The sequence below is a fragment of the Trematomus bernacchii genome, unplaced genomic scaffold (assembly GCF_902827165.1).
Source record: "Trematomus bernacchii unplaced genomic scaffold, fTreBer1.1, whole genome shotgun sequence".
Classification (NCBI taxonomy): domain Eukaryota; kingdom Metazoa; phylum Chordata; class Actinopteri; order Perciformes; family Nototheniidae; genus Trematomus; species Trematomus bernacchii.
In genome coordinates this window covers 2,948,077-3,020,165 of record NW_022987625.1, presented here as the reverse complement: position 1 = coordinate 3,020,165, position 72,089 = coordinate 2,948,077, and the positions used below count along the sequence as shown (strand labels likewise).

Below are 72,089 nucleotides of genomic sequence, written 5' to 3'. Positions count from 1 at the left end.
CGGGTGTACAATTCTCCGTTATCCAATGGGAATGGACGCTCACATTGCCTTTAACAGCCTCCGACACAAACGAATGCTGTGCTTCCCTAAGCATCAAATACCGACGCCGATGGGAATACATTGCAATCAGTTGAAAGCTCTTTGCGTCCGTTTATGAAGCTGAAGGAGCCTCGGCGCGTCCCAACTGGACGCCACGGGACCCTGACCAAGCGTCGCTCCTGGACGCTTAGGGAGTGAGTGTGTTGGAACGGGATAGGGCTCTTGAATGAATTGCTGTTGAATGGATCCTCGCAGATGAGTTGTAATAGCTCTGCCTGTCCTCTAACTTTTTATCTGGTGCCCAAAACAACATTTCCTCATTCCCTCTTCAGCTCTACTAAAGTCAGTTGGTGAACTTGGTTACCATGATGCCTGCTGAACAACAGCATGTGATTGGGAACTTTTCTTAATGTTAGCAATAAACTGAAAGCCCCACTTTGCCTTAGTTCAATCAGGAGAGACGTTGATGTATGAAATACATATTTATTACCGGGACACATAATATGAATGTAATAATGATTGCCACAATTATAACAGGAGAATGGAATGGTGTTTGGCGATTAGGCCCCAGTTTGCAGGATAATTATTCAGGAGGGGGAAGAACCGCTCCGATGAAACCCCCCGGGGTCTAGACACTGGTGGTGGTGATAAGTAGGTGGGAACGGACTGAAGGGAGAAGGTTTAGCTTGGTCCTGTAGGAGACGGGAGGCGAAAGGGGTGGAGGAGGGTTGCGTTTTGTCACCTGAAATGACAGTTGACAAGAGGGAAGAGCAGATATAAAGGGATTAGCGGGTGCTATGATAGGCTTGTGAGAATAGAGAGTTGAGATTGGTTAGCTGGGGAGTGACGCCCCCGATCACTTAATGAGGGAGGAGAGTGTAATGAAGTGACGTGTAATATGAATGAAGAGCTTGGTCTTCCTGATTGAACTTGCGCTGAGCTTCATTTCAATCAGGAGAGACGTTGATGTATGAAATACATATTTATTACCGGGACACATAATATGAATGTGATAATGATTGCCACAATTATAAGAGGAGAATTGAATGGTGTTTGGCGATTAGGCCCCAGTTTGCAGGATAATCATTCAGGAGGGGGAAGAACCGCTCCGATTAAACCCCCAAAAGAAGTTAAGTATAATATACTGAGATGTAATGAGTTTCTTACCTTGTGGGCTGACTGCAGTGATCTATGGAGGAAATGAAAGATTAACACATGGATCGCACAATTTGCCGGAATCAACTGCCGGGCTTACAGTCCATCCTAAGACGCTGACTGCCGAAATCAGTGCTGGGCTTATATGAAAACGACCCGAAGGTCGCCTGCCTGGCTACGCAGGGCTTGACTACGCCGACACGATGGTCGGACGGCCTGACGATGCAGGGATCTTTATTACGTAGACACGGAGGTCTATACGGACACGAAGTCTACACAGACACGATGGTCAACAGCCTGACGTCGCAGGGTAAACATTCACACAGACACGATGGTCAACGCCTGACGTCGCAGGGTAAACATTCACACAGACACGATGGTCAACGCCTGACGTCGCAGGGTAAACATTCACATGACACGATGGTCAACAGCCTGACGTCGCAGGGTAAACATTCACACGACACGATGGTCGGACGGCCTGACGATGCAGGGATCTTTATTACGTAGACACGGAGGTCTATACGGACACGAAGTCTACACAGACACGATGGTCAACAGCCTGACGTCGCAGGGTAAACATTCACACAGACACGATGGTCAACGCCTGACGTCGCAGGGTAAACATTCACACAGACACGATGGTCAACGCCTGACGTCGCAGGGTAAACATTCACATGACACGATGGTCAACAGCCTGACGTCGCAGGGTAAACATTCACACGACATGATGGTCAACTGCCTGACATCGCAGGGTAAACATTAACACAGACGCGATGGTCAACAGCCTGACGTCGCAGGGTAAACATTAACACAGACGCGATGGTCAACAGCCTGACGTCGCAGGGTAAACATTCACACGACACGATGGTCAACAGCCTGACGTCGCAGGGTAAACATTAACACAGACGCGATGGTCAACAGCCTGACGTCGCAGGGTAAACATTAACACAGACGCGATGGTCAACAGCCTTACGTCGCAGGGTAAACATTAACACAGACGCGATGGTCAACAGCCTGACGTCGCAGGGTAAACATTAACACAGACGCGATGGTCAACAGCCTGACGTCGCAGGGTAAACATTCACACGACGCGATGGTCAACAGCCTGTCGTCGCAGGGTAAACATTCACACGACACGATGGTCAACAGCCTTACGTCGCAGGGTAAACATTAACACAGACGCGATGGTCGACGCCTGGCGTTGCAGGGTTTACCATGACGCAGACCGGATGGTCGACAGCCTGGCGTCGCAGGGTTCAACATTACCCAGACCAGAAATCAGTGCCTGCAGAGCAGGGGGACATAGACCCGTGACTTGAAATACAAACATGTGACACGAACATTATTTCCCGGGGATACGAGCCCATGCAATTAAAATCCAGAATCATGAGAGACACGTATACATGCTGACGTGCTATGAAACCACCACCAGTTATATGCATAAATCCCAGAGTTAAGGGTTGAAGAAATGCCTTGATGGCAGCAGAGATGGCTGCACCTACAGTATCTGACGAAAGCCCTGATAGGCTATTAAGACACCACCACCAGTTATATGCATATTTACCATAGGTAAGCTGGAGAGATCTTGGATTGCCAGCACGAGCCGATGTCCGGGCGAAGAGGGAGATGTAGACAATGTAATGCACGTGAGCTGTTAGTTTGAGTACAGTGATGCATGAATATCATAACCTGGCTTAACAGCAAGCCATGTGAGCATAAAACCGAGCATATGAATGAAGTGCAGGAGGCACGCATAAAATGACATACGCTTAGTTAAATACTGAAACATGACCCATGATATAGGTCTAGCTTGATTAGCAGTTTCGTACACCAGGATGAGTCATAGATGCTGATAAGCTGATTGAGTGATTAAGACTGTCTTCTATCATCTGAAATGAGAATGATGGAGGGACGCTAGTGTTAGATCCAACGAGTGTGATAATAAATGTGTAAGCAATGGTGGAAATCTGAGCGTGCCGCTATGGCGGATGATCTCGTGCAGGGAAGATTCGCTACTGAAGAGAGTGGGCTCGAGACTGCGACTCGCTTAGGCTGCGAGATTCCCCCCAAAACGAAGCATGTGCAGTGCACGTCCTTAAGAGTCGGGGAAAAACGCGGTCGTCGTAAGGCCGGCGGATGCCACGTCCAGGAAACGGGAGATGATGGCGTGCCGAAGATTATCCGTATGCGAAGTACAGTTGCCCGGTGAGGAAGAGCAACTGTCGTTGGAGATGTTTGCTGTATACCTTGACGTTATGTGGATGCCCGCAGTTTGGTTAGAGGAACGTTAATTACAATGAGCTTGATGTGATGCCTAGGAACTCCGGGTGTGTGACTGGGCCTATAGTTCCTCATGATTAGGAACGCTGTGCTCCTAGAGGAGTCTCTTCTTCTTTCTTCTTCTTTCTTCTCTCTTCTTTCTTCTTCTCTTTTTCCAGTTGAGCGGTGTTAGGTTATGTAATGTTGTATTGGAACACTAGATGGCGTAAAAGGGCAACGCATGAGGGGATCTCCCTGAGCAGTGGTTGATTTGAACTGGGGAGAGACAACTATTAATATTATTTGAGTAGCCGGTGCACGCGTAGTTTCTCCTAATACTTGACTCCCGCTTGAGGCTGAAATAGTACCGCTAACGGATGATGGGAACTTTAAAGCGCAACGTTAATATCTGCTTTGAAGAGCCAGCCTTGGCCTGCACACTATAAAGATTACATTATCTCCGTGCGTAGAAAGGGGGAACATTGACCGTTGTCATCGAGATTACCCTGAGCAATACCAGTCATGCTAGTAGCCTACGCTAAAGCGAATAGAGTTGTAACGAGCAGTAGCGCTGAACAAGTGACTTTGGTGCGCCGAGAAACGGAATATTTCTTAGTGAAAAATACAATCATTTAGTCAATAAAATCATTCAATTAATATTGGGAGTCAATTCCTAGTTTGTTTAGTATCTGGTCGTGTCATAAACGGGATAATGTGCAGCGACTTGGTCATGGGGAAAAGAAACCCTACGAAACGCCATTCATTTCGGGTAAAACTGTGTTGAAGCTTGTAACTGCGTTACTTACTGAGCATTGTAACGGGTAGTAATTACCCGAACTGCATTAGTATTTAGTAATGCGTTACATTACTTCGTTACGGCAAAGTAATACGTTACTGAAACTCCATACTGTAACACGTTACACCCAACGCTGCCTGGACTCACCTTTACCCTGAACTAAAGGTAGCAATGCATATACCGAGCATCTCGTGAATTTGCAAACTGCCTCTTGCCAGCGCTACACCTGACGCCTTGTTTTAGAGGTGAGTGTTAGGATGCTTGAAAAGGGTAGGACCCAAATGCAGACTACAAAACAATGGTCTAGGTCTAGAAACAAAAGCGAGCTTTATTCCAAAAGCTGAACAAAAACATGGCATGAAACACATAGGTACTACAAAAACTGACTGTGACCAACATGGTGGGAGACAGGAGAAACAATGAACCGACAAGGCACACAGGGGAAGACAAGACTAAATACAAAGAGGGGTAATCACAAGACAAGACACAGCTGGGGTAAGGGATGCAGAAACACAAGGGCAACAGGTGAACACAATCAAACAATCAGACACACCAGGGAAACTAAGACAGGAAGGCAAACACAGGAAGAAGGAACAGAGAAGACACAAGGAGGAAAACATTTCAAAACAAAACAGGAAACCAGAGACAGAAAAAGACAAGACAAAACACAACACAGACAGATCGTGACATAACCCCCCCCTCAAGGGACGGATCCCAGACGTCCCAAAAAACATAGTCCAACATTTCCAAAAGGGTGGGTGGAGGGGGTCCGGTGGACGGGCCCGGAAGGGGTCCCGGGCGGACGGCCCGGGGGCAAGGCAGAGTCCAAAAAGGGGCGAAGGCCACAGCGGGCGAACTCAGGGGGCCGGGCATGAGAGCAAAGGCAGCGGCTCTCAGGGTACCGGGCTCGAGGGCGAAGGCAGCGGCTGGAAGAATCAGGGGGCCGAGCCCGAGGGCGAAGACCGCGGCTGGAGAACTCAGGAGGCCGGGCTCGAGGGCGAAGACTGCGGCACTCAGGGGGCCGGGCTCGAGGGCGAACAAGAAGGCGGCGACGAGACAGCTCCGGAGTACGGGCAGGAAGGCGCTGACGGGACAGCTCCGGAGGACGGGCAGGACCCAGTATCGGCCGGACAGGAACCGGAGCCGACGGGACAGGCGTAGACGGGGTCCTGAACATGACATGGGCTGGTGTCAATGGGACCCCGGATGGAGCAAGGGCTGGTGTCGACTGGACCCCCAACGGAACAGGACACAGAGTTGGCAGGACCCCCGGTGGAACAGGTGTCGGCGGGACCTCCAACAGGACAGGACACAGAGTTGGCAGGACCCCCGGCAGGACAGGTGTCGGCAGGACCCCCAACAGGACAGGATATGGTGTAGGCAGGAAATCTGGCGGAGCAGGTGTCGGCGGGACCCCCAACAGGACAGGATCTGGTGTTGGCAGGAAACCCGGCGGAGCAGTAGTCGGCGGGACCCCCAACGGGACAGGACATGGGGTCGGCAGGACCCCCAACGACACTGGACGTGGAGTTGGCAGGACCCTCAGCGGAACCCCCAACGGCACAGGACATAGGGTTGGCAAGACCCCTGGCAGAAGAGTAGTCGGCGGGACCCCCAATGGGACAGGACATGGAGTTGGCAAGACCCCTGGCAGGAGAGTAGTCGGCGGGACCTCCAACATCACAGGACATAGGGTTGGCAGGACCCCCGGCAGAAGAGTAGTCGGCGGGACCCCCAATGGGACAGGACATGGAGTTGGCAAGACCCCCGGCAGGAGAGTAGTCGGCGGGACCTCCAACATCACAGGACATAGGGTTGGCAGGACCCCCGGCAGGAGAGTAGTCGGCGGGACCTCCAACATCACAGGACATAGGGTTGGCAGGACCCCCGGCAGAAGAGTAGTCGGCGGGGCCCCCAATGGGACAGGACATGGAGTTGGCAAGACCCCCGGCAGGAGAGTAGTCGGCGGGACCTCCAACATCACAGGACATAGGGTTGGCAGGACCCCCGGCAGGAGAGTAGTCGGCGGGACCTCCAACATCACAGGACATAGGGTTGGCAGGACCCCCGGCAGAAGAGTAGTCGGCGGGACCTCCAACGGTACAGGACATGGGGTAGGCGTCGGCCGTAGAGCCAACAGGACACGGGGGGCTGGCGTCGGCCGGAGAGCCAACAGGACACGGGGGGCTGGAGTCGGCCGGACCACCGACAGGACACGAGGGGCTGGAGTGGGCCGAACCACTGACAAAACACGGGGGGCTGGCGTCGGCCGTAGAGCCAACAGGACACGAGGTGCTGGAGTCGACCGGACCACTGACAGGACACGAGGGGCTGGAGTGGGCCGAACCACTGACAAAACACGGGGGGCTGGCGTCGGCCGGGGAGCCAGTACTGGAGCCGAAACTGAAGCCGGAACCATGGCTGCTGGGGCCGGAACTGGGGCCGGAACCATGGCTGCTGGGGCCGGAACTGGGGCCGGAACCATGGCTGCTGGGGCCGGAACTGGGGCTGGAACCATGGCTGCTGGGACCAGACCTGGGGCTGAAACCATGGCTGCTGGGGCACGGGCTGGAATCCTGGCCCTGCGTCTCTTAGAGGCCTTTTGGAGACGCCGTGGACCTCCAACATCACAGTAGTCGGATCCCAGGAAAGGGTTAGAGGCTTGAGAAAATCTTCCAGGAACACATGTAAAATGTTGTAGCCACTCAGGCAACAAACCCCTGAGCCCGGGCTTGCGAGCAACCTCCTGGCGTGCCTCCTTCAAAGCCGCCACTCTACCCCGTATAGATCTGGCGTCATACCAGGTATAAAAAATGTACTCCAGAGAGTACCCAAGACGTTCCGCCTGTAGCAACAAAAAATCAGAGTCTGCTGAGTCCAATTCTGGTCGGTTCATTCTGTTAGGATGCATGAAAAGGGTAGGACCCAAATGCAGACTACAAAACAATGTAAAAAGGTCTAGAAACAAAAGCGAGCTTTATTCCAAAAGCTGAACAAAAACATGGCATGAAACACATAGGTACTACAAAAACTGACCGTGACCAACATGGTGGGAGACAGGAGAAACAATGAACCGACAAGGCACACAGGGGAAGACAAGACTAAATACAAAGAGGGGTAATCACAAGACAAGACACAGCTGGGGTAAGAGAGGCAGAAACACAAGGGCAACAGGTGAACACAATCAAACAATCAGACACACCAGGGAAACTAAGACAGGAAGGCAAACACAGGAAGAAGGAACAGAGAAGACACAAGGAGGAAAACATTTCAAAACAAAACAGGAAACCAGAGACAGAAAAAGACAAGACAAAACACAACACAGACAGATCGTGACAGTGAGGCGCAGGAGAAAAGAGGCGAGAGCCTGGGCTGTGCAATAAACCTGCTAGCCGCCTAAGACGCACATATGGCGCATTTCCACTACACGGCCTCGCTCGGCCTCGCTCGGTATGGCTAGGCCTCGTTAGGACTGGCTCACTTTATGGCGCATTTCCATTACAGTTTAGGAACTGGGGTAGTATCGCAGTGTAGGCGGAGCCGTGACGTCATCTTCAATGAGAACCCCAGAAAAACAACACAGCCGTTAGCTGTTAGCACTCAGAGCTCACAGCTCCTCATATCTGTTCAGAAACTAGACAAAAGTTAAACAAGTACAAACCACAGACTGCCTGTGTCATGGCGAATACAGTCGCTGCTTTATTTATGTCTGTATAGGCCGTTGTTGTGAGTGTGGACGGTCGAAGCATATACTGCGTTAGCTTAGCCAATCTCCATTTAGAAAACACGCATTTTAAAAGGTTTTTCGCCTGCCGTCTGTCTGCAGACTTGTCAAAGCATTAATTCATGGTTTTTACTAACCGGTATCAGTATGTTGTTACTTCGGCATCATTTTGAAACGTGTATTACAATTAAATCACGGTCAAATATGTCCATCTTGTTGTAGTTGTAGCCCCCTTGCCAGCTTTCACACAAAAAACTTTTAGTGGAAACGTTTTCACTTATAATATGATACAAAAAATAAAAATAAACGGCAAAGTGGCAAGGCGTGCCTGCCCTGCGTTGGGGGGGCACAATGTCTCATTTAGGGGGCCATGGCCCGCGAATGACCCCCCATGACGCCGACCCTGCGGCTCGTGTAGTGCTGATGTTTGCATGGAGTGAAACTCCTGGTCGCTCGGGCTAAGCTGCTGGGGCGTGTGAGGGAGGGATTTCTCCTGGCCCCCCAATGATGCTGATGTTTGCATGGAGTGAAACTCCTGTCAATGAAGGCTTCTCAATTCTCTAATTTCCCCTCCTCGACTCCTCGACTCCTCGGTCCTCCGGTAGTAGGGCTGTGCAATTAATCGTATTTTAATCGCAATTACGATTTTGGCCTGCCACAATTACGAAAAACAACATAATCGGAAAAAACAATTATTTAGCTTTGCTAGGTTGTGACAGTGCACTGCAACATATTTGATCTAATTAATTTTGGTCTAATTTATTTGTATTTATCATATTTATATATGTTTAGTAGCTTGTGGAAGTGCGCTCCAAAATATGTGTTGATCTTGTTTATTGGTATTTATTATTTTTGATATTATGTATTTAATTATAAATGTATCATTTATTTAATTTATTTTTGTATTGGTTTTTCAGTTGAATTATACGTTCAGGGTAATCAACAGTTAAAAAGATACTGTTCAAATTATTATTTGTATTTGTTTTAAAGTTCAATAAATGGATTTTTTCAAAGTCAATGAATAATCGTATTTAATAATCGTGATATCAATTATTGACCCAAATAATCGTGATTATGATTTTTGCCATAATCGCACAGCCCTATCCGGTAGTGACCCGGAAATGGATTTCAGCGCGCCATGTTGAAGGACATCTAATTTCTCTAAATGCACTTCGAGGACCGAGCATCGAGCATCGAGGAGACTCTCTGGAGGAGCTATAACCGAGGATACACTGATGGGTCCTCCACGGCTCCTCCGCGGATGTATTTCCGGCAACAGTGATGTTTCAAAGAGTCGTGACCATGGATGTATAATAAGAACTGGATACAGCGTGGGAGGCGGGGCCTCATTCATTCCTATGAGAGTTGCTCATTCGCGCATGATGATAAAATGGCCCAACTTTTGAGAGAGCGAAACGTCACAGATTACCCGGCATGCCTGAGAAGTACCCGTAACTTTAACCATGCCCCCCAAAATGCTCGTTCACATCAAGCACGTCAATTTGCGTACACGTAACAGCACCGCACGTTCATGACAGCATGGTAATGGATTGTTATTATGATGGATTTGATATTAACGAGGCGGCAGTTAGCAGCTAGCGGCTAGCTAGTAATTATGCTAATTTACACATCAATCGTTATGTACTTTTATATTACGCTGTAACAGGATCTAGTGATATCCAAGCAACAGAGCTTCATTTAGCATGAAAGAATTATTGCACTGTATATATATATATATATATATATGTATATGTATGTATATATATATACATATACATACATATATATATGTATATATATGTATATATGTATATATATGTATATATATATATATTTATGTGTATATATATATACATATATATATATATATATATATATAGTGCAATAAGCTTCTTAGTGCAATAAGAAGCTACAGGGACGTTAATCTACGTCGGTAATATTAACTTTATTTAATACAACATTTACGGTACAAGATTTAATAATACAGCCCATGTAGTATAATATTTTACAAATTATGAATTACAGCAAACATGTGCAATATATCCATTATTACAGCTCCGTGGGCTGGCAGTAAGGCGATATGGGTCCGTTCTTATTGTACATCCATGGGTAAAGATAAACGCATGTAGTGCTGAACACGTAACATGAACGTGCCGGGCGGCGCGGTCCCGTGGGTTAGATGCACGTTCATAATGCAGAGGGAAATAACTCTCAGAATAACGTTATTAGCACATTTTTACAACTTGAGGAACGAATGTTTTTAATAAGGGCTATACAAGTGTTCATACTGGGTAGTTTATTTTGTTTAAAAAAAATTATCCAACGATTTACAGACCACTCTTTCTCTTTCCCCATGTAAGTCAATGGGAAAAAGTGTTTCCGGGCCTGGCAACCAAACGGAAGTGTAGTACCGCCGTTTGGCCACCACGAATATTTTCATCTGAGTCCGGCGCACTTCCTGGGGGCTTGGTCGTGACCTTTATATATACAGTCTATGGTCGTGACGCACGGCCGGACTGATCTCAGCCAATGACAGCTCTGCATGCATCCCCTGGATATTATTTTATTAACTGCTTTCATCGCGACGCGATGTTTAGAGTCCATATTTAGAGTCCATATTTTTCTAAAAGCATTTAGTGCTTCACATAATAAAATACACAACGGCTGTATCCTGATATATTATATGCTTTAGGAGCCGTAGGTGCGTGTTGTACAGTGTGTAGGTGTGTGTTGTACAATGTGTAGGTGTGTGTTGTACAGTGTGTAGGTGTGTGTGTGTGGTACAGTGTGTAGGTGCGTGTTGTACAGTGTGTAGGTGTGTGTTGTACAGTGTCTAGGTGTGTGTGTGGTACAGTGTGTAGGTGCGTGTTGCAACCCTGTCTCCTAAAAATTACGTTCCCACAGAACTAAACTGCATTCTCAATTACGTTTAGCTAGAAACGTATTTTCTCCCATGTTACGTTTGTTATGAACGTATCTTAAATACGGTTATTTTCTACATATCTTTGCCATTTATTGTCTTGCTTATAATAATGATAATAGTCATTTATAAATATCATTTTAGAGCACACGTTTGAAATCGACGATCGGGCTCGATATATGGTTAAATTAAAATCAGTAGGCGAGGCTGTAATTTCAACACAGTCTCAAAGGCAATGTGAGCGTCCATTCCCATTGGATAACGGAGGATTTTACACCCGGAAGTAAGTATTCTCCTTACTGTCGATTGATTTTACAGTGATATCTGCACTACTCATCAACTCAAAAACATCAGATTATCCTTGTTAATTACACAACATTGATTGGTTTAAATTGTGTACAATGCTTTAGTATTTTCCCCTTCGATTCGGAGAAACAAATGTGTTTTCGGAGTTTAGGATGGCCGAAGATACTACACTACCCAGAATCCTCAGCTATCGTTTGGGACTACACCAGGGGTACTCAAATACAAATCTTAAAGGTCCAAAAAAAATGTTTCAATAAGACAAAGGTCCATTTATTACGGTCATTCAAACTTTTAAACAATTGCAACAAGATTCTTAACACGAGGTTGCAAAAACAAAAATAATCTGTATGCAGCAGTTTTCATTGTTATTGTGTCTGTGCTTGATCCCTCAGAGTCGCAGTGTAAGAGCTGCACAGTTATGAATAAAGGCAGCTGCACCCTCTTTCATTCAGCATTCCCATTATTGCTTTATAAATGTCTTGCCACCTTGTGTGTCCACTGAGGTTCGTCAGGCCCAACACATCTTCAACAAACTCCCCCTTTGCCTCATCATAAAAACTCACAAACACCAGCAACTGAGCATTGTCAGTGGTGTCAGTGGACTCATCCACAGCTAAGGAAATGCACTGTGCATTTTTTATTCCATCACAAGGCTGATTAATCAAATCACCAGCCAGTATGTATGTTCTTCTGGTTGCTGTGGAATCTGAGAGGGGGATTTGCTTGATTTGACCTGTTATTTCCTCTTTTTGTTTGCCTTCAAACATGGTCTCCATCACTTCAGTCATGCATTCTTTTATACTTCAGTTATTATCCAGTGGAAAGTCCTTACCTACTGGCCTAGTTAAATCAAAGTGGTTATTTTTTTTTGGCTGGGCAGTGTAGTTTTACACACCGTCTTATTTGACTTTCTCAGGACTTAAAACTGTTTTTTGGGGGCAGACCCCCACAAAGAAAAAAATATATTTACACACGTAAGGTCATCGTCTTAACAGTTTTGTATGCTCATCCGTGAGCAGAGCATCAAGTTGACATGTCTATTACAGCTGAATGTGGCAATTACCATTTTGTTCAGCAAAACGCCTCACAAACGTATTAAGATCAACAGCTTTAGTGCGTTTTGATTCAATGCTGAGTACAGACAAACTTCACAGTCTCTTCTCTGTCATTGTGGACCGCAAATACCTCATTCCTTCAGTACTTGGGTCCGAATGCTTCTCGTTTTGCGCCGTCCCGTTCAAATGAAATCGCCGCCAATCATATTTCCACGCTCACGCCAGGGAGGGGTTACAAGATGTGCATCTTGTGCTGCATTCACTTGCACTCGGACATTAGAGACTTTCTCTCATAAATGTCAGATGAGCCACAACTTTTCTTTCAAAACAAAGCTGCCAACTGGGGTGGCAGCTGGGGTGGCAAGGCCTATTTTTAGGGTGGCAGTTGCCACCCCATGCCACCCCGGTAGCTGAAACTAGGCTACTAGCTAGTAGCTACAGTACAGATGCAACGAGATGAGCTGTTAACTCTCGCTCTGACTTTTTTTTTTGTAAACTCTTGCTCTGACTCAGACAGGTTGAAAGAGACGACACGACACACGCATTTTTCCCACCCGCATTCCGCGAAGACCCGCCCTACTGTGCCTCTGATTCGCAGACTGTTGGTGGGGGGAAAAAACGCTGACGGGATGCTGAATGTGATTGGACCAAAGCGTTGACAGACACACACAGACAGTGGAACAGTCTGACATGCAGAGCGCTGTATGCAGCGGACATAGCGGAGAATTTTGACTCGTTGCGTTGTGGCGATGTCTCGCAGTTAACACAGATAATACAGATAATACATATGAAAAGTATAATTTGCTCAGAGTCCAGAGACAGTTGTGGTTCGGTCCGGATCCGGACCGGAGTCCGGACTTTGAGGATGCCTGGACTACACCATGTGCTTTGCTTGACAGACAAACCCCGTGATTAGTCTTCAAGCTCTGTGATTGGATGTTGGAGTGGCAGTGCGCAAAGTTTACACCGAGCGTCAAACAGCAGTTTGAAATGGAATGAAACCCATCGACGGCACACTATTCAAAACAGGAATCGAATGTGTCCTACCCGCCCCCCCCCCCCCCCCCCCCCCCCCCCCCCCCTTAGGTCACAGGCTCCTCCAACAGTGCAACACAATAAAACAGATACACAGAAAAAATAGTGCAAGTAAATACAAAAAGAAAAATAGTAAAATAGTAAAAAGTGAAATAGTGCAATAAGAGTCTATATACAAGTGATTGGAATATGATATATTAGACAAATAATTTCTAAGTAGCAGCCAGATGAATGTTATGGATGTTGTTTCTAAGTTCAGGTGTTTAATAGTCTTATGGCCTGTGGGATGAAGCTGTCCCTGAGTCTGGTGGTTTTAGTCCGGATGCTGCGGTACCGCCTGCCAAACGGCAGCAGACAGAACAGTTTGTGGCTGGGGTGATGGGGGTCTTTTATAATCCTGAGGGCTTTCTTTAAGGTTAACCTGGTATTTTTACTCCACTACATTTATTTTAGTTACTTTGCAGATTTGGATTAATGATGTGAAATATAAACAACCCTTAAATCAGACTTTAGTTACACTTGAGTAAAATTCAGTGAAGGTGATTGTCAAGTGCCAACAATCAGGCGAGATATTTGATAGTTGGTGCTTGTGAAGACAAAAAATGTATCTGCAGATCCCTATAAAGTATATTCATTACTCGTTATTCTCTACTAATAGTTAATTAAAAACTGTATATAATGGCTATTTTGCACATCCCTTTCAAGATTTCAAGATTTTCTAAGGTTTATTGACATATCATATACACAACTACGGTGTAGTTATGCAATGAATGAAAAACTTGGGTCACAGGTTCCTCAACAGTGCATTACAAGACATCTATCAATATGTGTGTACCTCCACCATTAAACTGTCATAGTCTGCACATTTCTTATACTATCTACATACATAAGATTATAATTAATGTGTATAATATCAGTTAAAATAAGTGCTTCAACATAGTTAACATTGCAGGAAAGCAATATATTAGACATTAAGTACTTTGTCAGGCTTAATATTTATCTGTAGATACCCCCAAAGCTGTTTTCTTATTTAAAAGAAGACCTTAACCTAAAGCATTCTTTAATGTGTTAATAAAGGTTAATTAGTTTGTCTGTTTTGCACATCCTCATATTAATATCTTTATAAATCCGGCACTAAACTGTTTTATTGTAGAGATCACTTACAGTATCTTCTTGATTTTTTATATTCTATATTTCTATCATTGACCTTCTACTTTCACCCTATGAAAGTATGTACTCTATATATATTTTTTTCATCAAATAACATTATTCAACAAAAATAACATTATTCAACAAACATAATTCAATAACGTGCTTTAACCACTAGGCGGTGCACACAAGGTACACACAGCATACTAATAATAACTTTGTATTATTAGTGTAGGACACTTATGTATGTATAACATCTGAAGATGTGTAGTTTTATTCATGTTTTTACATAATTTTACAGGATATTGCTATACTATTTCTCATGTTTTACTTCTACACATTAATATCTGATTTGTAAAACATCACAGACAGAAAGGTATATCCGTCATTTAATGGTAAGCTATTGAAATTGTGATTCCATAGATGTGTCTCCCATCACCCAAATCCCCTGACTATTCTCTCAACTCAGTATTTACATTCTTATATTCAAAGAAAATCAGTAATATCTTTAAAAACTACAAGTCCTTTTCTATCAGCTGTGCACCGTTATGGTGTAAATATAGCCTATCTACCAATTGGATCAAATATAAAAGTCAGCCGAATTAGTATTGATACTGCAAGGAGACGTATTTTGTGAAAATAAATGTAAGATATTGTGTAATTGTTGATATATTTATGATTCACGTCACGTATTCAGTTTTGGCGGCAGTTCTTCCTGTTTGTCCAGAAGTCTTCTCATCAGGGCTCTATAAATAAAGAACTACGGCAGATGGGTAATATTTAATGCAGCCGAACCGTGTATTACAATGCCGTTATGTGATGACTTCCAAAGAGAAAAGCAAGAACACTCGGAATAAAGTATTATTTTATTTTTAAATGTTTTCGGATTTCACATCGCATAAACACCATCTCCCAACGTGCATTGCGGCTGAAACATCCAATCAGCGAGCTGAGGATCTTTCCTACATCTGTTTCCGGTATTGTTCCTGTAATGAGAGTTCACATTTATGCTACATTGAAGGGTGGAATTGACTACACATCTTCAGAAACATAATTTGCTTCAGATATACTGTAACTCATAGCAATATTGTAACCATTAAGAAAAGCCAACTGCAATAAAAACCCAGTTAACAAACACTAGGTAAAGTATTTTTCCTTCAGTAATGAAGATGTAATTCCAATGTAGACACACCTGGGGTCGCTGTTCAGTCTGGTACGCTGAGCCATGCATTGTCTGGAACGTAAAAGGGACGAAGAAGACAAACTGAAGTGACGTACTTCTGGTTCCACATGAAAACATTCCCAGTGCAAAAACAAATCGCTAAATAAAAAGATAAAACACTGGCATGTAATTTACGTTAGAATAAATAGAATGGTTTTGAATAATAGATAAGAGTAAAATCTACGTCACTTTACAGCCCCGCCCACTTTTGGGGAAACCAACGCTGTCATTTGAACGGCGATCAAGCCTGAAGCCACAGAGCTCTTCTGTTACTGTCCTTTCTTACAGAAACACGTAACTCTGTTTGAGGTGCAATAAACGACACAGCAGCTTTTTGGCAAGTTAAAACTATTATTTTCTGCCTCGCTCATGAGAGTAACAGCTGGCGAAATGACAGCCTCGCCTACTGATTTTAATTTAACCATATATCGAGCCCGATTCTCGATTTCAAACGTGTGCTCTAAAATGATATTTATAAATGACTATTATAATTATTATAAGCAAGACAATAAATGGCAAAGATATGTAGAAAATAACCGTATTTAAGATACGTTCATAACAAACGTAACGTGGGAGAAAATATGTTTCTAGAAGATATGTAGAAAATAAACGTTCTATTTCATCCTTACTGACCGCCAGAGGCGGTGCTTTAGCACTGGATATCTTCTGTCTCGCGCATGTGTAGGTCGAATATTTATATCAACAAAGTCACGTGTGACCTCGTATGACCCCGGAAGGCATAAGTTCCGGTGTTGTCAACGAGTTCAGTTCTTTTTCATCTTCTCGGTGCGCAGGTTACTACTTTTTGAGTAGAAGCCAAGCTAGCTTATTGAAAATTAAGATTCTAGCTCATCGCTACCTGTAGTCTTGCGATCGTCTCGATCGGAGCTGCGGGCTAGAAAAACGCTCGCCCTCCAAAGGCTGCGACGAGCTGTCCGCCCTCCCAAGGGAGGGGACCGCGGTGTTCACCGCTCGGACCCCAGGAGCTCCGGACCGGTAAAGAGCGGACGCTCCTGCACGTCAGCCGGTGAGATCGCTACCATTTATCGCTGATTGTGCTATCTATTCTCAAGCTAATGAGATAACTGTGTACAAGTTAGCCGAGGGCTCTCGCTAATTTGTTACTGCGCTAGTGAAGGGAGCGTCTCCGCCCCCCTCTCACTACATACATTTGGTTCCTTGCCTGTTCTATCGTCCAGTTAGCTGAGTGTTTTCGTTCAAGCTAACTGTTACGGCGCGAAGTGAAGGGAGCGTCTCCGCCCCCCTCTCACTACATACATTTGGTTCCTTGCCTGTTCTATCGTCCAGTTAGCTGAGTGTTTTCGTTCAAGCTAACTGTTACGGCGCTAAGTGAAGGGAGCGTCTCCGCCCCCCTCTCACTACATACATTTGTTTCCTTGCCTGTTCTATCGTTCAGTTAGCTGAGTGTTCTCGCTCAAAGCTAACTTGCTACAGCGCTAGTGAAGAGAGTGTCTTCGCTCCCCTCTCACAGCTCACAATTAGTTCCTGTTCTATCCTCCAGTTAGCTGAGTACTCTCGCTCAAAGCTAACTTGCTACAGCGCTAGTGAGGAGAGTGTCTTCGCTCCCCTCTCACGGCGCACAATTGGTTATTTTATTTAATCGTTTATTTGACAGGGACAATGCACTGTAATGAACACTTAAAACATTTAAATGTGTCAAGCGTAACAGTGCCAGATTTAGCTTTGAGCTACTTTCCATTCCCTCACATAAAACATTTAACGAAATTACATTTTACAAACATGGTAAAAAAACTAAATACATGATATGCAAAGAGTGGCAACGACATATAAAGTGCATCCATCCTCCAGTTAACTGAGTGCTCTCGCTCAAAGTTAACTTGCTACAGCGCTAGTGAAGAGAGTGAATCCGCTCCCCTCTCCCTGCACACAGTTGGTTTAATGCCCGTTCCATACTTCAGTTAGCAGAGTGCTCTCACTTAGGCTAACTCGCTACGGCGCTAGTGGAGAGAGTATTCCCGCTCTCCTCTCACGGCATAAAACCACTAACTGACTTCATTTTTCTCACCCCAGTTAGCAGAGTGCTCACGCTCAAGCTAACTACTATTGTGTTCACTCCCCTCCACTGCATATTTGTTTCCTGGCCAGTTATTTACAGTCAGCTGAGTGCTCTAGCTATCGCTAGGTCTAACGGCTCTAACACCTGTATGGCTCCTCTTTAACCAGAGGATGGCCATGACCTTTGCCCCTCTTGTCTTGGCCTCGAGCATCTGAGGGAGGGCCTTTCGGAGGACCCGTGCATGAATTGCACCATCATGCCTCGTGCGGTAAGAGCTGCTAGACTAGCCGAGGTTGAACTACTGACTGAGGGTGGCCTTCCCCCTGCACAGTCGACTCCAGCCCAACCTACCCATCCTAGGCGTTGGGCCGCAGAGGCTGCGGGTGCACCGCCCAAGAAGAGGACTAAGCCTGATAGGCTGTCCTCCAGGGTGGACCTACTCACTGCTGAGCTAGCCCAGATGAAGTCACTCCTCTTGGCTCTCCATTCTGGTGCCCGTACAGAGCACGCCGCTGCACCCGATCCACCCCGAGCTGGTTCTAGATGACGATGTGTTCTCGATGGCAGCTTCAGCCACTCAATTTAATGAGTATGACGGGGAGAGCCCATCCCATGCTTCTGGGCCTGGCTCCTGTACCTCAGCTCATGGTCCCTCGGAGGAGGCAGATGACGGCTCCATGGGTACCGTCATTCGCATGGCACTGGCTCACCAGCAGCTGGATGCGCAGCAGCCCGAAACAGCGCCTGCCAGTGTGTTCTTTAGGCGCACTCCGGCACCCGCCACCTTTACTGTTCCTCCCTCTTGTGAGTATCTGAGGGAGTTACATGCATGCTGGAGGGACACTAAGGCTCTTTACAGTCTTACGTCCGATGGCCGAGCCTTGGCAGCCATGCAGGATGCGGCAAGAGTTGGCCTTGACCACACGCCGGCTGTTGAGCCTACCATTGCTTCCCTCATAGTTTCCCCTGACGAAGCTCTGAGGTCGGAGGCCAGGTGCCCTCGACTCCAATGTCGGGTCACTGATGACCTGCTCACTAAGGCTTACGATGCAGCGGCGCGCATGGGCCGTATAGGCAATTCCCTCTCTCACCTCATGCTCGCCCTCTCAGCTTCCCTGCAGCAGGATGCTCTTAGCGCTTCCTCTACCAGCCTCAGTGATGCCTCATTACAGGCGTTCGCTCTGATGTCTAGAGAGCTTGGGCGCCTGATGTCCACTCTCGTCCAGACTCGTCGCCAGGTTTGGCTGGCACAGTCATCCTTATCAGAGACATGTAGGAGGACTCTCCGTGCTGTCCCAGTGGAGCCGGGGGAGCTGTTCGGTTCAGCTGCCGTACAGGTGCTCGAACGGACTGTCCAAGCTAGTCAGACCAGGCAACAGTTCTCAGCTCTTCGCAGAGACATGCCCTCCCCCCGGTAGGCCTAGAGGTTCCTCGTCTGCCTCCCGAGGCCGCTCCCATCCACCGGCTCACCCTGGTGCCCGCCATGGGCCTTAGCGCCCCACGAGGGGGCCGGCCCGCTACGGTCCTGTTAACTCGCCCCCAAGGCAGCCTCGGTATCCGGTGCCTAACCGTCGCCCCCCCAGAGCCAGAGGCCTGGGGGCAAGGTACTGAGGGTCTGGGGCCGGCTGTTGGTTATTTCTCCCAGCAGCAGCTCAACTACTGGGTAGCTCAAGCTTCAGACCCCTGGGTGGTTTCCACCTTAACCCAAGGGTACAAGCTTCAGTTCCGACGCTGGCCCCCAGTCTTCAGCCGGGTCAAGATGACCACCATAAGCGACCCGGCAAAAGAAATCGGCCTAAACCAGGAGCTGTCAGTCCTCCTTGCCAAGGGTGCAATCGAGCCTGTGGACCCCATCTCACAGCCCGGGGGCTTCTACTCAACCTACTTCCTGGTAAGGAAGAAAGGCGGTGGACTTCGCCCAATCCTCCATCTTAGGGGACTCAACAAGTTCCTAAAGATTTTACTTTTCCATGTGCTGAGCACAGCAGACGTTCTTCGTACCGTGGCCAGGGGGGAATGGTTCACGTCCGTCGACTTGAAGGACGCTTATTTTCATGTGCCTATTGTGCCTCATCACAGGCAGTTTCTTCGCTTTGCCTTCAGAGGCCGTCATTTCCAGTTCAGGGTGCTCCCATTCGGACTCTCCCTCTCCTTAGACCACTGGTTAATCTGTGCACCATCCCGGTTACAGACGATCCAGGACATGGCTCTCTTTCTCTCTCATGTCGCCCGGCTAGGCCTCAGGGTGAACATGGAGAAGAGTTGTCTGAACCCCTCTCAGAGCCTAACCTTCATTGGGGTGGCTCTGGACACAGTCACTCAACCAGCGAAAGCAGTGTTCTTGCCCCCACTCCTGGTAGACGTGATGCTTTATTCTAGCAGCAGCCGACTGGACAGGCTGTCCTGCTAAACACTTTTTTTCCAGCTAGGTGAAGGCAGTGCTCTCGCTCCCGCTCCCTCTGCTGGTAACATGGGTGTAGTTACATCCCTTTTGTGTTTGGCGAGTAGGAGCGTTGCTCTACTCTTTCCGTTCAGCAGGTAGCTGGTGAAGGCTGTGTTCTCGCACCCCGCTCCCGCCTACGCTGCATCTGGCATTCGTTATTAACTCAACCAGTGAGGGCGGTGTTCTCGCCCCTGCTCCTGGTAGACGCGCTGCTTCATTCTAGCAGCAGCTGCCTGGCTAAACTGTCCTGTTAAATGTCCTTATCTAATCCACCTAGGTGAAGGCAGTGCTCTCACTCCCGCTCTCTCTGCTGGTAACGTGGGTGTAGGACATCTACATCCCTCTCTGTGTTCGGCGAGTAGGAGCATTGCTCTACTCTTTCCGTTCAGCAGGTAGCTAGTGGAGGCTGTGTTCTTGCACCCGCTCCTGGTAGGCGTGTTGCTTGATTCTAGCAGGAGCCGCCTGGCTAGGCTGTCCCGTTAAACTTCCTAGTTTAACCCAGCTAGGTGCGGGCCTGTCCATCTGCTGCACAGACTCTGCTGTGGGACGCCTTGGCGTCTCCCCAACAGGAAGGACCTCTTGTCTCAGTTGGAGGGTCGGATGTGGCACCCCGACCCCTGCCGCCTCCAGCTGTGGGTCTGGCCACTGGAGGGCCCGACCCACTGCTGAGCGACTGCATAGAGTCTGTCAGGAAGACTATTCCCAAATGCTAGGGCACCATCTACTCGTAGGCAGTACGAAAACAGGTGGAAACTGTTTTTTTGACTGGTGCCAAGGGCAAAATGAGGACCCAGTATATTGCTCGGTGCCTACGACCCTTGAGTTCCTGCAGTCCCTCCTGGACGACGGCCGGTGTCCCGCTACCGTCAGGGTGTATGTGGCTGCTATATCAGCTCAACACGCAAGGGCTGACAACAGCCCTTTTTAAGGGGGAGCTCTGAGGCTTCGCCCCCCGAATATCCCAAGGGCCCCTACATGGGACCTGCCCTTGGTGCTGGATGCCCTATGCTCGCCTCCTTTGTTACAGGCAGAACTGAAGTGGCTCTCAGCTAAGACTGCTTTCCTTCTTGCCATCACCTCAGCAAAGCGTGTAAGCGAGCTTCAGGCCTTGTCCGTGAACAGCTCGTGTCTGAGGTGGAACTCAGATGGCTCAGGTGTCACCTTATGGCCGAACACAGCGTTCCTCCCTAAGGTGCAAGGACATATGTGCTACGGCCACATGGGCATCCCCGAGCATATTCACCAGATACTACAGGGTGAATGTTGCCGCCCCTCACCCGCTGGGTGTGGTCCTCCTGCAGAGTCAGCCTAGGCCATCCTTATAGGGGGAGTATTCAGACTTCCTCGTGACTCTGTTGGTATAGGTCATCCAGTGCTAAAGCACCGCCTCTGGCGGTCAGTAAGGATGAAATAGAATGATAGTTACGTATGTAACTACGGTTCTATGAATACTGGATGACCGCCAGAGTTTCTTGGTCACTCGGAATCTCATGTTTCCGCGAGAAGATTCCATAGAACTGAACTCGTTGACAACACCGGAACTTATGCCTTCCGGGGTCATACGAGGTCACACGTGACTTTGTTGATATAAATATTCGACCTACGCATGCGCGAGACAGAAGATATCCAGTGCTAAAGCACCGCCTCTGGCGGTCATCCAGTATTCATAGAACCGTAGTTACATACGTAACTATCGTTTTTGAGATACGTTCATAACAAACGTAACGTGGGAGAAAATACGTTTCTTGCTAAACGTAATTGAGAATGCAGTTTAGTTCTGTGGGAACGTAATTTTTAGGAGACAGGGTTGTGCGTAGATGCGGCGGACAGACAGGTCTCAGTTGGTTTGGTGTCCTCTGCTTACTTTTAATACTTGTAAATACAACTTTTGCATCTCCTGTGGGCGGGACTAAGACACGAGGATAGGAGTCGAGGAGGGGAGTCGAGGAGGGGAGTCGAGGAGGGGAAATTAGAGAATTGAGAAGCCTTCAATGTGTTCTAATGTGGAGCGTGAGGAAGGTGTTTCATGAGGCCCCCCTTATGTGTCGCGAGCGTTGACGGGGGGGGTTATATAAGGTTAAGGGATCTTTGATTAGCCAGCACTGTGCCGATGTTGGGTCGAATATAAGAGGTGAATGCAGAGGAGGACCGAGTTGTTGCGAGAAGAATTTGTGCTTTGATCAGCCACAGCTGTCCTGTGCCCGTCTTGAAGACATTTTGTGAGTGTTGTGTTCCTTAGAGTCTGAGAGATGCCTTGGGACTGATCGAATAATGCTCAAATCACATGACCATAGGCCATAGCCTTGATATGCCATTGTTTACCTGTAGGATCCTTTTTTTTCTTTATTTTTTTCTTTTGAGAGTTTGCCGTGGATGCCCTGCAGAAGTTGGAGACGTGTGAGGAGGATGGCGATCCCGCCGGATGCGATATCCAGATTAGAGACTTGATAGCAGTCAGCACATGACGTGAAACAGTTACTATTGATTTAATGCCAGGGTAATGGATGCCAACTATGAAGTTAGAAATGTGAATGCGACTCCGTTCTGATGCCGGATCGGCTCGTTTCACTTATGCCGAGACGGCAGGACTCTACCCGTGTTTGCCGATGGAGGTCTTCTCTCGCGAGGGTGATGAAGCTTAGAGATGAGTATCTTTACCCGATGAATGGAGCCAAAAAGGCTGTGCATGGACGCTATTGTGCATCTGAGCATTGTGGAGACCCGGTTTAACCACGCACTGGGTTTTTGAATGATGGATCTGAGGGCTGGACGAGACTTGATCTCTTGCTTTCGAGGATCTGGAAACGGTACGGCCGCAGCATGAACACCTGAAATCACAGCTGACTGCAGGAGAGAGGAGAACCATTTTAAAGTTTGACTGCAGCACGATGATTGGCTGCTGGAGATTGAGGTGAAATGTAATTGGTTAAAGAGCTGATTATATGCAGCTGTGGAGTGAATGAATATATACCCAGTCTTCCTGTAAGAACATGGGCTGAGGTTCATTTGGCCAAGGGGTAGAAAGAAGGTCTACTACTTCTTCACCTTCAAATTAAAAGCTTGATAATGACACGTTTCTTTAAATGTATACACTGTCTCCTGTAAAATGAATATGGGAAAACTCTCCACTGTACTCGAGGCAGGATCACTTTGATTGAAGACTGATTTACCTGACACACAAAAACACATCAATCCACTGTACATATCCATCTTAAAATGAAATACTCTTTACATACCAAACAAGCAAGCATAGAGTTCTTTGTTACTGGCAGGAATATTTTTTTTGTACAAGAGGTTAATTACTGAGGAGCCATAACATCAACTTCCACACATATGCCGATGACACACAGATTTATTTCCAAACTACCCCAAACTGGACTCATCCCTTTCATTCCAAGCACACATTAAAACGGTCTGCCAAGCCTCATACTACCACCTGAGGAACATCTCCAAAATGCGACACTCCCTCACCAAACCGGACGCAGAAAACCAGGCCATGCCTTCATCACCTCCCGCAGTGACTACTGCAATTCTCTGCTTGCAGGCATTCCAGCAAAAACCACTCAGAGACTGCAATATGTACAAAATTGTGCCGCCCGGATACTCACAAAAACACGCAAATCAGAGCACATCACTCCCATCCTTCACTCACTTCACTGGCTCCCTGTAACACACCGGATCAACTACAAAGACCTCATAATGGTCTTCAATGCCATCAACCACACTGGCCCCACCTACCTACAGGAACTGCTCACCAGAAAACATTCGCATACCTCACACACACTCAGGTCAGACAGCTCCAATCTCCTGGCTGTTCTGCAGACAAAACTGGTCACCATGGGAAACCGTGCTTTCTCCTCCCTGGGTCCACGTCTGTGGAATCAGCTTCCAGAGAACATACGGACCTCTGCATCACTCTCATTTTTTAGGAAATGCCTCAAGACTTATTTATTTATTTTATTTTAAACCTTTTGCTCTTAACCTTTTATTTTTATTTTACCATATTTTATTCAATATGCACCTTTAGATATCTTTTTATTTTTGTATTTGTTTTATTATTTTCTCCTTATAGCTTTGTGAAGCACCTTGAGATGACGTGGTTTTTAAAGTGTGCTATATAAATCCAATGTATTATTAATGATTAATTTCTCTATATATTTTTATGAATTGATATTTTGGAAGACATTTTATATGATGTCATTCAAACTATAGACTTTCTCCTTTAAATGTGAAGCATTGGTACGGTAGGTGTACAATGAAGTGATACAATATCACCAGCTAATGTTGAAGTGTTAATAACACAGCAGATTGTTTCTCACAATGTGACCCTGCCTGTGTGTGTGTGTGTGTGTGTGTGTGTGTGTGTGTGTGTGTGTGTGTGTGTGTGTGTGTGTGTGTGTGTGTGTGTTTATGTGTGTGTGTGTGTGTGTGTGTGTGTGTGTGTGTGTGTGTGTGTGTGCACTGCTGCCCACATGAGAACAGTGACCTTTGCAACATGCTCCTCCTCACCTACTGACTATACCCGTAAGTGCTTCATGCTGGTGAAGTACTCTGTGTGTTGTCCAATAATTAACTTGTGGACTGATAAGACACAGGAGAGAGGAAGAGGTGAGGGGAAGGACAGAGAGAGAGAGAATGAGAGAAACATATCAGATAGAGAAGTAAGATCAGCAGAGAAAAAGGAAGGACGTTGACTCAGCAGTTGCAGTGTGAGGTGAAAAGAGGAAGAGGAAAGCTGTGAGTGTGTGAGAGTGTGTGTGTGAGAGTGTGTGAGTGTCACTCTGCTGACCTGCTCCTGCCGTGGTAAACGTCTCCATGGAGGAGCCTCAGGTGTCCCGTTCCATAGAGCTGAGTGACGGCTCACTGATGCCAGCGCTGGGGCTCGGGACCTGGAAGGTAGACTGAGCACATTTCTGTATTGTCACTGTCAACAATCCAGCTGGACTGAGTTTGTTTATTTGCAAACAGTTTGTGAGTAGTGCTCCATTATGTGTTGGTAACACGTGCAGAATTGGTGAAAGATACTTTAAAAGGAGATAAAACCTGGGGAGATAATTGGAGAGAAAATACTTGCTTTAAGTCAAATGTATTTTCTAGAAAACAACAGACTTAAACAAAAGTGCTTTAAGGCCCTGACACACCAAGCCGATTTCGACCGTCGATAGATGTCTTGCCGTCGACGAGCGTCCTGCCAAAGAACGCGTACCGAAGGCGTCCCGACTTTTACGTCAGCTTCGTCGCCTGCGTACGAACACACCGCAAATACTTCAGTCGACAAGTGGCAATAACTGTCCTTACCAGCAGGCAGCGGTAGTGTGAACAGCCAATCAGAGTGATTGCTTGGGCCGACTTTCTCTGACCTCCCGCGGCCGATTCAACATGTTGAATCGGCTGCGGGAGGCATCGGGAGGTGTGAAAAGGTGCCGTAAAGAGACGACGGCACACCAACCTGAGTAGGGCGCCCCGAATGCCTGACGGCCTCTGACTCCCAAAATCGGCCGTGCCGATTCACCTTGTTGAATCGGCAGCGGAGGCTGTCGGCAAAATAAATCACTCTCACAAGGTTGTGATTGGCCCCGGTGCAAATATTGTTTTGGCCCCCCCCATCGCCCCAAACATAAGCGCACAATGATGCGCTCAAACACGGCCACGGATACAGCTTCACTTGTGGAGCTAGATGGCAATGATGGTGGTGAGGCAGGTGAGCTATCCGGCTCCCGTTGCACGTCAACATTGCTAACGTTAGCGCTCGATTTTGAGGACGATGTATGACAAAAAAACGGTCTAATTTCATCAGTTTAGCTGTTACATCTCCTTGTTCTCTCGGCAGTGGCTTGGTCTGTAGGGACTTGGTCTTGGAACCGAAGGGTTGCCGGTTCACGTCCCGATCGGACCAAAAGATGGAGTGAGCTGGTAGCTGGAGAGGTGCCAGTTCACCTCCAAGGCCTCTGCCGAGGTGCCCTTGAGCAAGGCACCTAACCTCGAAACTGCTCTCTTGGAACCGGGTACCTGGCAGCCTCTCTGCTCTGCCACCTCTCCTATCTGCATGTGGTTGTGTGTGTGCATGTATATCCTCTGTGTTTGTGCATGTATATCCTCCCCTGTGTGTGTAATGTGTGTAAACACAACAGAGTGGGGAAAGAAATGTCCCTGTAAGGGATTAATAAAGTGTATCTTCTTCTTCTTCTTCTTCTTCTTCTTCTTCTTCTTCTTCTTCTTCTCTTGTCCTTTCTCTTTTGAGCGCTGCTCTTGTGCTTTGCTGTACATTATAAATGCAAGCTATTACATTTGTTATAATGCTGCCGAACTTGCTGCTGCTAGCTACAGTACAGTACAGGTTGATTAAACGGTTCGCTCGTCACGCAAGGTATCACATGACATGAAAGGGAGCAAGGTCATTGGACAGACAAATTACAAATTAATTTAGGTTGCTTGGTTACTTTGAAGACTGCGTGAACCGGTCAATGCCATTGGGGCCCCAAACATTATTTTTTGCATGGGCCCCTGGCCGGCTCTGGGCCCCGGTGCGTTGCACCGGCTGCACCGTCGATAGTTACGCCACTGGCTGTTCAGCTTAGCAAAACACTATTTGCCTGAATGGGAGTGGAGCAGTACAGTACTTAAAGGTGGGGTATGTCATTTATTTCAGAAACACTTGTTATATTCCATGGAATGCTCTTAACATCCCGATAGCAATGAATATATTAAATGCTTTGACAATAAATACATTAAAAAAATTCATCTGTGGAAGCCGTAGCGCTGTAAAAAGCACGACCAATGCAGATTACAACTAAAGTAATGAGCATGTTTTTAAAATGTAAGAAGTAGAAAGTAAAGGTATTTGTGTTAAAAATGTAATAAGTAAAAGTAAAAAGTTGTCATTAAGATAAATAGTGGAGTAAAGTACTGATACCCAGGGGCGTCGCCTGGACCTGAAAACATTCGGGGCTTAGCCCACAGTGGCGGCGGCACTACAGTGGCATTTTTTTACTGCAACACTCCCCACACGCACACACACAGTACACCCGCGACTGTTACAATGAAGGCTCGATAATCAGCTCAAGGCATATAGGCAGGGATAAAGTGGTATTTTTTATGAGTGGGGGGCTCACCTCCTCTAGGGGGGTCCGGGGGGAAGCTCCCCCGGGAAGATTTTTTTTTAAATATTGAAGTTAAATGCATCAATCTGGTGCACTTTGAGAGCAACATGAAGAGATCTATGGATACCTCTCTCAACACCCATATGAAGCAGAACTGTAAACAGATGTACTTTTTCTTTATGGATATTTTACTAATCACTCCCCTTTTAAACTCTATTCTTGTTTTTACTGCCATATAGTATTTCATAACTGTTTTTTCCTTTATTCTCTTTTTTTTAATAACTATAATGATCATATGAAGGTGTGCCGCGGAAATAATCTTTTGAATAATTTGTGACCAAACCGTTTGAGACCCACTGAGATAACTTACTAAAGTTAACTATCTAAACACTCAGAGAGTCCTTTAGCTCACCTGAGTCTCTCAGTCTGAGAGGAGAGGACTCTCCTCCAGCTTCTTGTGGAACAAACAGCTCCTTATGTCCGTTAGTGCAGCTAGCTAACCAGATGCTAACAACACGGTCCATGCTGACACGGTCCCTCCCTCCCCCTCTCTCCCTCTCTCTCTCTCTATCACACAATGCGCTATTGCCACACACACAGAGCCGAGCTTGAATGACACAAGCACACGTTTATTTCCATGCAACTCTCTGATTGGTCTGGTGTCATGCCTCTGTTGCATTCACTGAACACGGGAAATTACAGTGCTGCCGTCCTCTCTTGTGTCATGATGAGGTTCACGTAAAGCACGGTTAATGTATTATATTATTGAGGGAGAATTGTCCGGGGCTACAGAAAAAACATTCGGGGCTAAAGCCCCGGATGCCCAGGCCAGGCGACGCCACTGCTGATACCAGAAAAATCTACTCAAGTATATTAACTAAGTATTTGTCCTTCACTACTTCCCACCTCTGGACATTAGTTTAGTGAGCATATTACCACGAGGACCAGAGCATTTCTACGAGCTTTGGCAGACTAGTAAACCTCATGCACTTTAAAAAAACCACAAACAGCAGTAATGATTTCAAATGGTTTTCAGATGGCAGATAGTGGATACGATGTGAGAGAATGAGCTGTTGATTTGAAATGTCTTCCTCCTGCAGCCCTCCCCTCTCCCCCCCTCCTCGGTGCAGGGTGCAGTGGAGGCAGCCATCGCCGCGGGTTACCGTCACATAGACACCGCCCACAGCTACAACAACGAGGTTCACATCGGAAAGGCCCTGCGCTCCAAGATGCAGCAGGGCATCATCAGGCGCCAGGACATGTTCATCGTCAGTAAGGTGGGGGCCAGGGAGGGCAGGGGCAAAACCAGGGGGGGGGGGGGGGGGGGGGGGGGATTCACAGCATGCTGTTCACACAACTGATGAGTTTTTGAATGGCAAAGAGCAGAAATGACACCTGTCCCAGCATGCATGAAAGTGGACACAAACTGAAGTTCGCACATTAATCTAGTTGCCAGCGTAGAACCTGGAGATGTTTAGAACCCCAACGTTTTATGTTAGAAATGTATAGTAGGCTAGGGTCCCCAGCACATAGAAACTGCTGGAGGCTAACTTGCATATGTTGGGCAATTTGCACAATTAGCATGTATTAGCATTGTAGCTTATGCAAACAATAGTTTAAAATGGCCTGGCAGTTATTGAGGATGCTGAGTCAATTTCTGACACTTTCAGGATTCAAAATGGCAGTTTTAAACAGAGTGGCCATATTTGTACCCTCGGTGGGATGACTACCATAAGTAGTGTTGCAACCATTGGATATAGAGAGCACAAGATGAACATTATTATCTCTACAGTGGAAAAAATGGTTTCCAATCCAAATGATCAATTTGTCCCCTAAAACTTCAAAATCTACCCAAAATGTATCAAAATCAGCCTTCCAAGAGTAAAAATATGGCCACCTTCTGGTTAAAATTGACTCAGCATCCTCAATAATCTCCAAAACCAATCCAAAACTGTCCAAATTGGCCAAGCCATTTTTTACTATTGTCCTCATAGGCTTTAATGGTAATGCTAAGTAAATGCTCATTGTGCAATTTGCCCGACATATGCAAGTTAGTATCCAGCAGTTTCTATGTGCTGGGGACCCTACTAAACATTTCTCACATAAAACTTTGATACTTTCTCCAAAAAGCTTTTGAGTTAATAAAACAACATTTAAATAATGTTGTGCATTAAACATGTTTAGAATGTCTTTTCCGATGTTTTTTTATTCATTCTTTTTCTGTTATTCTCCTGTTCATTATCTCTTATTGTATTTCCTTTACAGCTGTGGCTTACCCATCATGCGCCAGAGGACATCCCTGTGTGCCTGGATAAGTCCCTGAAAGACCTCCAGCTGGACTACCTGGACCTGTACCTCGTGCATTTCCCTGTTGGCCTAAAGGTTGAGCGTAACATTCAGAACTGTTTGTCACAATCAAAAATGTACAGCTCCTTATCCTGATGTATAGCGGAGGTCCTGAGCTGATGCTATGAAGGAAGGATTTGACCGGAGCTGGTCTGCATTTTTGGACTTTAGAGCCTTAAGATTCTGTTCCAACAAAGCTGCATTTCAAGATTCTTATTCATTAGGGGGCTGAAACCCTCCAAATGAAACTCAGGCAATAGCTCTAACACACACATGGCTGACCACATTTATTTGACTGAAAATAGGCTTAATTATGTTTTATATAGGTGATTATTACGAGCAAAGTGCTAATTATTAGCAGGTTTCACTATATGAACAACTATTTAAAATAATATATTTATATTTATTGCCAATATTTAAAATATAAAAGAATTAATGCAGATTATGCAACATTTATGGCTCTATATGTGTTTCTAAATGTGCATAGTCTAGTTGAAGGAGGATGCAATTACAACTCGAAAAAGCACACATGCCATATATCTTTGCCAAGAAGCATCTTATATTACCTTTACATTTCTTTTTTAGAAAATGGGAGATGAGCTTTTCCCGAAGAAGGATGGAAAGATGTTGACCTCTGACATCGACTATGTGGATGTGTGGAGGGTAAGAACACTCTTTCAGTTACACTTACACCGGCCCCCCCACAACATCCATATGCCGCTCCACACACTCATCCTCTCTGTCCGTCACAGAATCATTTACCATTGATATGACAGTGAAAGATAAACACGTTTTCTCCCTGGAGGTTCATCTCCACTCCTGTTAGTGTGAAACTGTAACATATCTTTACATTTGTTTCTGATAAATGGCAAAAGGGTATTTAGAGCTTCTCATTCCCTGCTGTGTGTTGTGTTGCAGGGCATGGAGGCCCTGCAGGCCTCAGGGAAGGTGAGGAGCATCGGGGTGTCTAACTTCAGCGTCCTGCAGCTGCAGAGACTCCTGGCTCTGTGCAGGGCCCCCCCCGCTGTCAACCAGGTATAATAATGGGTTTAATTTATAACGCACTTCATATTTGAGTTCAAATCCCGAAGTGCTACAAGCAGTGAGCATGGAACAATATAAAACAGTACACAACACGGTAGAATTGAATAAAAAGCAGTAAAAACAAACAATACAAAATAAATAAAAGGGTAGTAATAAATAGGATAAAAGGTCTAGGAAAAGGCTCTATTGAACAGATGGGTTTTGAGGCCTTTTTTAAAAGCCTCCACGGTCTGTGGTGCTCTCATGTGCTCGGGGAGAGCATTCCACAGTCTGGGAGCAGCCGAGCAGAAGGTCCGGTCTCCCATAGTACGGAGCTTGGTCCTGGGGGGTTTGAGGAGGTTGGCTTTGCTGGAGCGGGTGGTCCGCAAAGAAGTATGAGGGGTGAGGAGTTCCTTGAGGTAGGGAGGGGCAGTTCCATGGATACACTGGGTGTATGGTGGGTGAGGAGGGAGACCTTGTATTCAATCCTAAGTTCCACGGGGAGCCAGTCTAGTGATTTCAGGATGGGGGTGATATGATCATATTTGCGCACCCTCATCAGGATCCTAGCAGCGCTGTTCTGAATGTACTGGAGCTTCTGGATGCTTTTGTTGGGGATCCCGATGAGGTAGTCCAGCCTGGAGGAGACAAAGGTGTGGACTAGCTTTTCGGCGTCAGACAGAGTGAGTGTGGGGCGGAGTTTGGCGATGTTCCTGAGGTGATAAAAGGAGTTCTTGCACAGCTGTTTAATGTGGGCCTCAAAGGTCAGATGGGCGTCCATTTTCACACCCATGGTGGTGACTGTTGAGGAGAGGGTAATGTCCTGGCCGGAGAAGGTGATGGTGGTGATGGTGGATGACCGAACCTGGTGTGAGGTGCCAACTATAATGGCTTCGGTCTTGGAGCTGTTCAGTTTCAGGAAGTTTTTGCTTCATCCACGCCTGTATCTCCTCCAGGCAGGCAGTAAGTGTGGGTGAAGGCAGGGCTGCAGAGGAGGTAGGGTTGATCCTGAGGTGTCATCAGCGTAACAATGGAATGATACTCCATGTCGGCTGATGATACAAGCCATCTAGAGTGTGAATAGGGTGGGGCCGAGAACTGATCCTTGAGGGACACCACAGGTGACATCATGGGTACCCGACTCTGCCTCACCCAACGAGACGTACTCTGTTCTCCCGATGAGGTAAGATCTGAACCAGTCAAGGGGAGAGTCAGAGAGTCCGATGGTGGAGGAGGATGCCGTGATCGACTGTGTCGAAAGCTGCAGTGAGATCGAGGAGGATGAGGAGAGAGGGAGAGCCAGCATCAGCCGTCATCAGCAGGTCGTTGGTGACCCTGACCAGGGAAGTTTCTGTGCTGTGGCCTGAGCGGAAACCAGACTGGAACTTCTCGAATATGTTGTTTGAGTTTAGATGGTTCTTTCCAGCACCTTTGATAGAAATGGGAGGTTGGAAATGGGTCTGTAGTTGGCCAGGACTCCCGGGTCAAGGGAGGGTTTTTTGAGACGAGGTTTGATGACAGCGGTTTTGAGGGCAGAGGGGACATGGCCAGCCTGGAGAGAGAGGTTTACGATCTTAGTGATCATGGGGCTCATGGTACTGATGTAGGATTTCACCAGAGCTGATGGAAGGGGGTCCAGGACACAGGTGGAAGGCTTCATCCTCCTAACGATGCCCTCAACCTCTCGCTGAGTGATGTCCGTGAAACAGCGGAGGGGCTGGGTTGTCCCAGGCTGTGGGTCGGCAGTTGGAACTGGAGGTACTGCAGAACACTCTTATTTCCAGAGGTGGAAGAAGAGATCTAGTAGTTGAGTAAAAGTAGAAGTAAAAATCCTGCAATCATATATCGTATATTACAAGTACTTCAAAATTGTAAATAAGTACAGTACTTGATTAAATGTATTAAGTTACTTTCCACCTCTGCCTTCTTGAACCTTCATTCTTATAGGTAACACACTTTCATAAAGTAAGAGCTCTCTTTCACATGAACACATCTTTGTTCCTGCTCAGCAGCTGACTGTTGAGCAGCAGATCAGCCTCTGTGTTCAGCTTCTGTTTGGTGCATCCTCCACAGATCGAGCTGCATCCCTACCTGGTGCAGTCTGAGATGATCGAGCTATGTAAATCCAAGAACATCGTGCTGACTGCCTTCAGTCCCTTTGGCTCACCTGCAAGACCCCCAGAGCTGTAAGCCCCCCCGCACCACTCACATGCTGCTGTTAATACCAGACACTCATTGAGGTCAGGCTCAGAGGTCTTGTTTAGGGACAGGACATTATGGGATCTTACTTTCGATTGCATGGAGTATAGATTCATTTTGTATGAAATAAACATATAATGTTGCTATTTAATAAATGTTGCTTATTTATTTATGCAGGTGACCTTATGATGACTTTTTTTATTTATTAAAACGGATGTTCACTAACCATATGTTTCTTGACAAAATGTAAGGTTAAGTGATTCTAGCATTTGGTGCCATATTAACAGATTTACATTTTGATGATTATCTGGATTATTGGATTTAGTTCAAAATGTAAGATCCAAGCTGAAATGTCATGTTCAATGCGTAATGATTTTGTGATCCATGCGGCTCATTTATTCAGATCCACTGTGTGTTGGGTCCTGCAGTTAAAATCCCGTCAGCAGTTGTTGGTTTTACAAACTAGCTGCTGTCCCTCTCAGGTTTCTAGACAAATGTCCTGCACTCCAGCTTCAAGAGAGTTCAGAGAGAGAAACAATTCATAGACATATTTGAGCAAAAGAATAGGCTTTATTCTACCAGTGTATTACTTGTAGGCTAAATATTGTAGTTTTTCTTTCAAATGTCCTTATTTTTCCTATATTCCGTTCCTATTTTTTGATATATCTGTTTTTGCATTTGTGTAGTATGGACGGGACCAAAACGGCATACCTTAGTGAAATCGAGCTGTGTAAATAGGAGCAGCTTTTGCTTTTAGAAACGTTCCTCCTTATGTATCAAAGTATATGCAGACATTGATCCTGAGAAGAGCGCTAACACTCCTAGTTTGTCTTCATGGACTCCTCATCGGTGAAGCTTTTATTCTCTTAGTAATTTAGTGTAATCTGTAATGCTACGCACAAATTCTTTATTATTTTTATTCCGCCGTTTTTTTTTGCACCTCTTCTTCTCCCACATTCCACATCGCAGAAACTCCGTTCAAACATCAAAACGTTCAGCTCGGTCGGGAATGGATAGCTATTACTTTTATCAGTCATAACTTTCATAATTCCAGAGATACATCCCATAATTCATCACATTTTTAACATTGAAGTCAATGGAGAAACTCTTCAGACTTCAACAAATCTTCATGCGACTTCAACTGCTAACTGTTCATTCATACTTTCACTCAGAAACCTCATTCCAACTTTAAAATGTTACACATCTTTCTGACATTATTCGTGTAACACAACTTTTAAATCTGATTCTTACTTGTAGAGATATTAAACATTGTTCAGACCTTGGTAAAGAGGCCTTCTTCAGATTTTAACATTAGTGTGTATTGCGCAGCTCGTTAAGGCTAGAGTGCGTGATGTCACAGCTAGAGTGGGGGACAGCTTGAAATTCGCCTTCATAAGCAGGGGAGGGTCTTTGATATTTCTGATGCAGACTGGAATAGGATGGGTCTAGTGAAATATGGTGAAATATTAGAAATGTCCTCACCCAGCCCACTGATTGTGGTGATTGTAAATCCTGATCTGTCCCTCAGGCTGAGAGGAGAGACTGATCCTCTGAGGCTGCTGGAGGACCCCGTGGTGGCAGATATCGCCCAGAAGCACAGACACAGCCCCGCACAGGTCAGTGTGACTGTGTGTCCTCCATATGTGTGTGTGTGTGTGTGTGTGTGTGTGTGTGTGTGTGTGTGTGTGTGTGTGTGTGTGTGTTTCCCTGTCAGTAACAGTGGTCTGCTCCAGGTGTTGCTCAGGTTCCACGTGCAGCAGGGTGTTGCAGTCATCCCGAAGAGTGACAAGCCTCATCACATCCTGGAGAACACAAAGGTAAACCTCTTTGTTTCTCTCAGACTCATCAGTACGCACGCTGCTTTGTGATGTGGTGGGTTCTTTAAACATCCTTCCGTTTATCTTCTTGGCTCTCACACTCTTTCCTTTATTTTTGGTTTCTTTTGGGTCATTTTAGATTACCATTGCTCTTACATGTAGCTGTAGCCCAACTGAGTTTGGAATTTAAATTCTGTTTTGAAAATCAAACCTTGTTATTTATTTTTTTACGATATCCATTTAAAACTGAATTAATCGGCCAATTAGGGGGAGTGAAACAACATATTACTGTTTCCTTTTGCACTGCAAAGACCTGAGAGTATGCTGAACCGACTTTAAACCCTATGAGGCACATTTGTAATTTTTGATATTGGGCTAAATAAACACGTTTGATTTAGATTGTATTTGTCTATTTATACATTCAACAGACATTAAGTATAGTCAGATATTCACATTGTTATGGTCTCCACCCCCTCTATATAAATATATGTCTCCTTAGCTGCTAAATGCTCCACCATGTTCACCCGCTTGTCTCTGTCTGCTGTTTGGGGCTGGACAGAGGAATCTGCATCTTCCACAACAAAAACTCAATAATGCATGAGACAACATCACTGCAAAACATCTACTGTATTCTCAGCTTTTCATAAAAACAGTCATTCATGTCCTTTTAAGTTGTTGGTTTGTCAGGCAGGGTTGTGTAGCAGTTTGATCAAAATGTGATGCAAAAATACAGCAACAATCACTTTGCAGCAAATTAACTACTTTCCATAACCCTGTCCTAACTGCTGTTGTGCAGTCATTAAGCATTGCATCAATGTGCTAAATAAAAAGTTAGGTCATGTTATTGCAATTCATCGTATAGGACATGAAAAAAACTCATTTAAGTTTTAGAGGCATTTCACTCACAACTACGCAATCAGGGATTTACCCTCTGGGGACCATGAAGTCTTTCAAGGCAATCCATGAGATAATTCTGGTGATGAACAGACAGACTTCTAGAAAAGATATAATTATAATAAAAAATATATATTTTTAATTATACACACACCACTCAACCAAGTCAATTCAAAAGCAGCATCAATTAAGAAAGTCCTGCACAACGACTCCAAGCCTTTCTGAAAGTGTGGATAATGGATATATAACCCAAAAAAGTCACATGTGCTGTGCATTGTATTTAAACACACACATGTATGGTCCAACAACAATAAGCTATACCTTAAAGTGGCCCTATTCTGCTTTTTAGGGTTTTCCTTTTCCTGTAGTGTGTTACTGTATATACTCAACCTGGTCTCACCAGAATGCGTGACTCCACCACGACTCCTTAACACCGCAGTGCGTGGTGGAGTCACGAACTTTGCTACATTTACGTGTCTGCACCACGCAAACAACCCAACTGTGATTTTTATTAAATTAGTTAGTTTTTAAGGAAGGCCAGAGCTTCAGCTGTGTCAAATAGATTGTTCCCTTTAGTTAACGTTATTTAAAAGATAATTATATTCCTATTTGATCATGTCCCCTTTATTGTATTACGGACCCAGAGAGCAAAGTGAGCGTCCATTCCCATTGGATAACGGAGGACTTTACACCCGGAAGTAAGTATTCTCCTTACTGTCGATTGATTTTACAGTGATATCTGCACTACTCATCAACTCAAAAACACCAGATTATCCTTGTTAATTACACAACATTGATTGGTTTAAATTGTGTACAATGCTTTTGTAATTTTCCCCTTCGATTCGGAGAAACAAATATTTGTTCAGAGTTTAGGATGGCCGAAGACAGTACACTACCCAGAATCCTCAGCTATTGTTCCGCTTTGCCTCAAGCTCTGTGATTGGTTGACCTCCAACTGCAGTCCATATGAAAAAAAACGTTTCGTAAAAGATAAAATCATACTTTATTCAGCAGTGCTTGCTTTACTCTTTGAAAGTCATCACATGAATGCATTGTAATGGTTTGGCTGCATTAAATATTACACATCTGTCGTAGTTCTTTATTTATCTACAGAGATCGGGCCTCAGAATAGACCGGAAACTATTCTTTTACTGTTCTGTTTTAATTTCACAATAAAGTTAGTAGTAATAATTTGTTTTGATATTATTGTTTTTTATTAACTACTAGACCGCTGGGTCATGTTAAGACCATCTTTTCTGTGTTGCTGTGGGTTTTTTACATCGCTTTTGTGTTACAAATATCAAAACAATAACAGAATATATCCGTCGTAAACTAAACCAGAAACAGCAGTATATTTTATTTTGTTAACACTGTAAACTTGACAGCTTTTTAACCCGCACCTCCTACTGGTTAAAGCACGTTATTACACGTTTAGAGTAATTGCAATGCAGGTAGATTGTGTTGCTTTTTAATGACTGTTTTAAAATGCCTTTTTCTTAATGTCTTTCATTTTTGTAAAGCACTTTTGAATGTGTTATATTTGATGAAAACATTTAAATATTAAGAGTACATACTCTTAATATAGTGGGAAAGTGGAAGGTCAATGATATAAATAATATAGAATAGAAAATATCAAGAAGATACTGTAAGTGATCTCTACAATAAAACAGTTTAGTGCCTGATAGGAGGATGTGCAAAACAGACAAACTAATAAGGCTTTATTTAAACATTAAAGAATACTTTAGGTTAAGGTCTTCTTTTAAATAAGAAAAAAGCTTTGGGGGTATCTCCAGATATTAAGCCTGACAAAGTACTTAACGTCTAATATATTGCATGGTTTGTTTTGGAACTTGACAATCAACTTTCCTGCAATGTTAACTATGTTGAAGCACTTATTTTAACTGATATTATACATATTAATTATACTCTTATAAGATGTATGTAGATAGTATAAGAAATGTGCAGAATATGTTTAATGGTGGAGGTATACAGATATCGATAGATGTCTTGTAATGCACTGTTGAGGAACCTATGACCCAAGTTTTTCATTCATTGCATAACTACACCGTAGTTGTGTATATGATATGTCAATAAACCTTAGAAAATCTTGAAATCTTGAAAGGGATGTAGCCATAGCCATTATATACAGTTTTTAACTATTAGTAGAGAATAACGAGTAATGAATATGCTTTATAGGGATCTGCAGATAAATATTTAGCCTTCTCAAGCACCCACTACCAAATACCTCGCCTGATTGTTGGCACTTGACAATCACCTTCACTGAATTTTACTCCTGTGTAACTAAAGTCTGATTTAAGGGTTGTTTATATTTCACATCATTAATCCAAATCTGTAAAGTAACTAAAATAAATGTAGTGGAGTAAAAATACCAGGTTAACCTTAAAGAAAGCCCTCAGGATTATAAAAGACCCCCATCACCCCAGCCACAAACTGTTCTGTCTGCTGCCGTCTGACGCCGTTTTGCATTTCTATAGGTTGTAGATACGAGCATGGTTTTATATACTATCACGTTTAATCGTGTTTTATGCCGTTTGCCAAGATAAGTCGCTCGTAAAACACAGGAGGTATGGAAACTAAGAACACCATATGTGGTAAATTGTACAGCTAATATAACACAACACATTAGTTGTATTTCCTTTAACTGGTGGATTATGGATATATAGTTGCTGATCGACAGCTGGAACACAAACCACCAAATACAACAAAATAATTCAGATCCAGTCGTCATGACTCCACTCCGGAGGGATTCCCCGATCATTTCTTACAGTTTCTCATCAAGGGGGGGTCTCCTGTCCCCGGTACAAACACACTGCCTGAGGAAGGTTATGTGTATTTTTTTTGTCATTAACTTTTTTCGGACCACTTATTTATTTATTTTGGTGACGATCCGACCTCCATGCTGCTACTCTGGTTCAAACTGCATCCACCAAACAATATGATTTATCTCCACCTCCCCAAAATAACCTAAATCTGACACGGTGTGAGATGTCTTTTTTAGCTGTTCTGTCCTCATTTCCTGCGATCTTCTTCATGCAGTCAGTCAAAATGAATGAATGGGCGTTTCTTTGACTATTTATAGGCAAATATGGGCGTTACGAGTCGATTGTGATTTATAAAGGGAAACAGGCATAGGAAGTGCCGTACGCACTTCCCTCGCCGGTACGCAATGTTTTGTGAATCGGAAAATGTCGGAACATTTCTGTACCTATTTTTTTGCTTTGTACTACGTAAGCAACCTTCCCACGTCAATCCTACGCAAGGCGTTATAAATGAGGCCCCTGAACTTAGAAACAACATCCATAACATTCATCTGGCTGCTACTTAGAAATGATTTATCTAATATATCATATTCCAATCACTTGTATATAGACTCCTATTGCACTATTTCACTTTTTACTATTTTACTATTTTTCTTTTTGTATTTACTTGCACTATTTTTTCTGTGCATCTGTTTTATTGTGTTGCACTGTTGGAGGAGCCTGTGACCTAAGGGGGGGGGTAGGACACGTTCTAAGCACATGGTGTAGTCCCATAGCTGAGGATTCTGGGTAGTGTAGTGTCTTCTGTCATCCAAAAACTCCGAAAAAATATTTGTTTCTCCGAATCGAAAGGGGAAAATACAAAAGCATTGTACACAATTTAAACCAATCAATTTTGTGTAATTAACAAGGATAATCTGGTGTTTTTGATTTGATGAGTAGTGCAGATATCACTGTAAAATCAATCGACAGTAAGGAGAATACTTACTTCCGGGTGTAAAATGCTCCGTTATCCAATGGGAATGGACGCTCACATTGCTCTTTGGGTCCGTAATACAATAATGGGGACATGATCAAATAGGAATATAATTATCTTTTAAATAACGTTAACTAAAGGGAACAATCTATTTGACACTGCTGAAGCTCTGGCCTTACTTAAAAACTAACTAATTTAATAAAAATCACAGTTGTATTCAGGGGCGTCGCCTGGACCTGAAAACATTCGGGGCTTAGCCCACAGTGGCGGCGGCACTACAGTGGCATTTTTTTACTGCAACACTCCCCACACGCACACACACAGTACACCCGCGACTGTTACAATGAAGGCTCGATAATCAGCTCAAGGCATATAGGCAGGGATAAAGTGGTATTTTTTATGAGTGGGGGGCTCACCTCCTCTAGGGGGGTCCGGGGGGAAGCTCCCCCGGGAAGATTTTTTTTTAAATATTGAAGTTAAATGCATCAATCTGGTGCACTTTGAGAGCAAAATGAAGAGATCTATGGATACCTCTCTCAACACCCATATGAAGCAGAACTGTAAACAGATGTACTTTTTCTTTATGGATATTTTACTAATCACTCCCCTTTTAAACTCTATTCTTGTTTTACTGCCATATAGTATTTCATAACTGTTTTTCCTTTATTCTCTTTTTTTTAATAACTATAATGATCATATGAAGGTGTGCCGCGGAAATAATCTTTTGAATAATTTGTGACCAAACCGTTTGAGACCCACTGAGATAACTTACTAAAGTTAACTATCTAAACACTCAGAGAGTCCTTTAGCTCACCTGAGTCTCTCAGTCTGAGAGGAGAGGACTCTCCTCCAGCTTCTTGTGGAACAAACAGCTCCTTATGTCCGTTAGTGCAGCTAGCTAACCAGATGCTAACAACACGGTCCATGCTGACACGGTCCCTCCCTCCCCCTCTCTCCCTCTCTCTCTCTCTATCACACAATGCGCTATTGCCACACACACAGGTCTGGTGTCATGCCTCTGTTGCATTCACTGAACACGGGAAATTACAGTGCTGCCGTCCTCTCTTGTGTCATGATGAGGTTCACGTAAAGCACGGTTAATGTATTATATTATTGAGGGAGAATTGTCCGGGGCTACAGAAAAAACATTCGGGGCTAAAGCCCCGGATGCCCAGGCCAGGCGACGCCACTGGTTGTATTACACACAATGCACTGTTTTTTGAGAACAAAAATTCGTAACTAATGCACCATAATACATTCTGACGAAAAATAAAAATTATTATGAATACAAATAAAATAAAAGAAGCCTCCCGTGAGTTACTACAAGCTATAAAGTAGATTTTAAAAACGTTTTATAGAATAAAAGCTCACTGCGGGACGTTGTAGAAATGCGTGTGTGCACCACGACAAAGGAGCCTCATTCACTTTACATTGGGGTTGTTGGGGTGCCGACACGTAAATGTAGCAGAGTGCGTGACTCCACCACGCACTGCGGTGTTAAGGAGTCGTGGTGGAGTCACGCATTCTGGTGAGACCAGGTTGTATATACTATAACACACTTTTGATTTCCTACTCTTTATTCAGTACTGTTGATGTTAGAGTGTGATTAGTAAAGATGTATATATTGACACTTGATGATCAGACTTGGATTTTAGGTGTCTATTTTACCCCTTAAAGGTGGGGTAGGTAAGTTTGAGAAAACGGCTCGAGATACACTTTTTGTTATATTCCATGGAATGCTCTTAACATCCCGATAGCAATGAATATCTTAAATGCTTTGACAAAAAATCCATAAAAAAATGTCATCTGTGGAAGCCGTAGCCGGCCCGGCTAAAATGATTGGATGGCCTACCTGCCTGTCAGCCTTCCATCTGTGCACAAACTTATCTCGTGCCCTCATTGGTCATGTGCGCGCTCGTGTGTGTTGGAGGAGGGGCTCTGTAAGGAAGTGGCAGATTTTTTCCGGCTGTGTATTTTCAAATTCTTGCGCACTCGAGCTGGTTTCTCCAAAATTACCTACCCCACCTTTAATGCTAAATTGACCAATAGGCATTCAGCATGTATTTCGTATTTTCCCTTTAAGGGCTGCTTCAATAATTGTCCTTCAAAAATAATAACACATTGTCTAGGACTTCACTTTAAGAAGAGCATCATTATTGTTATCTGTAGAAGCCATTTATCAGTGTCACTGTTTCTGCAGATCTTTGACTTCAGTCTGACTGAAGAGGACATGCAAGCCCTGAGAGGACTGGACCGAGGGTGGAGGTCCTGCCTGCTGGAGGAGTGAGTTCATCACAGCCATGTTGTTCTGAGTGAGCAGCTCCTGACACACTGATGATGTCGTTCTGTTTCAGAGTCAAGTCTCACCCGTACTACCCCTTCGTATGAAGCTGCCAGAGGATGAGTGGAGAGGAGGCGGCACACTGCACCTACTGACACGTCAACAAGACCTCAGACAGCCTCACACTGCCATTCAGTGTGCCTTACTGCACAAGAATAATCATATAGTAGTGTAGTGGCCAGCATAGTGAACCCGGAAATGTTGAGTACCCCAAAGTTCTATGTTAGAAATGTATAGTTGGGTCCCCTGAAGATAGAAACTGTTTGCACAATAAGCATCAGTATCATGATTAGCATTAATGGCATTACAGCTCACTGTATTTGAACAACAGCCGATTTGGACAACTTTTGAGTGGTTTTGGAGGTTATTGAGGATGCGGGTTTAACCTAAAAGTGTCCATATCTGTCGTCCCAGGTTGACTACCATGAGCAGTGTTGCAACCATTGGATATAGACAGCACAATATAAAAATGTGAAGAAACCTTGAGGACAGAGGAGGATCTCTCTCCCAGGACGGATAGACTTGCAGTGTCGTGTAAATTGAAAAGATAATACATTTACAACATAGGTAGCCCAAATGCTTGAAAATGCATGTGCCTATAAAAAAGGATATGAACCCAGGTGGATGTCAACAATCCTGTGGGAGCCATCAGAGAAGTAGTATGAGAGTCAGGCAGGACCACAGAGACAGGTTCAGCCAAGACACATAATTGTATTTAATGCTAATTAATGCAACTTGCTAATTGTAGTTAGCATCCCATACTAATATATATTATAATAATATATATATATTAATGTGTTAAAACTTTGGGGTTCTGACACATTTCTGGGTTCACTATAGGACTGTAAGCTGGAAACTCTAATGTGCAGGTGAACACACAGTTTAAGAAGATTCAGCTTTCAAATGAGATTGTAATATATTTAACCAACAAATATCAGTGCCCTGATAAGCTTTTACAAGTGAAGTGATTTGTTTTATAATGTTCCATGTTTTGAATAAAATACTTTGCCGTTACAGTCACATTTCTTTCAAATTGCAGGCAATTTGACAGGTTAAGACAGACAAATGCACAGTCTAACAAAGAATTGACACAAACTTTATAAATACTGCACACATTATATTTTATTACATACACTCTGTGTGTTTACAATGTTCTGCACAGCAGTCTGACCTTGGCGGTGGAGTGAGGGTTATGATTGACTACCTGATACCATATCTGACCTCTGAACAGTGTTAAGGCTCAGACACACAGTACTTTGCTCAGGTCTTGCAGGAGAAGTTGCAGAAATGAAAGCAGCCATGGGAACCATTATTGCCAGTTTTCTCTCTCTCTGTGGCGCTGCAGTGCTCCTGAGCAGAGATGGGGTCGTTACTAAAAAAAAAGTAATATATTACATATTACATATTACTTTAAAAAAAAAGTAATATATTACACTACTTCGTTACTCTCTACATAAAGTAACTCGTTACTTTACTCGCAGGGCCGGCCAGCCCCTCCCTGCAGGCAGATCACGCAGACTGCTAAAGTTTCAAATGTTCTCTTTAGTTCAGTTTCCATTGTCACACAAGACTGATCCAGATAGCTCTGACCATGGCTGTCCTCTGTCTCCTGCTATCTGTATTTTGCGCAGTATATCTCTGAACGATGCGATGGTGATTCCACTGTGCAAATGGGCAACATTACCTCTACTATGAAGGATGCTACAAGCCTGTCCATCTCTGCTTTGGTTACCGGTCCTCCAAATTCTTGCGGCGGCGAACTCACAACATCCTCACTCTGGGTTCAGGGGTCCTTAGCTATTAGCTTCACCTTAGCATGTGTTCTTTGCAGGTGTTTGTTGAGGTTTGACGTGGTGTTTACAGCAGTGGATAACAGCTTCTGGTCTGGACACAGTTTGCACCTCACCGTCACATTCCTGTCTATTCTTCGGACGAACTCAAAATAATGGGCATACCTCCACCCCTCGAAAGTTATCGCTGACTCAGCCATGTTTATGCAGCACTGCACGTAGAGATGTGGACGTGCAAGTCGCGCAGATTACGTACATATAAACCTGCGGCGGAAACCCCTCTTGTCTGTCAGTGTGATTATGACTGATTTTATAAAAGTAACGAAGTAACGCGTGTCGGGGCAATGTTAGTAACTGTAGTGTGATTACTGAATTATAAAAGTAACGCGTTACACTACTCCGTTACCGACAAAAGTAATATTATTACACCCAACTCTGCTCCTGAGCTCATGGCGAAAACAACTGTTGTTACCCATGTAGGGGACATAACAAATATATATCTTCTAATAACCCTCCTGTCATGTTCGGGTCAAATCTACTACTTTCATCAATCATAAATATTGTGTTTTACATTTGATTGCTTCAAGGCCTTATGATGTCCTCCATTAGGCATTTGAACATATCAAATTGCTGATCACCACTTTCATTGAATGTTGAGTAGTTTAGTCCACTTTGTAAGACCTATGGTGAAATGAATGGGTAACCCTACAGTATGTTCACCCATCAGAGGAACAGCCACATATCGACAAACATGTTAATGTTGGAACACATTTTCAGTGTCTATTCTTTGTATATTCACTGCAGTAATTCATGAAAACCAGTAGTCTGAGAGAGTGTTTACAGCTGAAAAGGGTGTTCAATCAAATGTGGTGATGATTAATGGGGTTTGTGTTAACACCAAAGTAAGGGGGGTGAAACAAACACGACAGGAGGGGTAAACATAGTAGGGTCCCCAGCACATATGCTGGATGCTAACCTAGCATCAGTAGTGATATTAAAATGGTTGGGTCGATTTGGACAGTTTTGGAGTGGTTGAGGGGGTTATTGAAGATGCTGAATTAATTTCTGACCGTTTTAGGATAAAAAATGGCAGTTTAAACCAGAAAGTGGCCATATTTTTTCTCTTTGTAGTTTGATTTGGACTACCATGAGTAGTGTTACGACCATTGGATATAGAGAGTACAAATATGGCCAACATTTTTTTGGAAGTTAGCATCCGGCAGTTTCTACTTGCTGGGGACCCGTACTATACATTTCTAACATAATACTTTGGGGTACTCAACATTTCCGTGTTCTCGATAGGACTCTATGAGGTCCAGCCTTGTATAAGATAGTCCTTCGCTGTTGTCACGTGGGGGGTAATGCTCCTTTCCCCTTCTTCTTCTCCCCCAGAGAGGTTGGGGGGGGGGAGGGCTTCACAGTGCACACACACGCTGAGGCTCCTGCGACACATTTAGGCAGGTCGGGGCCTCTGGTCCACGAGTCCTTGTCGGGGTCGTACACCTGCGTGGCTCTGGAGAACACCATGCTCTCCCAGCTGTAGCCCCCCAGCACGTAGATCCTCCCCGCCCACACGGACACCCCCGCCTCGCTGTTGGGCAGCAGCAGCTGAGCCAGGCGGGTCCACTGCCCGCTGCTGGGGTCGTAGGACTCCACCCTCAGGATGTCGAAGCGCTCCGTGGTGTCCTCGTCGTCGTCGCTGCCCCCCAGGGCGTAGATGAGGTGTTTGAGGGAGGCCATGCAGTGCCAGCCCCGCGCCAGAGTCATGGCCGGCCGCTCCGTCCACACCTCGCTGTCCCGGGACGGCTCATAGCTCAGGACCTGTCTGCGGTACGGGCCGATCTGAAAGTCGTGACCTCCTGAGATGTAGACCACTCCTCTGTGGACCGTCCCGGCGTGGCCATAGGTGAGCCTAGACCAGGCACAATTCAAAAAGCCAAATGTAGCACCGTTACAAAAATGAATAGCAAAAATCTACTGGATTTATGGTTAAAAAACTGACAAACAATAAATATGCACTCAAGAAATATAATGGCAAAGACTTAATGTTTACAGCCACACTAAGCTAAGCCTGACAGGAAGTCCATCTTGGGGGTTTGGAACTATCCTGTCAAAGCAGCACTTGTGGGACGCTTCACCCAAAAATAAATCATTTGTATGTTCGTAACGTACCCGGTGATACATTAATTTCTTGAAACATCTCACATGCCTCCACAGTGCAAAAAGAATACAAACATTTATAAAAGTCTTTATAAATTAAAGTTCATGTGGTTAACGTTTAACAACAGCAAACTTGATCAAAACATCCGTTCATGATCGCTCACACAACTCCTGCAGTCAAAGACAAAGTCTCTTTTATCGTATGCTTTACTAACACATGAATCTTCAGTAAAACACTACTTATTAATACACTGTCTCATAAACAGTACTGGCATATCCAGGTAGCAAGTTAGAACACTTTTAGGGAAGTGCTTTAAACATTAAAGGGGACCTATCATGCAAAATGCACTTTTGTACGTCTTTTATACATGAATATGTGTCCCCGGTGTTCCAGGGAACTCACCAAGTGGCAGAAAACACAACCCTCTCTATTTTCCTCCATACCCAAATCTCTAAAAAAGGGGCTGCAACGGATCTGATAAAAACTGATCCAGATATGAACACTGTCCTGACGTCAGGACAGTGGCGCTACGGCTATTGGGCCAACTCCACCAATCAGGAGGAGACAGCCACGGCCATTGCCGTTCGAAAGCGCTGGAGACGCTGTAGTACATATGCCAGGCCTGTAGGTGGTGCTGTTCTCACAGAATCAGCCCTTGCAAAAACAGAGCTAGAAATTGTCAAATTGAGCAAAATGAGGCATGGCTAAAATGCATGATCTGTTTGGTATTTTGAAGAAAAAAAAAGTATAAATATGCCTTATATAGGTATGGTCCTACACTATATTATTCAAATATAGCATGATAGGTCCACTTTAAGTTATTAACAGGAGTGAATGTGATTGGAAAGAAGTGATGATACGAGTGGATGAATTGTGTTGTTGTGATGTTAAATGTATAGCCCCAAATTACAATGTGGAGCATTTGATCAAAACTCTCCTTCAAGAATATTAGGTAACACAGGTAGGCCAGTTCTTAGGAATTATGGATGGGGGGCAACATTTCCAAATTGGTTCTCTCATCCAAGGCTCCAGACTTGTAAATTGTCAAAAAATTACTTTCCACTTTGTAATTGTCATTTATAGCGTATCTCCACAACAGAACTCACAATTGAAGGGTTTGGGAAACAAATGATTGTATTTTGTGAAAAGCTGCTGAGAGCTGTGTTATTAAAAAGTCACAATTCCCTCTATAAATTATATTTTTAAGAACGGTATTTTGTTAAAAAGAAATACCATACATGGATTAATTATTTCCTAAATATTCCCAACTGCCACAGAATTCTAGAAAACACAGACACAGACACACACCATGTGAGCCTACCTGGGCAGTGGAGCCACATAGGACCAGGAGTCCTGGGCGGGACAGTACACCTCCACAGAGGACAGGGCTCCAGAGTCATTCCTCCCCCCCACAGCGATCAGGCTCTCTCCCACCGCCCCCAGGTAGAAGTCCACCCGCCGCTCATTCATTGGAGCTCCCTGGAAAAGCATCACAGCGTCACGGAGTCTGAGCACCAGCAAACAGGAAGTGAGAAACAAAGGGTGGGGGGGGGGGGGCGTCTTTTACCCTTCTCACATTAAACTGAAATGTTTTTGTGCTAGTGTTAAAAAATCCAAATTATTTTGTGTTTGAAACTAAACAGTATTTGACAGAGAATGGGGGGGCTCCTTGAACAGTACCCGGGACCACTGGTTGTGGCGGGGGTCGTATCTGTGGAGCAGGTTACAGGCAGCATCCCCCCCGCTGTCCCTGGACGAGCTGCCCCCAGCAGTGAAGATGAAGCCCCCCAGCACGGCCAGGCAGTGGTGGCTCCGCTGGGCCGGCAGCTCCGTCTCCACCGACCAGCTTCCTGTTTCAGCGTCCAGCCGGCACACGTTGGCGCTCAGCTCCTCCCCCCGCTCCGACACCTGCAGCAGGGACGGGACGGGGTACAGGTGGAGTTATTAAAGAGAAAATAGGTGTAGCTGAGCACAGCCTGCTGCTTGAAATCTTATTTTCTTTATTGTTCAAAAATAATTCCAGGACAAAACTTAAGACTTACATTTATTTTGAATATTTTTCCAAATCAACTCAGGGATTTAAGTCTTTAGTCAGTCAAGCCCAAATCAAGTCAGATGTTTTTATTTTACCAACTGCTTTGTCGTCCTTGGGATTATGAAAGGCGCTATATACATTTATTATTATTATTATTATTATTAAATCTGACTCAGGATTCTTTAGAGTTGAGAACAAACATTTTATAAACGTACAAAATAAGAATAATACAAAAATAGCCATGATCTGTTGATCTGTGATTCCGATCGTGCATTAGTCCTCGAAAATATGATGATATTGTTGAAACGCATGTTTGTTTTGGTCCTCTCTCTGTAATCAAAGCTCTGGGGGAGGTTTTGTCACATGTTTATGAAAACTAGTACTTCCAAGGCACTCCTTTATATGATTATTAGATATGTAAGTCATGAAGTATAACAATAAAAACTACAGGTGGTCAAATTGAAATGTTTGCACCCAGCCTTATGTTTATTTATCTTCCTTTTTTGTCATCTATGTTTGTATTACTGTTCTCCTTTTGGTCCCCCCTACGTCCCCCCTCCCTATTGTAAAGCGTCCTGATAGGCACTATATCAATCAAAGTGATAATTAGTACACTTTGAGGACGAATAATGGATAAAAAAAACTGTAAAACACTGCAAATGGCTTCATATGCATCGTTGAAAACAAAGTTGTGATCAACTGATTGGGCACCACCCATCTGTACCTCTCCTCCAATCAGCAGCAGCTGCTCCGCGCCCCCCCTCAGCAGGGTGCTTCCTGTCTGCAGCAGTGGTTGAGCGCTGGGCGTAGCGTGGTATCCCAGAGCCTCCTGCAGCAGAGCCTGGCAGCTCTCCTCCGTCAGCAGGGCCCTCAGCGCCGGCACCACCCGCTCCACCAGCTCCCCCCCCCGCCATCAGGGGGAAGCGGATGTGGGAGAGGAGCTGCCTGGCGTGGGGGGTGCGCTCAGGAGTGGTGCTGAGCCACCGCAGGGAGGCCTGCAGGAGCGCCTGCTCGCTGTCATGCTGCACCTGAGGGTGGAGGTGAACAGGAAGTGAATTTTCTACAAACAAGATCAGGATCCCATCTCAACCTGCTTATCATGTCTACGTACAGTACAACACAAACCAAAAAAATAAAGGTAGGCAACTGACAACCTATGCCTCCTTATCCAAAGAGTTTACTACATGTTCTCTCTTCTTCCCTGGCTGGCATTAAAGATGGTAGTGAGGTGTGAGGTGAGCCGGCAGTTTAGATAGACATGGCATACACTGTGTGCACAATTATTATGAAAGAGAGCATTTTGATCATATCATAATTTCCATGCATATTTTCCAACACTTAGCTGTATGAACTTGAATGTGCATTGGATTTAAGGATATCAGATGGTGTGTATTTGTGTAATGAGGGAGGGTGTGGCCTTAGGAGATCAACACCCTACATGAAGGTGTGCAGAATTATTAGGCAGCTTCTTTTCCTCAGGCAAAATGGGCCAAAAAATGGATTTAACTGACTTTTGAAAAGTAAATTTTTTAATAGTCAACAGGGTCGCAAGAAACATACTGAGGAAAAAAGAAGCAAATTAAGTGCCACAGATCTGAGAAGAATCGAACGTGAAGCTACCAGGAAGCCATTATCCTCCAGTGCGGTCATACTCCAGAACTGTGACCTACCTGGAGGGCCCAGAAGTCTCAGGTGTTCAGAGACATGGCCAAGGTGGAGGGAGGCTGAAACCACCACTGAACAAGACACATGAGATCAAGACTAGGCCAAGAAACATCTGAAGACAGATTTTCAAAGGTTTTCTGGACTGATGAGATGAGGGTGACTCTGGACGGAGCAGATGGATGGGCCCGTGGCTGGATCACTACCGTGCACAGAGCTCCACTTCCACTCAGACGCCAGCAAGGTGGAGGTGGGTTCTGGTATGGAGGAGCTAGTTGGACCTTTTCAGGTTGAAGATGGAAATCAACTCCCAAACCTACTGCCAGTTTTTAGAAGACACTTTCTTCCATCAGTGGAACAGGAAACAGTCTGCATCTTTCAGGAAGACCATGATGTTATGAAGGTTAATGCTCAATCGCATGCATCCAAGTACTCCACTGTGTGGTTAACCAGTAAAGGCCTTAAAGAGGAAAGAATAATGACACGGCCCCCTTCCTCATCTGACCTAAACTCTATAGAGAACTTGTGGGCCCTTCTTAAAAGGGAGATTTACGTTAAAGGAACACAGTACAGCTCTCTGATCAGAGTCTGGGAGGCTGTGGGTGATCGTCAACAGATCCAGAAACTGACAGACTCCATCAATGGAAGGCTCATGACTGTTATTGAAGAGAAGGGTGGCTATATATATAGAGTTGTTTGTTTACTATTCTCACTTTAACAAGTGAAAATAAACATGTGAGATGGGATCATTTTCGTTGTTCCTTTAGTTGCATAATAATTGTGCACACTAATAGTTGCCCAATAATTGTGCACACATAGATGAGGCGTGTGGCGCAGTGGACTAGTGCGTTGGTGTTGGGATCAGGGGAGCACAGGTTCAAACCCCACTGCCGTCAGCATGTCGTTGTGTCCCTGAGACACTTCACCCCAAATAAGAAGAAGCTAGATTCTAGATGTGCAAAGGGTATTTTTGTAGGACACGACAAACATAGCCCAGCATACCAAGTCTTTTATCCTGAGACAGGGAAAGTCCTGAAACATAGGCTGGTCAAATGTATCACCAAGAGTAGCGCAGATAGTCAGACTCAGACAAATCATAATATGGATGATGATGGGAGGCGTGTGGTGCAGTGGGGTGTGCGTTGGTGTTGGGATCAGGGGGGCACAGGTTCAAACCCCACTGCAGTCAGCATGTCGTTGTGTCCCTGAGACACTTCACCCCAAAGTGCTCCTGTGGGGATTGCCCACAGTATAGAGTATGTAAGTCACTTCACTCATGTAAATAGATATTCTCCTAAGTAAGCCAAACCTCACTTTCTTATATTTTCAGGTTTGAAGTTTATTAACATTTTGGATTGACGCAGAGCACTAGTTGTTCAATAATTAAAATAATCCTCAAAAATACGACTTGCCTAATAATTGCTTGGCAAGGTAAATGGATACAGGGACATTTTGACCATCAGTGTTACACTTTTAGCAAAAAGCTGTGGCTGTTTAAAGGAGTGAGGATGGGAGGCTGGGGGGTGAGGAGACACTGATAAAACCAGCGAGGGTGTTGTCTCACTGTTGTGAGTGTCATCTTAATGATTTGAATCATGGGAAGGAATAATGATGAAAGTGAAAAAACTGATGGAAAAGTGTCAACGGCTCCGGTTCAGTGCTGAACACATTTCCTCTTCACTTTAAAAAACTAAACACTCTTCATACACGTTATATAATTTATTTTGTAATTTAACATGTCTAAAATCCAGGATAGATAAAAATACAACTTAAGGACTTACGTTTGCTATGAATAACAATGTATTTGTAGCAGAAGTGTGTAATGAATGATTGAGGGATTGTTTGACTATAGTTATGTGTTTGGCTTAATGATGGTTAAAAGGATGATACAACTTGTGAAACACTTCTACATTCTGCTGCATTAACATCTGAGTACTAGTAATGATAACTTTACCATCATACATTTATGTTTCTTTATTTGACTTGCTTTAACTTTGAATTGATCTTACTATGTTGATGATATGCACCAGTACACTAAAGCAAATTCCTTGTATGTGAAAATCTACTAGGCAATTTTTTTTTAATTGAAATCATTTTATTATTACCGAGTGAATAAAGGTTGGAATATATTGTAATGACTCCTCTTCCATAATAAAAAAAGGGCAAAAGGATACAACAAAATCTGTTGATAAAGAAATGTTGCAACCCGTATTCCCTCCCCCCTGAGCAGTGCATGTACCTGTCCGCTGGAGAGGTACGCTGAGAGTTTGTGTAGAGGAAGGTGATGCAGGAAGTCGGGGGTGAAGGACAGCGAGGCGAAGTGTGTGAAGACGAAGCGGTCCACGCAGGAGTCCAGGCGCTCCAGGCTGTACAGCAGGGCCAGCTGCTGCAGGAACAGGAAGTTGTCCTCACTCAGCCCCCCCTCCAGGTACTGCAGCACAGATCCACCACCCGCCACACCTGGACCAACCAGCAGCTTTAGTGATCAGAGTTTCATTTCCATCATCATGACTTATGCTGTTCATTTATTTACTTTTCAGGGTTTCACTCTATTTCAAGGATATAAGCACTGTGTAAACAATGAATAAGCTTTATAACACTCTGTAACACACTATGGTTATAAACAGGTCATCTTCCAAATGTCCTACTTCTTCCTCTATTACTATAACTCCTTCTATTGAGGGGGGAGACATCAGGCCCATAACAAACATTATACAATATATCATTCCCTAACCTAGTGTGACCTTGAATTGTGGCATTGACATTTGGTAAACAGATTGTTAAAGTAGTGTTGCTGTTGTTAACCCTGCCCTCATTCACATTGAATGCATGGAGACTTTTCTCTGTGTGTGGAACCTTTGTTCAGCCTGCAGTCAGGCAGGAACATTTTCCTCCAAAACTCAAGGTGACACAGGGTGTGCAATTGAAATACAAATAAGTGGCATATTAGCACTTGAAGAATATTGTCAAGGTAACAGGTATAGACAGTTGGCATTTTACTTATAGTACACAGTCAAATAGATGTATTATAATTGTTAATCATTATAAATGATTTTAAATACTCAACCCAACTAAAAAGATTATTGCATGAATAAATGCCAATTAAAAGAATATGATTAACCTATTCTCCCTCTGGAATGATTATTAGCATTCAACACTTTATACGCTTCACTTGAGTCTATTGTGAGTGATCTTTTAAATACAATACTGCAGTAGTTTGGACTACAACTGAGCAGAAACCTGTTTTTTATACATACTGTAATTGAATGTGATGCACCCTAATTCTCCTGCAATGTACATGATGTGTTTCACAGGAAGTGTCCGTTGGTTACCTGCAGGAGGTGGGCCGCCTCCAGCACAGACTCAATGTTCCCCCCCGTCCAGCAGGCAGCTCCCCGCTGTACAGGAAGTCCACTACAGCCTTCAGACCAATGTAGGACATCCCAACCAGCTCCACCTGGAACAGGAAGAGGAAGATGCAGGTCATTAGGAGTTGTATATATGATGTCACTAGAATTTAAAGAGGTTTCCGGTACCTCCTAAGCGGCTGAGCACACGGAAGCTTCTAGATCTGATGCCATTCCTCTGGATATTAATGGAGTTTCTTAGAAATGTTATCTTTTGAATGATTATCCTGTCTATGACATCCTGGAGCTGTTTCCACCTGCCATCCACAGCACAAGGCTGTAGGAACAGAGTTAAAGGACACCTGACTAAGGAGAGTTTTATTTGACTTCTGAGGTTATTCCTCTCAGATCCCACGTCATTTTAGGCAGACAGCTACTGACAAAAACTGATTTTAAACTGATTTGTCTCAGATCTCAGACCAAAGACTTACACACAGCTGATCTTTGTTGTGGTTTTTGTGTGTTTGTGTGTTTTGTGAGGGGTGGAGCTCCTACTTCTCTGTTTGCAGAGTTTTCTACTGCATATCTCCTTATAATCATTATCTTAGTGGAATTATTAAACCAAGAAACTGAATAAACCTGTGTTGTTAAAGTTTGTGGGTTAAAGGTACCTCAGAGAACCCAGATGTAGATACTATAGATACTACACCCATTATTGACAGCATAGATCCTGACCGACAATGAGTTATCTTGACATTAAAAGAATATGATTAACCTAGTCTATAGATCTTTATAAGTAAACGTAGATGAAAATGAGAGGAATGCAGTTCTAGAAAAATAAAAAATAAACAGAATGTGGAAGGAAGACAAAAGGAAACAAAGGCTTCTGTTCAAATCATCAACAATTCCCTAAATTCCCGTAGTATAATCTGTTCTTTGCCTCACTACATGTACCTCTTCCTGGCGTTTCTCCCTCATGCCCAGGGTGAACATGGCGTGGAAGTACGGGCTGGAGAGGGCCAGCAGGGCCCGGTGGGCCGGGAGCCGCCTGCTGTCGGCCAGCAGCACCACGTCACACAGCTGGTGCTGCTGCCGCTGCTGGCTGAGGCCCCGCAGCACCCCCCCCCGCCTGGTCCCCGCAGTGGAACACCTGCAACACACAGGTCAAGGTCTTAGTGGGGGATTTTTAGACAGTACACACACACTTATTGTGGGTCGAAGGTTTAGTTCAGCAGTGTAGAAAGTGTGCGCAAATGTTACTCATTACAATTTTTCAGTTCGTCCTTGCTGTATGTAAAAATAACATTTAAAGAAATAATATTTGCCATCAGAAAGAATATTTTTGAAAGACTCTAAAATAAGTAAGGCTGTCAGTCGATTAAAATATTTAAAATCGCGATTAATCGCATGATTGTCCATAGTTAATCGCGATTAATCGCAAATTAATCGCACATTTTTTATCTGTTCTAAATGTACCTTAGAGGGATATCTTTCAAGTTTTTAATACTCTTATCAACATATGAGTGGACAACTATGCTTTATAGGTTTGTTTATTATCATTTGAATAATGACAAATATTCTCATGAATATTAAACACAACAACCTGAACATTACAAATATTCACCTCAATTCAACCTGGAACCTCTCTCATACAATACTGCGTGTGCGTGTGTGTGTGTGTGTGTGTGTGTGTGTGTGTGTGTGTGTGTGTGTGTGTGTGTGTGTGTGTACACTGTGATGGCTCGTTGGAGCTATGTGCAGCTCAAGGCATATATGCTCGAATGGGAGCTGCCTGGACGCTGCAATCATGTTGCGCGTACTATCCGTGCTGAGTGTGCTGACTTTTCGTACAATGTCCCACCTGTCTGGCTACCTGCATAAAGTCAAGTGCTCGGCGCAGTTTGTCGGCGAAATGTCATTGAAAACAGCTCCTTATATCCGTTAGCGCCAGCTAGCTAGCACCAGATGCTAACAACAACATCAACACGTAAGGTGTGCCTCGCTCGCGCGAGTCGCGCCACACATACACACTCCCTCCCGGTCCTCCCGATGGCCAGTCCGGGCCTGCCGGTGAGCGTGGAAGTGTGGTCTGCCACAAGCGGGCGGCAGGAGCGGGGCTGTCAGCATCAGCTTGTAGATGCTATTTTACACTCGATGCGCTCTGAAACTACGGGGCGGCCGGAGGACAAAAAATACACATGCGTTAATCGCGTTAAAATAATTAGTGGCGTTCATTTTTTTTTTGCGTTAACGGCGTATTAACGCGTTAACTTGACAGCCCTAAAAATAAGACAACAATTCTACAAAAGGCATTAAAGTTACCCTGAGAAGATGCCGATCATTATTGGCTATATGTGGCAATAGAGTGCCACAAGTGACGCGTCTTCAAAACCCGGAAGTAAGCCTTCTTCCGGTTCCTTCGTCAAAAACAATGCAATTTCTCCATAGGATTTTGGAAAATGTTCGAAATAAGGTCTGTGGTCGACACACATTGAAGAGACAGATCACGTTTTGTTTCAGTCGGATAATCTCCACATGTCTACCCTACTTTTATAATTTTCGAATCAAATCTATCGATCATAATCTAATCGATTAGATTTATGATTCGAAAATTATAAAAGTAGGGTATGTAGATATTATCCTTAACTTACTTCCGGGTTTTAGGACACGTCACTGTGGCACTCTATGTGTTGATTGTATAACACAATCAACAGTATTGTTAGGGCATCAAGGACCCACACAATGAGTGTTGGTGAGACAGACTGAATGTAAACGTACCATGTTTGTTACAAGAAACAAATTATAAAAAATATGAAATGTTTCACGTCCTTAAATGTTGATGTCTTATTTAAACACTGCTATATTGTATACTTTATACAAATACTCACTTTTGATAATAGAAAATAATATATATATATTTATCCAAAAGTAAGGAAACATATTTCCTGGGAGTCACTTTCAGGTGTATTTCTCTACTGTAAAGAAGCTGCTTCCTTCTTGTTTGTGTTTATTTGTTTCAGAGTCTGACTCTGGCTCAGTCCCCTCTTACTGACAAACACACACACCTGGGAGGATTCACCGAACCGCTTGGGCCGACACACTTGACTCGGTTTGCCGTTGTCCATTATCTTCCCTCAGGCAGACACCATCTGCACAGAGAGACAAAGTAACAAAGCAGCTGAAGGGTTTTCAGGCTTGTTGCATTCAGACTGTTCACACACAGTCCACACACAGTCCACACACACACACACACCACACACACACACACACACAACACACACACACACACACACACACACACACACACACACACACACACACACACACCACACACACACACACACACACACACACACACACACACACACACACACACACACACACACACACATACACACACACACACACACACACACACACACACACCACACACACACACACACACACCACACACACACACACACACACACACCATTCCTAGTACAGTAGTGTACTAAAATGACACTATACACAAAGTGTGTTTGTCAGCACTCAGAACCAGGGGAACTATAACTGGAGAGCAGCATCCTGTCTCCTTGCTGAATATTGGCCCTCATATTGTTAACTAGGAAACACAGACAGTCAAAACAATAATAACAAAGAACTATATAATGTCACTTTGGGATCAAACTCTAGAAAGCTGTGATAAACTGACAGTGCTTACATTAGTCGTGTCGTGGAGCAGCTGGGCACAGAGATACAGTCAGCATCTCTTGCTGCAGGTTAGCACCTTCAGGAGGGAACGATCAAGCACGAGGGCTTTCTAACGACGACAGACAACGGGACCGCTTCCCGGGAAGGTCTTTGTATCACAGGGTCTTCTTATAGAGACAAACTCCTGAAATACATAGTGTTTTAAACCATAGCAAGAGCTAAACAAGGTAGCATATCGCCTGCTAGTTGAATAAACAAAACGGCTTCCGGTTTAGTTTTTCAAAATAAACTACTGTGTGATAGCTTTTTAAAGGGTTTTTGGTTTTGTTTTTCAAGATAAATAATTACTTGAAGTTATAGCAGTCACAGGTTATTTCTGAGTTATTGTAAGCAAGCGGTTATTAGCGCTCATATTGTTAACGTTCACTCCACCTCCCCATTTTACTTATCCATTGTAATTTTGCCACTTTATTTTGAAGCCGAAACCTTTCAATCCGATGTCAAACATCCGGGAAGTAGCCTGGATGCTGCGCCTGATGGACCAATCACATCCAGCTCTGTGCGAAGCGCGTTCAATAAAGGCAATGTTACGGAACGTTTCAGACATTAACTCTTCCATGATCCATACTAGTAAGTAGGGCGTGCTGAACTTGCATGTAGTGCTGCATTTGTTTAAATAAGGACGATATTACGAAGTGATGGAGAGCTGAAGCCTTATGAAGCTATCAACATTGTGCTCTATCTCATACCGATTTCCCAATGAGTAAAGCCTTAGAATACCTCTAAACAAACGAACATAAACTCATATTTTCATGTTATCAATATTGTATTTATTCCAGTTTAATGATTGTGATTGAAAAGCCTAAGGAGGCTGGTAAACATTGCAAAGAGGGATTTGCCAACTTAACATGTTGTAGCCTGAGACCATATCAAAGAATACATTTATTAACTACATTATCTCATTTAGCTGTAGCTTTTATAAACAAACAAAAAGACTTATTGACCAGTCCGTTGAACCAGGGAACCTGCGGTTGAGAGTCAACTGCTTTCCAGCTGAGCCACAGCCCACACACTGAATCTACCTGAAAACACTGGAGCCTATTTATTCCTGTATTTATTCATTTATTTATGTTTTTATTCCTACTTTTATTTATGCTTTTATTTATTTATACTTATGACATGTTCCGACCTATATATAAGTGAGGGTCTGAGCTCTCTTAATTCCATCGTGTCACCGGGCCCGGGTACAGGAGGGGTAATATCGTTCTTATTATACATTCCATGGTAATTAATATGAGCGTTGTGGTTCAACCGATCTGAATCGCTTCCTGAAGCAGTCACGTGGTATCGACAGGCAGCGAGGCTTCGTTTGTCATCGATGACGTCACTGGCCCAAAACGATACAACCCTCGATACAAGCTTCACAAAAAGCTTCGGGGATTACTCGACACACGCTCCGAAGCCTCGGCGCAATACGTAACATCACTAGATATTACTGTCATGATGCAGGTCAGGATGGGGCTTATTCCCACTTCTCAACATTTAGGATGCTGGAATTCTGGAGAAATTATATCAGAAATAGATGTTCCACAATTATCTCAGAACAATGTGGGATATGTCCAAATTATAAGATCACTGGAGGAAAATATGATGAAAGTAATTAAAAAGGCTCTACAGGCATAATAAACCTGCCTGATAATATACAATGAACTTTCCATTTGGAGGAGGGGATAACAAGGGGCTATTCATTTGGTTGCATGCTGCCATAAAGCTAGGAAGGCAACTAACAGACACGTATTATCCCAATTTGTGTTATGAATGTAAGCGGTTTGGCTGTGTTAAGCATATTTGTATAAGAACAAAGTCATGTTTCAGTTCATGTGTATATGACATCATCAGAATGTGCGAAAAGAAACGTGGTGATGCTAATGAGCATGCGCAGATGCAATAAACGGTCAGTTCTCCGGGCCAAACTCAGTGCGATGTGGTCATGTTTTTTTTCTGTCCGTTACAACTAGTAAGATGATGCTTACAAACTACTTTGGTTGACTGCAAACGTGGAGACTTCTGCTGAATATAATGTCTCACGCAACAGGTTTATGGGCCAGTCAAGGAGGCCAAAGGTGGTTTAAGTTGTTATTCGACGGTGACGAGAACAACTTTTAGTTATGGGAGACAAGGTTTTTGGCGCACGTGGAACTGCGCAGCCTCAGTGAAGTTATCCTGGAAGAGCCAGCGATAGACTACAACGATGAAGAAGCACTTGAAGAAGACGCAACAAAGAATGCAGAAGCATATGCTGAATTCAACCTGGTCTCACCAGAATGCGTGACTCCACCACGACTCCTTAACACCGCAGTGCGTGGTGGAGTCACGAACTTTGCTACATTTACGTGTCTGCACCACGCAAACAACCCCAATGTAAAGTGAATGAGGCTCCTTTGGTGGTGCACACACGCCAGCAGTGAGCTTTTATTCTATAAAACGTTTTTAAAATCTACTTTATAGCTTGTAGTAACTCACGGGAGCTTCTTTATTTGATTTGTATTCATAATCATTTTTATTTTTCGTCAGAATGTATTATGGTGCATTATTTACCAATTTTTGTTCTCAAAAAACAGTGCATTGTGTGTAATACAACTGTGATTTTTATTAAATTAGTTAGTTTTTAAGGAGGGCCAGAGCTTCAGCTGTGTCAAATAGATTGTTCCCTTTAGTTAACGTTATTTAAAAGATAATTATATTCCTATTTGATCATGTCCCCTTTATTGTATTACGGACCCAAAGAGCGATGTGAGCGTCCATTCCCATTGGATAACGGAGGATTTTACACCGGAAGTAAGTATTCTCCTTACTGTCGATTGATTTTACAGTGATATCTGCACTACTCATCAACTCAAAAACACCAGATTATCCTTGTTAATTACACAACATTGATTGGTTTAAATTGTGTACAATGCCTTTTGTAATTTTCCCCTTCGATTCGGAGAAACAAATATTTGTTCAGAGTTTAGGATGGCCGAAGACACTACACTACCCAGAATCCTCAGCTATTGTTCCGCTTTGCCTCAAGCTCTGTGATTGGTTGACCTCCAACTGCATTCCATATGAAAAAAAACGTTTCGTAAAAGATCAAATCATACTTTATTCAGCAGTGCTTGCTTTACTCTTTGAAAGTCATCACATGAATGCATTGTAATGAATGGTTTGGCTGCATTAAACATTACACATCTGTCGTAGTTCTTTATTTATCTACAGAGATCGGGCCTCAGAATAGACCGGAAACTATTCTTTTACCGTTCTGTTTTAATTTCACAATAAAGTTAGTAGTAATAATTTGTTTGATATTATTGTTTTTATTAACTACTAGACCGCTGGGTCATGTTAAGACCATCTTTTCTGTGTTGCTGTGGGTTTTTAACATCGCTTTTGTGTTACAAATATCAAAACAATAACAGAATATATCCGTCGTAAACTAAACCAGAACAGCAGGTATATTGACAGCTTTTTAACCCGCACCTCCTACTGGTTAAAGCACATTATTACACGTTTAGAGTAATTGCAATGCAGGTAGATGTGTTGCTTAATGTCTTTCATTTTGTAAAGCACTTTTGAATATGTTATATTTGATGAAAACATTTAAATATTAAGAGTACATACTCTTAATATAGTGGGAAAGTGGAAGGTCAATGATATAAATAATATAGAATAGAAAATATCAAGAAGATACTGTAAGTGATCTCTACAATAAAAACAGTTTAGTGCCTGATAGGAGGATGTGCAAAACAGACAACTAATAAGGCTTTATTTAAACATTAAGAATACTTTAGGTTAAGGTCTTCTTTTAAATAAGAAAAAAGCTTTGGGGTATCTACAGATATTAAGCCTGACAAAGTACTTAACGTCTAATATATTGCATGGTTTGTTTTGGAACTTGACAATCAACTTTCCTGCAATGTTAACTATGTTGAAGCACTTATTTTAACTGATATTATACATATTAATTATACTCTTATAAGACGTATGTAGATAGTATAAGAAAGGTGCAGAATATGTTTAATGGTGGAGGTACACAGATATCGATAGATATCTTGTAATGCACTGTGAGGAACCTGTGACCCAAGTTTTTCATTCATTGCATAACTACACCGTAGTTGTGTATATGATTAAGGTGTACCTCAAGGCTCTGTGCTTGGACCCCTCCTATTCACCATCTACATGCTCCCACTTGGTCAAATCATCCGCCACATGGTCTCAGCTTCCACTCGTATGCCGATGACACACAGCTCTATTTCTGCACCAAACCGTCCACACAGCTCCCACCTCTTTCCCTTGGTCAACTGCCTCCAGGACATCAAAAACTGGATGTCATCAAACCTGCTAAAAATAAACAGCAACAAAACTGAGCTCATCACTGTGGCTCCCAAGGCGCAGCTCCAGAAGGTTGGTGACCTGCTTCTCACCATTGACGGCTGCTCCATCTCCCCGTTCCACTGAAGTCCGCAACCTGGGAGTCATCCTGGACTCCACCCTCTCTTTCCAGGCGCATATCAAATCCATTACCAAATCCGCCTTCTACCATCTCAAAAACATTGCCAGACTCCGCCCCTCACTCTCTGACTCTGTGGCAGAAACACTCATACACGCCTTCATCACATCCCGTCTGGACTACTGCAATGGAGTCCTGTCCGGGGTTCCCAGCAAAACCTTGGACAGGCTCCAATATGTCCAGAACTCTGCCGCCAGGCTTCTCACCCGCACTAAGCCATGGCAACATATCACCCCCCACCCTCATCCACCTCCACTGGCTGCCGGTCAAGTCCCGGATTCACTATAAAACACTCCTCCTCACGTACAAGTCCCTCCATACCCTCGCCCCCCAGTACTTAACAGACCTCCTACATCCCTACACCCCCTTCTCGGAGTCTGCGGTTCTCAGACACGGGCCTGCTCTCCATCCCCCGCTCTCGCCTTCGTACTGTGGGTGACAGGGTGTTCAGTGTTGCGGCCCCCACCCTCTGGAATGCACTTCCTCCTGAGATCCGGAACGCTGCCCTCACTGGACATCTTCAAATCCTCACTGAAAACGCACCTGTTCACCCTGGCCTTCGGACCCTAGTCCTTTCCTGGTCCCCTGGCTTCCTTTACTTTATTTTATTTTGTTTTGTTCGCTCCTCACTGTCCGTTTTGTTTGTCTGTCCACCATGTACAGCGACCTTGGGTCCTGTGAAAGGCGCTTATAAATTCCATTTATTATTATTATATGTCAATAAACCTTAGAAAATCTTGAAATCTTGAAAGGGATGTGCAAAATAGCCATTATATAACCGTTTTTAATTAACTATTAGTAGAGAATAACGAGTAATGAATATACTTTATAGGGATCTGCAGATAAATATTTAGTCTTCTCAAGCACCCACTACCAAATATCTCGCCTGATTGTTTGCACTTGACAATCACCTTCACTGAATTTACTCAGGTGTAACTAAAGTCTGATTTAAGGGTTGTTTATATTTCACATCATTAATCCAAATCTGTAAAGTAACTAAAATAAATGTAGTGGAGTAAAAAATACCAGGTTAACCTTAAAGTGGACCTATCATGCTATATTTAAATGATATATTGTAGGGCCATACCTATATAACAGTGACGTGCGGTGAGGTTCATGGCTGGTGAGGCACTGACTCTTTCAGAGTCAGATTTACAAATATTATAGCCTATTTTGACCTTAATCGAAATATTCTGTTATTTTCAAAAGCTTTTTTAGTCTGATGCTATGATTAATTTTAAACAGACCGATCAACAAAAGGATACCCCAAAATCTAAATTATTGGATTGTTCTTTCTAAGTAAGATCCCATTTCATTACAGTTTGTGGTCTTACCTTGACTTGAAGATGAATAGAAAGTCCATGCTATCCTTCTGGACAACAATCTCTATTACTGTTTTGTAAAAGTCGTCCTTATCTTCCTGTAGTTTCAAAAGTCGAGAGTTTGTTGTTTGCGGTAGAATAACAGTAGCAACAAGAACCTGTGGGCTCACGTGCGCCCCCTTCAGTGCGGCAGAGGTTATGGCTGCCTCCCCTTGTGATTTTTTCATTGCCGTTGTATATGTGTAGCGAGCCTAAATATCATATATACGTGAAATAAGTTATTTAGAGACTATGGATGGCGAGGATAAATGTAATAAAGGGATCTACAAACATTACATTGGTGACCTACAGTGAGATGGGAACAGGCATGCGCTTAGGGTTCGCTTTCCAGCCAGTTTCTGTGGGGTGACGCATTCTGAAGTGAGGCAGATCTCATCTGTGCCTCACCTACCCCACAGTAAATGGCTTGAGCGCGCTCACAAAATAAGTGGCCGCGCTAAATTAGTGCCGCGCTCCAGCAGTTACTGTGGGCTTACGAGAGGCCAGAGCTCGTGCTGCCTCACGTCTCATCGCTCCCGTAGCGGAGCTCGGCAAATTTGCTGATTTTGACTATAAAATGCGATTGGAATCATACAGAAAATCACATTTACACAAGATCAGTGGAGACTTTTATTATTATTATTATTTAGTTTTTTCTTTAATTGTTTTTCCGTTACATTGGAGTATGACAGGTGAGGCTCTGCCTCCCCCTGCCTCCACCGACTGCACGTCGCTGCTATATAAGGTATATTTATACGTTTCTGTTTTCAAAATACCAAACAGATCATGCATTTTAGCCATGCCTCATTTCGCTCTATGTGCTGTTTGCTGTCTACGGGTCTGATTCTGCTGACCACGCCCCCTGCAGGAGAGGGGAGACGTTGCTCTGATCAGCTGCTGGGGCTGTCAGAAGAGGAGGAGAAAAAGAGATCTCCGTCCTCCGTGTTTTATTATATAGAGTCGTTATTCATTTGTTTTAAAGCTCAATAAATAACAAAGAAGACCTTTGACCGGAACTTTTCTAATTTTGTCCGGAAGATTTAAACTTTAACGGACATCTTGACCGGCGAAAGTAACTGAAACTGAAACTCTGCCACACGGCCCCCCTCGTTCCTTGGAAGAGGCGGAGAGGTGGGTGTTGAGGCAAGCACTGTAATTCTCTCCGGTTAGTCCACCAGCAGATGACAAACACCCACCCCTCTCCGCCTCTTCCAAGGAACGAGGGGAACGAGGCAAGCGTTTGCAGCGGGAGCAAACGCTTGCCTCGGGGAGGGAGAAAAAAAAGCCACAGCGGAGAATAAACATGAAGAGTAACCATGGTAACTATGGGCGGGAAGTCTTCTTCGCTGCTTTGTGGCAGACTACAGCGCCACTTACAGGCCTGGCATATGTACTTAACAGCGTCTCCAGCGCTTTCGAGCGGTAATGGCCGGCCGTGGCCCAACCCCACATTCCCCTGATAGGTGGAGAGTTGGCCCATAGCCGTAGCGCCACCGTCCTGACGTCAGGACAGTGTTCAAATCTGGATCAAGTTTTTATCAGATCCGTTGCAGCCCCTTTTTAGAGATTTGGGTATGGAGGAAAATAGAGAGGGTTGTGTTTTCTGACACTTGGTGAGGTTCCCTGGAACACCGGGGACACATATTCATGTATACTAAGACGTACAAAAGTGCATTTTGCATGATAGGTCCCCTTTAAAGAAAGCCCGGATTATAAAGACCCCCATCACCCCAGCCACAAACTGTTCTGTCTGCTGCCGTCTGGCAGGCGGTACCGCAGCATCCGGACTAAAACCACCGGACTCAGGGACAGCTTCATCCACAGGCCAGAAGACTATTAAACACCTGAACTTAGAAACAACATCCATAACCTTCATCTGGCTGCTACTTAGAAATTATTTGTCAAATATATCATATTCCAATCACTGTATATAGACTCTTATTGCACTATTTCCACTTTTTACTATTTTTCTTTTTGTATTTACTTGCACTATTTTTTCTGTGTATCTGTTTATTGTGTTGCTCTGTTGGAGGAGCCTGTGACCTAAGGGGGGGGGGGGGGGGGGGGGTGGTAGGACACGTCTAAGCACATGATGTAGTCCCATAACATGAGGATTTCTGGTAGTGTAGTGTCTTCTGCCATCCAACAACTCCGAAAAAATATTTGTTTCTCCGAATCGAAAGGGGAAAATACAAAAGCATTGTACACAATTTAAACCAATCAATGTTGTGTAATTAACAAGGATAATCTGGTGTTTTGAGTTGATGAGTAGTGCAGATATCACTGTCAAATCAATCGACAGTAAAGAGAATACTTACTTCCGGGTGTAAAATCCTCCGTATCCAATGGGAATGGACGCTCAATTTGCTCTTTGGGTCGTAATATCAATAAAGGGGACTTGATCAAATAGGAATATAATTATCTTTTAAATAATGTTAACTTATGGGAACAATCTATTTGACACAGCTGAAGCTCTGGCCTTCCTTAAAAACTAACTAATTTAATAAAAATCACAGTTGTATTACACACAATGCAACTGTTTTTTGAGAACAAAAATTGGTAAATAATGCACCATAATACATTCTGACGAAAAATAAAAATGATTATGAATACAAATCAAATAAAAGAAGCCTCCCGTGAGTTACTACAAGCTATGAAATAGATTTTTAAAAACGTTTTATAGAATAAAAGCTCACTGCGGGACGTTGTAGAAAATGCGTGTGTGCACCACGACAAAGGAGCCTCATTCACTTTACATTGGGGTTGCAGAGTGCGTGACTCCACCACGCACTGCGGTGTTAAGGAGTCGTGGTGGAGTCACGCATTCTGGTGAGACCAGGTTGGCTGAATTAGTGCAGTGTCTAGATCAGGGGTGGGGAACCTCCGGCCCCCGGGCCGTATACGGCCCGCGAGACAATTTGATACGGCCCTCAAGGTAATTTATAACACACACGCAAAAGAAGAAATCTAGACCGCAAAATAATTAACCAAGCGAGTGCCTGTTTTTCCTGGCCAAGGTCAGGGTCCTTGAACACAACACAAGCCTAACGTGTCATCACGTGGTATATGTCTCGTCTGACAGGGGTGCAGGTCTGCCGGAGAGCACCACAACACGGCTCCGGCACTTCAGATAAGGAGCTGTACACATGCCGCAGTTTTTGCGTGGCTGTGTCTTTAGTTGAAAGCTCAGTGGCGATTTGTTCATCTGTCATACTGATCATACAGTCAATAACTTTGTTGTTATTAGCATCTGGTTAGATGCTATGCTAACGAATATAAGAAGCTTTTTCTCCAACCAGTGAGGTAAAGGCACATCTTTATATGATCATTATAGTTATAAAAAAAACAAGAGAATAAAGTAAACAGGTATAAAATACTATATGACAGTAAAAAAAAGTTGTTATTAATAAACAAGAATACAGTTTGAAAGGGGAGTGATTTGTAAAATATCCATAAAGAAAAATAAATCTGCTTACAGTTCTGTTTCATATGGGTGTTGAGAGATGTATTCATAGATCTCATAATGTTGCTCTCAAAGTGCACCAGATTGATGCTTTTAACTTCAACATTTAAAAAAAAAATCTTCCTGGGGGAGCATCCCCCCGGACCCCCCTAGAGGAGGTTAGGTCCCCCTCCACTTAAATCATGTTCACATGGATAGGAAACTAAATTGCGCACATCTTGTGTCAATATCTTTCTGTTTTGGTGGTCATGCCACAACCGTGCACGTGCATGCATGCATCGAGTCATGGTGAGATATCTGGATTAAGAGGTTCTTTTTATTTGCACAGCATGAAAGAAAGGTGAAATGAATGGGCTGTGATTTTAGTATTTTGAAGCAGAGGTCAATCATCTGTACGGCCCTCGGAGGATGTTGAAAAAATTGAAATGGCCCTTGAGAGGAAAAAGGTTCCCCACCCCTGGTCAAGATAATAAAAGTTTATCACTCATAATGAGAGACGCGAAACGAGATGGAAGAAAAGCGTTGGCAATACTCCGAGAGCACTACGCAGGAAAGGACAAACCACGAGTCGTGAGCCTGTACTGTGAACTCTCTTCTCTCTCCACAAAGCAAGCAACGAGATGCTTACTGATTATATTATTCGAGCGGAGACTATATTCACGTCTTTGAGAAGGGCCGAAGAAAATATCAGTGACGGGTTGCAGATTGCCATGGTAGTGAAGGGGTTACCGGACTAATTCCACACCGTTTGTCGTGCACGTCACTCGAAACCAACGACCGTCTAACGTTCGGTGAGTTCAATCCGCGGAGCTTCTCACACACCAGGATCCTTGGGCGTCACTATCAAACGCAGTGGGGGGACCTTTAGCGTAAATGTTCAACTAACAGGGAGTCCCATTGACTTGCATAGAGCTCCCTGGTTGGTAATAGACGAGTTGGAATCGCAGAGAAATGCTCTCTGCAGACCCATTCTCACAGGCGTTTATCACCTTTTTCTTACTCAATATCAAGCCACACTTATTGTTTTTACTTCGGCTGTGAGTGTTTGTGTGTGTGCTCAGGATGAGTTTCGCGCTGTCTCGCTGTCTCGCTGTCTCGCTGTCTCGCTGCCGCCTCGCTGTCTCGCTATATCGCTATAATCGCCGACACCGGAAGACCACACCAGTAAGCCAGCTCACTGAGCAGCGAGCCTCGCAACGTCCCAACCAATCAGAGCACACTGGGCTCCCAGGGAGGGGGGGGGGCAGGAGCTCCAACAAGCCGTTTAGGACAGAGAGTGAATACACATACTTTACAGAGATGCTGTATGAGAAACCAATGTGATTTTGGAACATTGCACAATATAAATCTATTTCAGTATACCTCAACAATGGAATTATGATCAGTAGAAATAGCCATGACATGGGACCTTTAAGACAATCGATAAGAGCTTTAGACCCGAGGACCATGTGATAGAGCTGGCAGATGGAAGGAAAACGACCGGGATGGGCGAAGATGAGGGGAGAAGCTAGATTCTAGATGTGTCAAAGGGTATTTTTGTAGGACACGACAAACATAGCCCAGCATACCAATCTTTTATCCTGAGACAGGGAAAGTCCTGAAACATAGGCTGGTAAAATGTATCACCAAGAGTAGCGCAGATAGTCAGACTCAGACAAATCATAATATGGATGATGATGGAGGCGGCGTGGTGCAGTGGGATGTGCGTTGGTGTTCGGATCAGGGGGTCACAGGTTCAAACCCCACAGCAGTCAGCATGTCGTTGTGTCCCTTAAGGGCAGCTCTTTGTGGAATAGCCTCCCAACTGAGTTACGGGACTGTCCCACTTTGAAGAGTTTTAAAGGTCAACTAAAAGAATGGTTGAGAAACAAACAAACGTGCAATCACCACTAGATGCACTTTAATACAGGGGCATCTCCTCTTGCACTTGATGTAGCCCTCTTATCTCCTCCTGCACTTTACATGTGGTAGCTGCTACATTGTGCTGCCAGGTGGTAAATGCTTATATGCTGCTCTTGCTCTTTCTGCATATCATGTATTTATTTTGCTATGTATATAAATGTCATGTTCTTAAATGTTGTATGTCAGGGACTACGGATGGAAACTAGCTCAAAAGCTAAAATCCGGCATGTTTACGTTTTAAAGCATTATTTGTTTTAAATGTTCATCAATGTGCACTGTCCCTCGTCAAATAAACGATTAAATGAAAAAAATGAAATGAGACACTTCACCCCAAAGTGCTCCTGTGGGGATTGCCCACAGTATTGAGTATGTAGGTCGCTTTGGATAAAAGCGTCTAACAAGTGACATGTAATGTAATGTAATGTAATGTAATGTAATGATGATACTTATGGAGAAATTATTCCCACAACACCAGCAGGGACAAAAATGGTCAACCAGAATCAGAGAGAGCCTAATGTGGGGTGTACAGTCCGATAGTGAAGAGAATATTGAGGCTAGTCAGATCCAGACAGATAGTACTCAAAGAGACAGGGAGAAAGTGCATGACGCTATCCCACTAGACAAAGAAACGCTCCAGAATATTGAATGGAGTATCAGTGTAAGGCTGATTGTATGATGAAGGTGAAAATGTAGATTATTTCTACAGAGTTGCTTGTCACGTACCCAAACATACATGCAGGCTGTAGGCTGCTAAGAAATCAAAAATGTGGGCTGATGCAATGAAAGAGGAGATGAACTCTTTAACAGAGAATGAAGACCTTCAGTCTGACCACACTGCCAAAGGGCAAGCAAGCAGTGGGAGGTCGTTGGGTATATGCAGTAAAGGAAAGCCCAGATGGATCTGAGATTTTATAAAGCCAGATATGTAGCTAAAGGCTATAGTCAAGTAGAGGGAATTGATTACAAGGAAACTTTTTCACCGACAGCAAATATGACTTCTGTACGTACATTGATGCAAGTGGCTATACAGGATGATCTTATCCCTACACCTAATGGATGTGAAGACAGCTTATCTCCATGCACCAATAGACTGGCGAGTTATAATATGGAACAGCCCGAAGGTTTTGAGGCAAAATCCAAAACAGGGGAACATTTAGTGTGCAAACTCAACAAGTCATTGTATGGTTTAAAGCAATCGGGGCGAAACTGGAACAAGTTACTGCATGATCATCTTACAGACAAGGGGTTTGTGGCAAAATGATGGCTGATCATTGTGTCTACAGAAAATAGTCTGAGAACGAAAAGAGTTATTCTGTTTGATATGGGTAGATGACCTACTTATAGCGGCCAATAACAACGGCTCACTCAGTGATGTCAAAGAGATGTTGAAGAGGAAGTTTAAAATGAAAGATTTGGGGTGAACTTACAGATGTCAGGTGTCAGAGCAAGATGGCCTATGTTGGCCTATGTTGGCTGCTAGTCGTCTTCACATCGCTACCGCTCCCTGTGTTGTCGCTTATTCTTGTTTTATCGTTGTGCGTAACGCGATGTCAGATCGGCAGTTTCCTACGATCGCCAAACTCTGCTGGATATAGGGTGCTTCGGTGGCACAATCACTGTCGGACCGATCGGCACAGTGGAGTTGTCACCGTACCCTGCGTCCCCAGGTACCAGAGGTATTTGGTCTGGCAACCTGTTGCTGCCGCCCCAGAAACCTGGAGAGCAAGACGGAGGGGAAGGCGAGCCGGAGGGGAAGGCGAGCCGGAGGAGAAGGCGAGCCGGAGGGGAAGGCGAGCCAGAGCGGCGGTAAAGTTCCACAAGCTGACAGAAGGGCCGCTCCCTCGTCTATACTGTGGCACCATCTCCATGACAACCTGGCCCCAGGGTGAGGCCGTCATGCCTCCGTCCTATTCTCCCGGCATCAACATCCCACCTACCAGCGTTTGCTCCTGCCAGAATGACAATTCACAAAACTCACCAGTGTGGCTTCAGTGCCTCGGTGTCCCGCATCGAGGGCCGGGGGGCTCTGGAAATCGACCATCGGCTCGTTTCGGCGTGGCTCCCGTGTCCGGCTGCGCTCACTGCCTCGGGCCTCGAAGATAGGAAGAGCCGGATCTGACTCCGTATCCTTTTGTTTGTTGAACGGCAGATCCATTACAAACAAATCCTTTGTATTAAATGACTTCGTCGTCTCAAGAGAGCTGGATTTTATGCTTGTTTCGGAGTCCTGGCAGAGAGCCGGGGAGTTTTCCTCCTTGAACGAACTTTGTCCTCCGGGCTACAGCTACTCCTGTGCTCCTAGGCGCACCGGCCGAGGAGGAGGACTTGCCGCGTTCCACAGAGACTGCTTCTCCCACCACATGGTGAGCACTGGATCCTTCCCAACATTTGAAGTGGCTAATAACAAAAGTGGGTCGCGCAAGACCCGTTTTATTGTATTTTAATCTAACCGCCCTCCAGGCAAGAATGGCTCTTTTTATCCGATCTTGTTGACTTACTAACCTCCATCATCCGCTAATGAAAGAGTTCTTCTGTGCGGGGATTTTAACATTCATGTAATGACTGTTCAGACAAATTTGCCAGTGGATTTCCCTTAATGTCACCGAATCTTTTAACTTCTGTCAACATGTGTCCGGCCCAACGCATAACAAAGGTAACACATTGGATCTCGTGGTCACAATTGGTCTAAATATCAGCAATGTTTGTATTGAGGAGCTATCTGTTTCCGACCATAAAACCGTACTATTTGTCATGTCGTGGATAACGCTTATGTTCAGGGGAAGCGAGTAAAAAACCTCGCGTATTTAAATAGCGCTGCGGTTGAGAAATTTGTAACAGCTTTGACAACAATGTTTTGGTGTCGCATGTTGATGACGTTGATTGTCTAGTCAACGCTTTCAATACACACTGCTCCGCCATTTTAGATGACGTCGCTCCCATGGTGACACGCAGCTCCCTAGCTGTAAACACATCCCCCTGGTTAACAGGACACCCGTATACTGAAACGGCTTTGTCGCAAAGTTGAGCGGCTGTGGAAAACCACTAACCTCCAGGTACACCGTCTCCATCTGAAGGACCTTTACTGTGATTACAACAATTTGGTCAAAAATGCCCGGGCTACCTATTTTTCTAACCTCATCTCCTCTAGTAAACACAACCCCAGAGTACTATTTAAACCATAAATACCATTGTAAACCCGTCCACGCCCCTCAGTTCCTATTTATTCAAACGACGACTGCGACCGTTTTCTCACCTTTTTTATAAACAAGGTAGCTGATGTGAGGTCGAGCATCACCCCCTCCCACTCCCCCCCCCCTCCCTATCTGTCCAGTTAGGCAGGCCACGCTGAGTAATTTCTCCTGCATCACCATAGCCGACCTGACCGCTGTAGTGAGCGCTATGAAATCTTCTTCAAGCCCTCTGGATGCTTTACCAACGTCCATGCTAAAATAAGTTTTTTCGTGTGTCGCTCCACCCCTGCTCCACATTATAAACATCTCCATTGTCTCCGGCTCCGTCCCATCATTTTTTAAGCAGGCGGTTGTTCAGCCCCTTCTCAAAAAACCCAATCTAGATCCCTCCCTCCCGAATAATTACAGGCCCATCTCAAAGCTCCCATTTGTGTCAAAAGTTTTAGAAAAAGTTGTTGCTAATCAACTCAATACATTTCTGAATGATAATAAAATCCATGACAAATTCCAATCAGGTTTCAGAAAACACCACTCCACAGAATCAGCTCTCCTCAGGGTCTCCAATGACATCATGATGGCATCGGATGCAGGCGATTGCGTGGTTCTGGTGTTGTTGGACCTGAGTGCAGCGTTTGACACAGTGGACCACGCCATCATGCTAGAATAGACTCAGGGAGTGGGTAGGCATCTCAGGGTCTTCCCTCCAGTGGTTTGCCTCGTACCTCAGTGGGAGAAGTTTCTCCGTGGCGGTGGGCCCGTTCTCATCACATAGCACTCCCCTATCCTGCGGCCTGCCCCAGGGTTCTGTTTTAGCCCCCCTTCTTTTGCCTTGTAGATGCTCCCCATTGGGCTGCATAATTAGCCAATTCAAGGGTGTCTCATATCACTGCTACGCAGATGATATCCAGATATACATCTCCTTCAAACCCGTCAAAATGGAAAATGTAAACACCCTCATCACATGTCTGTCTGCAATTGAGGAGTGGATGTCAAGCAACTTCGTACAGCTCAATGCATCAAAAACGGAAGTCTTGATCTTAGCGGCTGATAACATCGCCTCTCAGGTAGCAAGCCAACCTGGGTTCTTTCAGTGGTAACGTAAGGGCAAACATAAAAAACCTTGGTGTAACTTTCGATCATTCTATGCTACTAGACAAACACCATAAAACTTCTGACCCGTACGTGTTTTTTTCCATCTCAGGAACATTGCCAAGCTCAGGGGGGTTCTATCAAACGCAGAACTGGAGATGGCTATTCATGCCTTTATTTCATCCCGGCTTGAATTATTGTAATGCTCTGGTCTCCTGCCTCAACAAAA

At 44.3% G+C, this 72,089-nt stretch overlaps 2 protein-coding genes across 2 annotated transcripts; one reads left to right on the top strand and one right to left on the bottom strand.

Annotated features, from left to right (window-relative positions):
- The first annotated feature begins 24,722 nt into the window (after positions 1–24,722).
- On the top strand, positions 24,723–42,633 carry zgc:56622 (uncharacterized protein LOC326033 homolog). The gene is made up of 10 exons (XM_034132887.1): positions 24,723–25,037; positions 28,342–28,518; positions 29,507–29,623; positions 30,173–30,250; positions 30,506–30,622; positions 32,684–32,796; positions 34,338–34,425; positions 34,543–34,626; positions 41,477–41,559; positions 41,631–42,633. Exons 1-10 carry the CDS (start codon positions 24,957–24,959, stop codon positions 41,662–41,664), a joined length of 972 nt encoding a protein of 323 aa, XP_033988778.1. The 5' UTR covers positions 24,723–24,956; the 3' UTR covers positions 41,665–42,633.
- Positions 42,634–43,736: 1,103 nt separating this feature from the next.
- Positions 43,737–56,555, bottom strand: klhl36 (kelch-like family member 36). Its single transcript, XM_034132886.1, is given in 13 exon segments — positions 43,737–45,319; positions 46,890–47,047; positions 47,249–47,476; positions 48,328–48,510; positions 48,512–48,631; positions 51,505–51,698; positions 51,701–51,725; positions 52,598–52,645; positions 52,648–52,722; positions 53,567–53,737; positions 53,739–53,762; positions 55,678–55,761; positions 56,316–56,555. Coding segments are annotated over 12 exon segments (1,851 nt in total). The 5' UTR covers positions 55,738–55,761; positions 56,316–56,555; the 3' UTR covers positions 43,737–44,754.
- Between the last annotated feature and the right edge of the window lie 15,534 nt (positions 56,556–72,089).

Bases quoted from the DNA above. Each gene is read 5' to 3' on its own strand.
- zgc:56622 (XM_034132887.1), top strand. From the start codon at position 24,957: ATGGAGGAGCCTCAGGTGTCCCGTTCCATAGAGCTGAGTGACGGCTCA. The intron at 32,797-34,337 runs GTAAGCCCCCCC...TCTGTCCCTCAG, and splicing joins CCTGCAAGACCCCCAGAGCT to GCTGAGAGGAGAGACTGATC. The intron at 41,560-41,630 runs GTGAGTTCATCA...GTTCTGTTTCAG, and splicing joins AGGTCCTGCCTGCTGGAGGA to AGTCAAGTCTCACCCGTACT.